Source organism: Coturnix japonica, chromosome 1 (genome assembly GCF_054131305.1).
Source record: "Coturnix japonica strain WE chromosome 1, WE-NBRP24, whole genome shotgun sequence".
Classification (NCBI taxonomy): domain Eukaryota; kingdom Metazoa; phylum Chordata; class Aves; order Galliformes; family Phasianidae; genus Coturnix; species Coturnix japonica.
In genome coordinates this window covers 118,656,550-118,728,638 of record NC_140663.1, presented here as the reverse complement: position 1 = coordinate 118,728,638, position 72,089 = coordinate 118,656,550, and positions in this window count along the sequence as shown.

Sequence of the window (72,089 nt, the reverse complement as noted above, 5' to 3'; positions counted from 1 at the left end):
AGTCAAAAGTAATGGTATACTAGTGTTCCTCATGCCCTGCTACTTGCTGCAGGAGACTTGAGGTTGGGCTGTTGCTGTGGCTCATGGTTTTATTGCTTATTTTGTGCTGCTGAGGGCAAGCAGGTTAAATATTGTTTTCTGTGACCATGGATTTCTTTGACTCCCCATCCGTTTCTCTGTCCCTCTTTAGGCAGACAGACCTGAAGAAATGGTTATCTCCTACATGGGAGGCAGGTGCACAGTGGTCCTACAGATGTAGTGAAAACAAAAACAAAGCACTTGATAAAACAGATACCAGGAAAAAAAAAATACAAATCAGAAACTCTGCCACTAGGTGCCTGCTGGCATTGTCAGCAAAATTTAGTAAGAGAGGTATCATGAGCTACAGGGTTTACAAATTCTTTTCTTTGAAACCTGCTACAGCTCTCTCTGCATGTTTATTTATTACTGTCTTCACAGCACTCCATTCAAGTTTTCTAAATGATTCTGAAAGGCATAAGGTTTAACATCCATGGATTTGCTGTCACACTGTAACCTCCATCAATGAGACCAGCAAGGGCAGCAGCAGGTGACATTTCCTACACTGCCCCCAGCAACACATCTCTGACCCCCCTGTAAAACAGGCTGCTTGAGGTGAGAGGAAGATATCAACCACACAGCCACACCATCAGCTCTTGGCCTTTCTGTTGACAATATCCTCAAGGCGTCCTTTCTAACAGCAACAGAGCAACTCTGCAATAGAGATGCATGGCACGGGAGATCAAGGTTGAATTCACCAAGTTAGATCATTTCAGCCACTGAGGAGCACTATGAAAGTTAGCGCCTTTTGGCTGCTTGAACAACTATTTGTTTTGAACTAGTGGCCTTTTGGCAACAAGCTCTGGTATCCTGTTACCAATTCACAAGCCATTCTGCTCATCTGAACACATGCACACTCACAAAACAACTAGACACAAATGTAAATGACTGTGAATCGCCAAATGACAGAGACATGACCTTCACCTGTGCCATGCATACCGTGGGATACAGCAGGAGCTGAAGGTAAGATCATACCCACACCCTCATCATCCTGCTAGGTTTAGAAACAGAGTGTAGCCCCAGACCCTTTCTTCCCATTGCTTCCTTTCACCTGCACCCTTCTCCTGGAGAATAAAGGCGAGGTGTAATATGTCAGTTCTGTGATAGCCCTATTTTCAGTTGAAATGGGAGATCAGCATCTTGCAATGACTTGTGAGATTTACATTCATCTGCCATACAGGGTTGTTAGGAGGCTGTAGTTTGGGTCACTTCAAAGTACTTTTATTTTGAAAAATTGTCCGGGACTTCAGCTGGTGTACATCAACACAGATCTGTTGCTTCAGCAGAGCTGATTTACTCCAGCTGAAGATATGGCCTGGTATCATATGGCTAGTTTTTAACATAAAAGTATATAATGTTGCCAAGTACAAGACAGGCAGACTGAGAGTTCAGCATGAGAGTGAAAGAGAACTCCTTGTGAGAAGGTCCTCTATAAAGACATTTATTAAGAATTCCTTAATTAACAATTAAGAAATTATGTGTGCCTACATTTTCTAAGCGTGCCATGTTTGGTTATAATTGTGTTGCTCTGAATATTATTACTTGCATTTACAAAGTGAAATTCCAGCTCTGCTCTTTGAAAATTTGTCCCTTCGTACTTAGTAAATCATAATTATACTGTCACAGCGGTTTCCAGTGGACCCCGAGGGTCAGTGGACTACTTCTAAGGGAATCAGAAAAGGTAACTAAGAAAATCAAACCTACTGTTAATAGTCTTGAATTCATTATGCAAGGATGTGCAGCACCACTGAAAAAAATGTTTTGGGGATTGTAATTTGTAAAAGGCTGGAAAGCACTTTCAAAGAGGTTATTTTTCTTTCCATTTTTCTCATTATTTTTCCCCATGTTCTGTTCTCATTTCATTTTCAGTCTCTTCTTGATGATGTGTATATGTTTCTTTTCCTGTCACAAGCCAAGACCTTGTCAGTGATGAGAGTATGGACTTCAAAACAAATCTAACTTGCACCAAGGCATCAGTGAATATTAAAATGCGGCCCCCATCCTCAGTGCTTTAGAAGTGGCCTTCAGTGGTGGTGGCTGAAGAAGGGCTTTAGGACAAAGCCATCTCCTGCCTGACCCACAGCATTTATGATATTCCCGATGATTCAACCGCTTTGTGAGTAAAACGTGTTGTGCTTCAGCTTCCTAGAGCTTTGGCTTTCTTTGGTTCCTGACGTAAAAAAGTGTATTTCTGAGTCTTTCAGTGGAATATGTGCCATATGGAAGAGTTGAGATCCTGGTGAAATCCCTGTTAGGAAACCCCAGCAAAGTGCAGAACAGTTATTTATAGCAAAAAGAGAATTTCTTCCTCAACAAACGTACAATCCAGACAAAGTGCCTTTAACAGCTCCCTGAAACACTGTGGACCTGTGTAAATGGAAACTTACTGTCCCCGTGCCTCTTCTTTGTGTTGTGTCCAAATCCTAATGTCAGGAGTGTACACAGCTCTTTGGAGGAGCCTTCTTGCTTGTTTTTTTGGCCTTTACTTCTCTCTGGATGCTGATAGCTTAGCTGGGACAGAGGGAATGCATTTCCTTCAATCACCTCATCAAACACAAACTTCAAAAAAAGTTCACTTCTCACCAGCTATTTTGAAATTGGAGTCCATTTAGAATTTCCAGGATAGATTCTCACATCGGCTGACATATACACTGCTGAATCCAAAATCCATGTAATGAACACCAGGATGGGTAGGAATGAGGACTGAATGCTCATTTCATTAGCAGAATTGTAGCCTCTCCTTATGCTGATTATAAGGGAGAGACTTAGCTGTGAGGAACTTGAGACTGGAACAAGAATTTGTGTGAGGCTCCAGTAGTAGTCGAAGACAAGAAAATACATCTAAGATTTTGTCTGCAGCTTTTGTGAGTGAAATGCATTTATTATTGGTGGAATCACTCTCGGGGGTAGAAGAGTATCCCACAAACAAGGTGTTAGGAACAGCTGATCAAATGGCATGTTTTTTAAATCGCTGTTCACTGAGACATAATAGCATAGTGAAAAATGCCCACTTTCTAAAGAAAAATGGCAACATGTTCATGATAAGAAACATCCCACACAGACTCCTTCTTTTTTCTTTTTTTCCCCACAGAAAATAATGCCTTGTCTTTTCCATTCTGCCTCCCTCACTGACAAAACAAAATAAAGGACCTAAAGGAAGAAAAGGTAAAGAATTAAAAAATGAAAGAAGATGTGGGAAAGCAAAAACATTGATATCTAAAAATAATTGTTCCTGTTTTCACTGCAGGACTAAAAAAGTTTGAAAGAAATAAAGTTTGAAAATTTGAAATAAATAAAAATATATAATAAAAAAAAAAACAAACTGGAAGAAATGTACTCCAACCTTCAAATTCCCTTACTTCTGAATATTTGCTTGTAGGTATCTAAACACATCACAAGGACTTCTATATTAACAGCACAACACCTTACTTTTGGGCACTTATCTTTACTTACCTCTGTGTAGGCAGGAAACTGAAGCGCAGAAAAATTAAACCTCAAACCACTCAGTAGATTTGTGTCACAGCTTGGACTAGATCTCAGTCCTCCTTCAGGATTATGTAACAAAATAAGCTACGCAAATATATGAAATATATGCATCTTACAACTGGTGCAGCAGCATCCACATGAAGACTGGTATATCCCTTTTAAACTGCCAATGGGAAAGCAAGACAGGCGATGCAATGTATGTGACCCTAGGTCTGATTACCCACAGTAATGTACTCCTCTCTCACTGCTCCATGCTGTTTGCCCAGGCTGAGCTGAACTCCTAGCCTGAACCTCTTGCACCCAGTGCATACAGAAGAGTTTTCTGAGTGCCCGAATTTGCTTTCAGATAATTTTCACCATGTCCTCCTGGACCTTTTCATTTTAATGTTTTCTTTCAGCAACATTAGTGAAGCAGTGCAATGCCATTTTTCTAAGGTCCTGAATGTTTACTTCTCCAGGTAGGGTGATTATCAGCATGATGGAATGATGTCTTCAGTCAAGTGTAGATCTTATCTTCCCATGTAACAAGATAGCCTAATGAAATGAGTTTTATTCAAAGACCTTGTCTCATAACGCTTCAGGAAAACATGATAAATTGAATGATTTTTTTAGCAAATGCATCACACAAAGCACAGGCATATTGCTTATGAAGTTTAATTTTGTAATAGTTCATGGGGTATAATATACCTGTAGCTATTTCTGTGGAATGAATCTCACAGGCTCATTACAAAAGCAGAACTGTTGTCCCAAAATATTGCTTTTCCTGTTGAACTGTAGCTTGGATTCAGTGCAATTTGCATGTATAATCTCCAAGGAATCTCTGTATCTCACACTAAAATTATTTCTTTTATTGTGCTATTATTATGAACTATGGTGAAACACTTTTATTTAAGTAGTGAGAACTAACTGTTATCAGCAGTGTTTCTCTTGACCAAATGTGGCAGAAAAAAGTCTAAATCCTGAAATAAATTAGATTTTGTTTTTAAACTAAGAAAAATTTGGTTGTTTACCTGTAGCAAGAATGTAAAACTATTTCAAAAGTAGAGGTATTATAATTTGGACATTCTTTTGTTTGCTTGGAACTCAGATGTGTAGTTTTATATCATTACTGTAGCGTGGAGCACAGTGCGGTAACATCTGAGGTAAACCAGTGCTTCTGTTGTCTGTCTGGGCTCTCCTCCTGGTCTTGATTCCATCTATGGTGAGCTAAGGGAAGAGCAATTGTCACCTCTTGCAAGCTTTTCAATCCAACCAGGATTTGCAAGTGCATTCCCAGAAGCAGTGGTGTGAGCAAGGACTTGTACACCATGTCCTCCTTGCTCAGCAGAACTGCCACATTGGAGATCTTTGGCTGCTGTGGAAAACGTAAAGCTTGACAGTAACGTTTGTTTTATTCAGAATGGATGCGGGGGTGACTGCATAGGTATAATTAAATGATTTACTTTTTGGTGTAGAGTGTGCTCAGTGTCTCCTGGTCCTAAAGACTGGTACCACAACCATTTCACCTCATATCTTTTCTTAAATAGGGTAACATGGTTTTAAGTAGATTGAGTTGCCATGTACACAACGGCAATTGCTAAACTGACCTTCCAGTGTGTGCTGTGCTTATTTCCATCCAGAGACCAGTGTGAGAGCAAGAGTTGATACAGATCCAGGTCTTGCATCTGTATTGGGTTTAGATGCAAGAGATACAGGCATCTAGACCAAAGATCTGGTCCGGAATAATTATATATATATATATATTTAAAGTAGAATTCCACGGGCTTTTTCATTCTCTGTGTTGTTTGTGTTACAGTAATCTGTAGAGGAACCCAATGAAACTGGAACCTCATTTTATTAGCCATTACTTATGCAGCATTGTCTGGATCTATGGATTCTTTGGATTTATTGGAGTCTCACAAATGGATAGTGGAGAGATTCTGCACCTATCTCTTCTGCAAACATCTAGCATAGCAGAAATACTCATTACAGCTAACATTCAGCAGGGGAGCTGAATGATTTGCCCTAAGTCATGCAGCAGGCTTTGACAAGATTGGATCACCTGAGACACAGACTCAGACCCTTAGTTCTTTACTTTTCTGTCTGTCTGAGGAAATACTCAGTCTGAACAGCATGCCACTCAGATATCCTGCTCAAAGCAGCAGTTCCCATTTTTCAAGAGTGTGTAGTCCACTTTGAGAAGACGTCCATTGCCGTGTAACCTAGAAGGAACAGGTTTAAAATTTTGTTATCCTGAACCCATTCTTAACAGGCTCCTGGTTCTGACAGATAGAATGCTGGGATGCATTGTGCTGTAATATTACTTAAGATTCTACTTTATGGTCAAGCTACACCCACTGTTTATTGATTACTATAAATTTCTTTTTGACTGTTGAGTGAATAAAGAAACTTGATACAAATAGCAAAACTTCAATAACCTGAATTTGAACAATGCAAATTGTTGAACATTATGTATTTAAGTTATTCATTTATTTAAATCTACAAACTAAAGCCGGTTTGAAACCTTAGATACTCAAGATTGCTGAATCTCTTTGTCCATTTTTAAACTCATTTCAAAGCACTGAAAAATTCTTCAGGAGCTGCCTTCTGTACAGTTTGAAGTCTATTTTTCCCAAACTTTCCAAAGATTATTGGTTAGGATATCCTTGTCTTTTAGCTTGAAACTCTGTTAATGAAACTTTCAGTAGCACTGTGCATGGTGGAATTCATCATGGGATAAAGGAGCTGAAAATCTCTATGGAATTGAGTCTGAAATTTATATAATGCATGTGCTGTATTGCACATACATAGCGCAGTCAGTATCTTTAATCACATTTGGTGTTTCTGTCTGTCTGCATATACTTCGCAATTTTTTCTTCTGTAGCTTCAATTAGTGTTTAATGAACTTAGAGAGAGTTAATTATTAAAAAGTGACTTCAGGGGTCAAGCCTGTTTTACTTAGATCCACAAAGACACAGCATGAATGTGGTTTTGCCACTATGAAAGTTGTAGTGAAAAGCTCATTATTATTTTTTTAATCAAGGAATAAAAAACTGACCAGTATAAGTATGCTTTTCATTACACATTCTCCAGAATTATTACTATACATATTTATAAAGCAGTAATATTTCCTGTATTCAGGTATACCGCTCTTACAAATCGAACAGTAAACATCCATTTAAGCCTGACAGCATCATTCAGTTCTTTTTATGTTCCTCCTCCTTGCTGATTTAAAAATGTTCTGAAATTGAAGTAGACTGCAATAAGTACAGTGACAATATGTTATTTTCCCATTAAGCACTATGGGATGCGATCTTATATGCCCTGCTTCAACTTTTGTGATAATTAAACATTAGAGAGGGGTGCTGAATTTTTTTTTAATGACATCAGAGTCACAATGTTAGTGCAGAGTCAACATGCCTACAATATTTTGAATACAAATCCATTATATTTTACAGTCAACATTTTTGCTTTGATGAATATTTTGTATTGTCCTTTTAATGCTGAGCTAAAGCTCAGGCTGGTATGGGATGCACCTATGTGACAGAAATAGAAAACTGGTGGGGGGACAAGGCTGAAGACCTCCAAGCCCAATTGCACCCCAGGAAGTTGCCCTGTCCGTTCATCTCCAAGGAAAATCTTTCTGGAATTATGCATAGGTGCAATTTTGTCAGACAACTAGTAGCCCCCTGTCTACTTGCTATGAGATTTAAACCTTTTAGGGCTTAGGGATTGACCCAGCCATCCATTTGAGGAGGTTCAGGGGAAACATTTCCTCTCTTTACAACAGACTGAAAGAAGGTTGTGTTGAGGTGAGGGTTGGCCTCATTGATAGGTCTTTAAACTAGGAACGAAGGGGGAAGGGGACAAAATAAGGGCTACTGGGGTTGAACGGTGCATTCGAGGGATTGTACCAAACTCTGTGGGCAAAGATTGCAGAGTGCAAAAGGAGGGAGTAGGGCAGGGGGATGCTGGGGATGCCGCTGTTCTAGCGGATCCTGGATCGCTTATGAAGGTGGTGAGACGGACAGCCCGGCTGAAGTGCCTTTATACTAATGCACGGAGCCTGAGTAACAAGCAGGAGGAACTGGAAACTGTGATGCACTCTGAAAATTATGACATTGTTGCTATCACAGAAACATGGTGGGATGACTCCCACAATTGGGATACTACCATCAATGGCTATAGGCTCTTTAGGAGAGATAGGCGAGGTAGGAAGGGTGGGGGAGTTGCCCTTTATGTCAGAGATTGGATAAACTGTGAGGAGCTCCCCATGAGAAACAGTCAAGAACAGGTTGAGAGCCTGTGGGTTAGGATTAGAGATGGGACTAATAAAGGTCAGCTGGTATTGGGGGTATACTACAGGCCACCTGATCAAGGGGAGGCTGCTGATGAGGCTTTCTTGCTCCAGATGCGTGAGGCGTCTGGCTCACGGGCTCTTGTCCTGGTGGGGGACTTCAACCATCCGGACATCTGTTGGGAAAACCACACGGCGAGCTGCAAGAGCTCCAGAAGGCTCTTGGAATCCATTGATGATAGCTTTCTGGTTCAGGTATTGGACAGACCGACCAGAGGTCAAGCGTTGCTGGACCTGCTGCTCACCAACGCTGAGGAGATCATCAAAGGCGTCAAGGTTAGAGGCTGCCTGGGCTCCAGCGATCATGCCCTGGTTGAGTTTGTGATCTCAAGCGATGTGGGCCTGGCAAAGAGCAGGACCAGGATGCTCAACTTTAGAAGAGCAGACTTCAAGCTACTCAATGGAATGCTGGCCAAGATCCCCTGGCGCGCTGCCCTCAAAGATAAGGACGTTGAGGAGAGCTGGCTACTGTTCAAGGATGCCCTCCTGGCAGCACAAGAGGTCTCCATTCCCCTGATTAAGAAAGTGGGCAGGAGAGGTAGAAAACCGGCATGGCTCAGCAAGGACCTGCTAAGAGAACTGAGGGTGAAGAAAGGGGTGTACAAGCTCTGGAAACAAGGCTGTGTCACCCGGGAAGAATACAGGGATGCCGTCCGAACTTGCAGATGTGGGATCAGGAAAGCCAAGGCACAGGCAGAACTGAACTTGGCGAGGGATGTGAAAAACAATAAGAAAACCTTCTACAGGTACATTGGCCAGAAGAGACAGGCCAAAATGGGCGTACCTACTCTGGTAAATTCAAAAGGAGAAATGGCTTCAACAGATGAAGAGAAAGCTGAGGTGCTGAATGAGTTCTTCACCTCGGTCTTCACTGGTGGCCAGGATTCTAGTCTTTTTCACGTCCCTAAGTCTTGCACCCCCATACCTCCATGTGGGGACCAAGGAGGTAAATCCCTCCCCACTGTAAGGGTAGAGCAAGTCCGAGAGTGCCTCCTTAGACTGAATGAGTATAAGTCTATGGGGCCAGATGGCGTGCATCCCAGGGTCCTGAAGGAGCTGGCTGAGGTGGTTGCTGAGCCGCTCTCCATTATATTTGAGAAGTCGTGGCTGTCAGGTGAGGTCCCGGATGATTGGAGGAAGGGTCACGTCACTCCCATTTACAAGAAGGGGAGCAGGGACGACCCGGGTAACTACAGGCCGGTGAGTCTCACCTCTGTGCCTGGGAAGATTATGGAACAGATCCTCCTGGACAACATGCTTGATCACATAAAGAACAAGCATGTGATCCGAGACAGCCAGCACGGCTTCACCAGGGGAAGGTCATGCTTAACTAATCTTGTGGCCTTCTATGATGGAGTGACGGCGTTGGTGGATGAAGGGAAGGCGACCGATGTCATTTACCTGGACCTGAGCAAGGCCTTTGACATGGTCCCCCATCACATCCTCATCTCCAAATTGGAGGGAGGTGGATTTGATGGGTGGACAACTAGATGGATAAGCAATTGGTTGAAAGGCCGCAGACAGAGGGTGGTGGTCAATGGCTCTATGTCCAGGTGGAGGCCGGTAACGAGCGGCGTCCCTCAAGGGTCTGTCTTGGGACCGGTGCTCTTTAACATCTTTATTAATGACATCGATGAGGGAATGGAGTGCACCCTCAGCAAGTTTGCTGATGACACCAAGCTGAGTGGTGCAGTTGATACGGTGGAGGGAACAGATGCCATTCAGAGGGACCTTGACAGGCTGGAAAGCTGGGCTCGGGTGAACCTAATGAGGTTCAACACGGCAAAGTGCAAGGTTTTGCACTTGGGGCGGAAGAACCCCAGGCACCTGTACAGGCTGGGAGGAGTTGTCCTTGAGAGCAGCTCGGCAGAGAAAGACCTAGGGGTCCTGATAGATGAGAAACTTAACATGAGCCAGCAGTGCGCTCTGGCAGCCCAGAAAGCAAATGGGATCCTGGGCTCCATCAGGAGAGGGGTGGTCAGCAGGGATAGGGAGGTGATCGTCCCTCTCTACTCTGCTCTTGTGAGGCCCCATCTGGAGTACTGTGTCCAGGTGTGGAGCCCTCAGTACAAAAAGGATATGGAGATTTTGGAGGGGGTCCAGAGGAGGGCCACAAAGATGATCAGGGGGCTGGAGCACCTCCCCTATGAGGACAGGCTGAGGGAGTTGGGTTTGTTCAGCCTGGAGAAGAGAAGGTTGCGGGGTGACCTCATTGCAGCCTTTCAGTACCTGAAGGGAACTTACTCCCAGGAGGGGAGTAAACTCTTCGAAAGGGCTGATAATAGCAGGACTAGGGGAAATGGTTTTAAGTTGAAGGAGGGAAGATTTAGGTTGGATGTTAGGGGTAAGTTCTTTACTAGAAGGGTGGTTAGGTCCTGGAACAGGCTGCCCAGTGAGGTTGTGGATGCCCCGTCCTTGGAGGTGTTCAAGACCAGGTTGGACGGGGCCCTGGGCAACCTGATCTAGTAAATGTGTATGTTTGGTGGCCCTGCTAGGCAGGGGGGTTGGAACTACATGATCCTTGAGGTCCCTTCCAACCCGGGTAATTCTGTGATTCTGTGATTCTGTGATTGGCCTCTTCTCCCGGGTAACTGTTATAGGATGAGAGGGAATGGCCTGTAGTGGCCAGGGGAGGTTGAGGGACTATACTAGGGACAAGTTGTACTTAGAAGGAATGGTGAGGGAATGGATGGGTACAGCTAAGGTATGTCAGCAGTGCACCTCGTGTTATTCTCCAGCTTTTGCTAATTGATATTGTTGAGCTGATTAGTATTGCATGGTTAGCAATAATGATGAAGATACTCAGATTTAGATTTCTGATGACTAATATTCCTCTCTCAATAATAACAAATGCGTTCTGTATGTTTATATTGACTATATGACCCATGACAATGAACTCCTTGTGCCTGACATACAGAAAGGCTGAGTTGTCATTAATCTTGCACTGTATTTAAAGATCGCTGTTGATCTCTGTTTGGAAGACTGAGGACTGTCACTGCAGCGGATGATGAGGACAGAAGCAGGCATTTTCTCACAGGCATTTGGTGCTGCTCACAACCTTAAGACAGACTTAAGCATCTGACTTTTCTTTTTCCTACCTACCTTGCCATGATAGCCATGCACGATGTGTTTTACCTGAAGTGCCATGGTAGTTTAGACAAAAATAATGTGCATGGTATGTTTATTTTTGTGTTGTTTGTCTGAGCCTGCACAGCTGATTTGCAGAGGGATGGTGCATATTTTGTAATGATTGAGCCTTGGTAATTTGAGATGAATTATTAAGTGCTGACAATAAATGAGCATCAATATGCAAACAAATAAGCAATGACAAGGAAAGGCAGGAGAAAGGGGAAAGAAAAACGGCAAGGTTTTCCTGAGGATTGGACAAAGATGTTTCTCTGGGATTATTTTGACTGGTGTCAACTCTTCCTTTTATTTAGGAGCAATTTCTTTCAAAGCAATAAATATTTGAAAACTTCATATTTATTAACTGTTAATTTTACCCCTAGGCCTTTTGAGCTAAAAGTTCAAAACACAACACTGGAAGTACACACAGGCTCCATCTGTTCATCTCCCTCTGAATGCTTTGAAAAATGTCACCCAGAGCCTCTGTTTATTAATTAACTTATTTTGAGGTGTTATTTTTCCAAGTTTAGGATCTGTTCTTTAACTTTCATGAGTATCTGTACCTAGATCTCTCTCTGTAAGTGACCTCTTCAGCAACCTGCACAGCTATGCCTGGTCACTCACTGCAACTCAGGGAATCAGGCCTATTTCCATTTTTAACGATGGCCTGTGGGCAAGGATCTATATTCAGGACTTTAGCCTGGTTCAGCTCATGGAGGATTTCCCTCTGGTACCACTGGCAAATTGTACACAGATGATAGTGCACAGATGATAGCAAACAGCTTTTTTACTGAACCAAATAGATATACATTAGCATGATTTAGGTGCTCTGTTTCGTCATTTAGTATGCACTAACAAGTTAAGTTCCTGGAGCACTGCTTCTACTCTGTGTTTCCCCTCTGTCCCCATCCTCTTTGCTTGGTTCATTCCCTTTTGACCCCTTTGGTCCCCATTCCCTTCTGACCCCTTTTGTCTACACCCAACACTTAGCATTTCCCTCTCTTCAGCAGATCCCAAAACTTTCCCTGTTCTATAGGCTGAAATGATCAGAATTTGAATAATTGGTTTTGACACTTTTTGAGTGCCATCATTAAGGGTTAGGCTTAATCCCTTGGGAGGAACAGAGAGCCCTGGGAGCTCTCAACTTGAAGAATATTGTTTTCATTTGTCTGTTTGCTCAGCTCCAAAGGGCTTACAATTTGCTTGGTTTTTGAAGTTTTTTTATGACTATTATTATTATTATAATTTTGTGGCTAATTTAAAAAAAACAACGGTTCAGGTTCTTCAGAACATTTATCATGAAAACACCAAGCCAGTCAAATCCCATGAATAGGATAAGTAGGATCTGCTTTGAAACAGTTTTCATTTTTCTTTTTTTCCCCCCTGGGAATTAGGTTCCTGATTGTAGTAAATGGAAGCATTGTACGTTTGGTATTTTCATGCTTCTGTAAACGAGGCTATTTATTTATGTGAAATATGGGTTTAGATGCAACACTCCAAGACTTTTTTTTTTTCTCCTGCTAGGAGTCAGCAAGAACTACTCCTAATCTGAAGTACTAAAACATATAAGTTGGGTGTTTTTTGTTTTTCTTTGAGTGATAGCTCTTTCCTTACTTTAAAGAAGGCACCACTGACATTTAATTTCTCTGTTATCATAAACATCCTAAACCTTATCAAAATGACTCAAGGAACCCTACTCCACTGAGAGATCCAACCTGTTAGTGCTGTACTCTGTGATAGATAAAGGAGGTGATTGTCTTAGTGAACAAAGAGACATATTAGCACTCAGTGCAAAGTCAGGATATGAATTAAATGATGTATAAAGGTAAAACATCAGGGAAAATATCATTGTCTTTCTTAGGTAGACATAAAAGGAGGCTGCTTTTGAGAAAAGTGTTAAAGAATCAAAGTTTTGTCTTAGGAGATGAAACTGGTTTCATTAGCAAGCAGGGAAAAAAGGTACTTCCCTTTTGGAAGAAAGTTGATAATTTCTCATTTTCAAGCTACACTGCACTGTGTTAGTAAATGCTGCTTTGTGTATTTATTATCATGAAGAGTTTTAATTTGGTAATACTTCAACCTACACAGAAACCCCAGACCATGGACCCAGGAAGAAAAGGAAGTTATCAGGAGTAGTCAGCATGGGTTCACCAAGGGGAGGTCATGCTCGAACAACCTGGTAGCCTTCTATGACGTTGTCACTGGCTGGGTGAATGGAGGGAGAGCAGTGTATATAGACTACCTTGATTTCAGCAAGGCATTTGATACTGTCTCCCATGACATCCTTATAACAAATCTGAGGAAGTGTGGGATAGATGAGTGGACAGTGAGGTGGGTTGAGAACTGGCTGACTGACAGAGCACAGAGGGTCGTTGTTGGCAGTGCAGAGTCCAGTTGGAGACCTGTAACTAGTGGTGTTCCCCAGGGGTCATTGCTGGGTCCGGTCTTGTTCAACATCTTCATCAGTGACCTTGACGAAGGGATAGTGGCCACCCTCAGCAAGATTGCTCAAGATATGAAGTTGTGAGGGTTGTCTGACACACCTGAAGGCTGTGCTGCCATTCAGTGAGACCAGGACAGACTGGAGAGCTGGGCAGTAAGAAACTGGATGAGGTTTAACAAAAGCAAGTGTAGAGTCTTGCACCTAGGGAGGAATAATTGCATGCAACAGTACAGGGTGGGGGATGACCTGCTGGAGAGGAGCTCTGCTGAGAGGGACCTGGGCATCCTAGTGGACAACAGGTTGGCCATGAGCCAGCAGTGTGCTTTCGTGGTGAAAAAGGCCAATGGCATACTGGGGTATATTAAAAAGAGCGTGTCCAGCAGGTCAAGGGAGGTTATCCTCCCCCTTTACTCTGCCCTGGTAAGGCCTCATCTGGAGTACTGTGTCCAGTTCTGGGCTCCCCGCTACAAAAATGACAGGGATCTCTTGGAAAGAGTTCAATGGAGGGCCACAAAGATGGTGAAGGGCCTGGGGCATCTCCCCAGCTAAGTGGACTGGGTCTGTTTAGTCTTGAGAAAAGAAGACTGACAGGGGACTTGATCCAGGTCTATAAATATCTGAGGTGTGAAGGGCAAAGTGGCGAGGCCAGACTCTTTTCAGCAGTGTGTGGAGACAGGACAAGGGGAAACAGACAGAAACTGGAGCATAGGAAGTTCCGCACAAATGTACGCAAGAAATTCTTTATGGTGAGGATGACAGAGCACTGGAACAGGTTGCCCAGGGGGTCTGTGGAGTCTCCTTCTCTGGAGATATTCAAGACCCGCCTGGGCACCTACCTGTGCGACATGGTGTAGGGAACCTGCTTTGGCAGGGAGGTTGGACTTGATGATCTCTGGAGGTCCATTCCAACCCCTACAATTCTGTGATTCTGTGACCTCCACACCTATGGATCCAGGACTGGCCAGCAGGAAAACTCCCTGTTATTTTACTTAATTTATTAGCCTCAGTTTCAATTAGATTGTATTATATTGTGCTATCTTGCATTCCAATATCTTAGCTAGTAAAATAAGTTCTCCTCCTTAGATCATTGCTGCTGATCTGTTTGTTTCCCTGAGCCAACTCTCATCTCCTTACCCCTTTCCCTTTTCCATTCCCATTTTTGGGGCTGGGGGGGGGGGGGGGGTGGCGTGGGCCCATGAGCCATACTACCCCCTGTCACAGATGTAGATTGATATAGATAACTCCGTGACACCTGGAAAGTTCTTGTGAGCTCTAGTCCTAAGACTCTTGAGTATTGATCTCTGCAGCTAGACCACACTGAACTGGTTACTTCCCCCAGTGCAGATTTATCTGCTTTGCAGTCCCTGGTCACCCAGGTCGCTCCACTGAATCAGGAAGACCACCTCTGTGGCACAGAGGTCTTTAGCCTTTCTTACTGAGAGTGTGTTGTCTTGGAATGCTTACCCTGACTCAGGAGTATTCTTGGTCAACTCTCTGGGACAGTGTTCATTCAGGTCATCTATGGATGCCTGGCCCTAGGTGCTCTGCTCCTGGGCTACAAGAGCCTGAGAAGGTTACCTTTGTAATTGCTGAAGAGTGAGCTGCCTCTCAGAGACACCCTTCTCCTCCTTTTTATAAGGGAATGGATATATTATAACAGTTGTGGCTGACTATTTATAATGGATTTGCACTTGGAAATCTAAGTTTCTTTAACAGCTTTTTAAAATTCCAGACATAGGGGTCTGGGTGGAAAAGGTTGGGAGAAGAACAAGAAGTCTTTTAATTAAGGGTGTACATTCCCCTTTACACCCAGAGTTGGTCATAAACCTGGCAACAGGACCCAAATGTTCAGATTCCAATTATTCAACTGTACAGAGTTTTCTTTTTTACCATTATAAATATTAATAATAATAATTTATCATAATTTCACCTTCAAAGGGAACAGGGAGAAAAGACAGGTGAAAACAGGTTAATACCAGGGAAAAGGACTGACTCTCAATTTCACTTAAACATGAGTGAAAGAAATTTTTTTTTTTGTTCTTTTGTGTAAGAAAATGTATTATTTCAACAACATAATTTTAATGGTGTATACTTTTTATACACTTTAGCCCTTCCTTTTTCTAATCTGCTCTTAATATGTGATCAGCCTGCTCTTAGCACATGGTACCCAATGTTAGGCATCTCACATCCAAGAATAAGTCCTGTTTCCTTACTTTCAACTTACCCTACTGTGTGATGCAGTTACATACTGGGCTATCCGTCAAACTATTAGGCTGGCTGTAACTATTTTTAATAAAATACCACAAAATGATAGGAAAAAATATTTGAAAAATGAGGATTTGACCACTTTACATGTGTTATAGATTCTGGACATGATGTTCAAATGGTAAATTCTGAAAAGTTATCTTCCATATAATGTCATTTTTTGCAGAAATCTCTTGCCTCAGGGTTGTGAATTATTGTGCTGTGAACATTATAGGAGAGATTATTTACAATAAATCGTGTAAAACTTCAAATGTTCTGTAATCAGAATATGTCAAACACTGAGGAATGAGGAACCCACTTTGGTTTATAACTTCCTTCAAGCATGATCCAAAAACTGTACAGTACTGTACCTAATGGAAAATCATCCAGACTAATCTCTATAAATACTTACCACAGTCCCATAAACTAGCCTATTAGAAGCACTTGACATTTTCATTTATATCTGTAAAGCTGGTAAAAAAAGTTACATAGGTTGAACTCCCAAGCTCTTTAATGTTCTCTCAACATTTATCTCATGCAAAATAGCTTGTAATATACACTAAAGAATTGTTCTTTTTTTTTCTTCTTCTTTTTCTCTGACTGTCTGTTATCTAAAATATGCTTGATCCAAATAACATGAGTTATTTTTCCACCAGCTCCCAGTTTATTGTGTTGGAAGCATTATTGCTTATTTCTCCAGTGCAGTAGATGTGCTGTAAAATCTACTGGAATATTCTTAGGTTATAATGTAATGCTAGTCTTCATGATAGTTGTGAAATTAATATGCAACTTTGCCAATCTGCAAGGTCTTATATTCATTTAAGACCACTGTTTATGCTGTGTATCAGAGTATGGATTTTAAAAGAGAAACAGAATACACTCTGCTGGAAAAGATTTGGATGAGTAAGTCAGCCCACAAATTCTCTTGGACTTCTGGGTTCAACTGTTCTTGTTGAAGGTACATAAATCTTAAGAAATTTTTTAGGATAGTTTTGAAGAAGTGTTAAGAGCTTTCCCAAACCTACTGAACAGAAAAACATAATGGCAAGACAGAATATGATCATTGTCCACAGGAATTAGTAGACACATTTTGGAACTGCACAGCTATGAATGCAAATAAAAGATGTATGAGATGTGGGACAGATCACAAGACAGATGACTTCACCTCTAAAACCATCTAGATAAATCCGGGTTCGAATCCCCCCTGTGGCGCAAGTGGTAGAAGTGCCGCTCTGCTACACAGGAGGCTCGAAACCTGGGGGTTGGACTCGATGATCTCTAAGGTCCCTTCCAACCCTCACAAGACTGTGATACTGTGAAATGTTGCACCTGAACCTGTCAGGGGGTGAAAAGCACAGATGATGTACAGAATCTCACACTAAGTCTACACAATAGTTTCACATGTTGCTGGTACCACATCCAACAGTTGTACTGACTGGTGTCTCTTCTAATTGCAAATTATTTACAAACTGTTTCACTGCATGTGAGTTTGTAGATGCCTAAGGCATAACCAACAGGGTAATAAGTGGGATGATTGCTGCACCTAACATCTGTTTTGCCCACCGCTTCAAAGTAGTCTTTTTGGAAGGAAAGAATGCAAGGTACAGAGGAAATCTATTTTATAAGTTGCCTGTCACTGTCAGTCATGGAGTTGTGGCATTTCAGTAGAAAGAACAAAATCTTGCAAAGTAATATTGATTAGAATGCTATATACCCACATTACCACTTCATGCCTGCGCAGTTTACAGTCTGGCAGTCACAGGATGCCTCACTGTAAAGCTTGCAGGAAAGCCCAAGAAGATGCACATTTGATGAACACACTCTCCTTCTGTTCCCACTGCATAATAAAGACACTAATGTACACAGTAAGTAATATAGTGTCCAAATGTCATTTTGTTTTCAAAATGGACAGTGAACTTACAGGTAGGCTTTTAGGATTAAGAAGGTGTGCCTTTCTATGTGGTCTAGAAGCTCAGACTTTCTGCAGGTTTGCTTACATTCTACCAAGGCAACTGAGGAAAGGTCTTGGAAGCACACTGTAAGTTGCACATTGAAGAATGAGTATTTTTAGGTATATGGAAAAGAATTTTCAAGAATTAGAATACCACACGCCCAATCTCACATTTAGTGGTTGAAATTAGCTGTTCAGTATCCCAACTTCTAAGTTATCAGGTGAAATATCAGTATGTAAAGGTAAGGACTGTGATGCCCATGTTGGGAGATGAGTGTTAAGGTTTCATTTATATTAGTTTTGCAGGAGTTTTGATGAAATGTAACAAGTAATATTTGAAGTAATATTGTAGTTTATTTGGACATAGCAAAAACAGCCTGTAAATATGTTGGTGCCTACTATTGACTTGTTTTTGGGCTGTTTGGTAATGTTCATGCTAAACTTTTTGGGCAAACTGTTGGAATGCATTGGTCAGAGAATTAGTAGTTTTTACTTCACCAAAAAATAATAATAAATAGCAAGAAAATCAGCAGTTATGCTTAATTCTCTATGGTGATAAATGTGTATAGAAAAAATATTATCTAAACATGTAAGTATCCAAACGTCTAAGTATTTAAAAGGGGATTATAAAAAGGAGGGGAATAAACTTTTTACTTTGGTAGATAGTGACAAGACAAGAGGGAATGGCTTTAAGGTCAAGGAGGGAAGGTTTAGATTTGATATCAGGAGAAGGTTCTTCACAGAGAGCCATGAGGTGCTGGCACAGGCTGCCCAGAGAGGTTGTGGATGCCCCATCCCTGGAGGTGTTCAAGGCCAGGTTGGATGGGGCCCTGGGCAGCCTGGTCTAGTGCCAGATCTGGAGGTTGGTGGCCCTGCTTGTGGCGGGGTGGGGGGTGGGACTTGATGACCCTTGGGGTCTCTTCTAACCCAAGACATTCTGTAATTCTATGAAGTGCACAGGAAACCAGCATGAAGTATTACAGGATGCCAGGAACACAGCAGTGCTCCATAACGCTCATAGCACTTTATGTTCGAACAGCTGAGTAGAGGACATATCCTCTCTTTTGCAACTGTCATCAGTTACATAGGTAAGTCTAGGTCCTTTTTTTCACTCCCAGTATTACTCTGTGAAATTATTTTGGCCCTTCAAATCATTTTTGCTCAGTTAAGAAAAGGCAGAGTTGTGGTGTCAGGCACCCTCCCCCATATTCTGTTCTCTTATTAAAGGAAACAAAATGGGGTTGGGAAATTTATTCCAGACACAAGATTTTTTTCCTTAATGTATATTTCTGATGCAGCCACATGCTGGGTTCCTTACATTAAACACATTTGGTGATTCAAGTTTACTTTTAGAAACAGCTTGCTTTGTTTACTGTTCTTAGTTGTTTTCTTTTTTAAAACCATGAGTTTACTTTTCGTACATCTTGTCCTTTTAAGGAATGCAGGCCTCTTCTTCCATCTCCCATTGTTTATTTAGTGCTTCATGGAAATGCACTGATCTTTGTAGCCTGCAGCCCATTGTCAGCCTCTTTGGGTTGCCTCTGGCATCGCAACTTTCAAAATTATGCTTTCCATTCGTTCAGAGGTGACTTAACTGTTGTTTGAATTCATCTCATTCAGCTTTAACTGAAGTATCAATGCCAAGTTAGCTGTATGGGCTCCTTCTGAATTTGATGGGGAAAAAGGGATCTCCAGGATGTTACTTTCCTCAGCAATGTCGCTTCTCATGACTCTTCATCAGCAGCATCTGGACAGTGATCTTATGCTCTGAGTGGTCTTTCCCTCTTAATATGTATTTCGAATTTACAGGATAACCTTCACAAAGACTGAGCAGTGTATTTGGTAATAGTGCCCTGTACAGAGGAATACTTTGTCCTGAAGTCTGTTTTAGTTTAAATTATATCTCTTTCCCTAAGCTTAGATTTTAATACACCTTTGCACCTGGCTAATTAACAGAATAATAGAAAATATATTGAGTTAAACTCCTTGAACTCCAAATACAAACAGCTCTGATCACTCCTCTGATTCTTTATGCATCTGATTTTTCTGTAAAAGGCTGTTTGTGGTCATAGGTTTTGTATTGGCCAAAGGCCTAACACTTCTAATGCAGTTTTTCCTTTTCAAGACCACAAATATCATATATTTCTTTTACAGTTTCCCTTTTCCATGTTCCCTTTCTATTATTATATATTCTCTCTCGGGATCAGCAAAATAATATGTGAAGAATGTTAGTGATATGGAAGCTTGCTTCAGGGTTATCTTTAGATACTGAGTTGAACTCTGCAAGTGAGTTACTAAATCTGCCTTGAGATTATCAATACAAGAACAAGTGAAAATGTAGGCTTTAAAAATAGCTTGTACTCCTTTTCTTTTAGGACAGCAGAAGAAACTGAACCAGGCTCTGCAGACATTGTTGCAGCACAGCTGGCTTCATTGAATGTGCACTCTTGTAACTGAGAGGTGCACGTACCTTGTTTAAAACAGTCAGCCATCACAAGGCAAAGTGAAAAAACAGCGTGGGTTAGACAATACAGGAGGTGCAAATCACTGTTTTGCACACAATCATCCTGGGTGATGATGGTAATATTCATACTGTAAGATTCTTTGAGAGGGGTGTATGTAACAAGGATCTTACATCAGCTTAGAGAAATGAAAATACTGTAACACTGTGTCTGCAATACTTAAAAGAATCAAAGCTATGATATTTGTTATGAATTTTATATCTTCTATGTGGCTGAGTTTTCATCAGTGGGCTCATAAAACTTCAGTTTTATAATTACCTGTTACTGCTGAAGTCCACAATGAGCCCAGTTACTTTCAGGGAGTGAAGCGAGCTCTTCCTGTTGCCTGACTGCAAGAAATCAGGTATTCCCCTACTCTTAAGGCTGAGTGAATGAGACTAAAAATTTTACAAGAGCTGGCTGAAATTTATACCAATAAAAATCTGTTTTTCTTTCTCTCATTTTTAACAGTAAAAATCCATAAGTAAAACAAAGTTTAACCTTTAAAGGTGTAAAGCTTATGTTACTGGGCCTTCTGTACTATTTTTTTCCCCCCAAAGTTCAGGCATACATGCTTTTAAAGTAAATTTTATCCTTTATGTTAACAGAATTTGGAGATGTGTAATCTTCCAATAATTCTTTTTGTCTTCTAAACAGTTCTGCCACAAAAGTGTCCAAAATTTCATTCTCTGTTTTCAAAATAAAAATGCAATAACCCTTTGGTATAGTTTGTGTATAAAGGAATGCCCTTTTTTTTTTTTTTTTTTCATATTTGTTCCTTCAATTATCTAGTCTTGCCCAATAAATTGTAGTGTTTTGTTACTAATAACTAATGAAGAACAGGTAACAAAAGCCACAACAGCATCTTGTGCTCATTAAGAATTGGATCAAACCAGCTTGCACATCGCCGTCACATATAGAAATCAAGAAGTGTCTGGGGCAGCATGCATTATTAATTAGAGCTGAAGCTGGACTTCTGTTGTGGCAATCATGGCTTTCATGTTCTATTACTTTCATGTTCTAAAAATACTATTCCTGGTGATGTTTTATGATTTCTGTGTGTGAGCGGGTGGACATTAGGCACATTTCAAGAAGGACTGCAGAAATCTTGGCCACAGAAAAGAAGTTCAGCAGTGATGCAAAGATCTTCTGCTTGAGAGTGAGCACCCATGGAAGGCAGCGTTTGGTTCCTGGCATCATGAACTCAGTAGGATGAAGCTGGAACTTCTTTCATCTTTCACAATGTCTGACAACCTCAGGACATTTTGTACTCCTTTCTTTGTTTCTTGTTCCTAAAACCTCTAAGCCTCTGGCAAGGAGGTGCAATATTCCTATTCCTTATATGTGCACTTGGGCTTGTATGGCAACCTCCACTGCTTTTAAGATTTCCTGCCAATTCCTGGAGTTCACTACAGGAATACTCTTCAGCTATTTCCTGCTTGCGCTGTTTGAATAGTGTGATTGCAGAAATGAAAATTGAACTGTTTTTTGGAACTAATTAACTCTGTATTGTAGATGTAATGAATTTGAGTATGATCAAGCTGATCTTGTTCTTCTGGGTACTGATAGGTAGCTAGTCTGTGAAGCTGTCAGCATGACACTTTCCAATGACTGTATCCTCCTTTCTGAAAGTGATTAATAAAAGGCAAATGTATGAGTTTGCTATTTCCTCTGTTAGCATGAGCAGATGCATAAGCCTGGGAGTGCACAGTAGGAAGACAGGGTTAGAGGGTGGCTTTCTGACAAGAGCTCCATCAGAGATCAATAGATTACTAGGGCACAATCAAATGTCTTCTCTGAGCCATGCTTGAACAGCTAAAATATTGATGTGGATCCTTCATCTGAATACTTGTATTTTGAGCAGAAGCAGAAGGTAGGGTTGGGGATCCCAGCTAAATGTTATGTTATAGGTGGGAGCCAGTTAACTGTGGCTGAAGGGGAATAACTTCCTAAACCATCTGACATGCTCCTCATGGTTCTGATTCTGTCTTGACGCAGCCTCAGGTAGGAGTGGTCACAAGAAAAACTAACTGGTCTGACTGCTTGCTTCACTTCTAGTGTCACAGAATTGACACTGTAGAATTAATCTCTCATTTTGACATTAAGTCATACTACTGGCCTAAAGAAATGGAAGATCTTTATTGACATAATTGTGACAATGGTTCTGAGGAGTTAGATCCTCTTGATCAGATATTTCACCATGTAGCTGGTTCTCTACTTAAGTAGTTGTGAGCTTTTCTGTCCTGATGCAGTGAGGTCATCTACAAGTCATCTGCTCTGCAAATTCATCAAGAGATAAGTTTCAATGATATCATCTCCATTTCATCAAAGGGTGCTTTATTATCTCATAGAAAGGTACTGCTTGACTTTTTTTTTTTTTTTTTAATTTGTATTTGCAAAGTCATGCAATTTAAAGCTCAGATCAATTAACTATGATTTCTAAGATCTACTCCCTCAAATAAAACTCTACGTGTTGTGAATGTGCCTCCTGCCACCACACGACTTTAATGAAAATGCTTTATGTTTGGGAACACAAAAATATGTTTATAGCTTATAATGTCTATATTTCCATAAAGTCTTTTCAAATATTTTTTTCTTGGTTGCTTCAAGGGATCTGTTTTCATTCCTTAAAGATGTTTGTTCAGCCACTTTCTGAAGTTGCCAACATTTTCCTGAGCCTTAACCTACTTTGACTAAAGAAAGACTGAGGATGGCTGATGTTCCAAGGAACATATGTTTTGAATTGAAGAACAATGATACAATTTTGTTTGCACTCATAAATAATGAATCTTCTGACCACAAGTAAAGATTGCCTAAATTAGTCGCCTGATTCAGTGATTGATCTGAAGCATATACTGTGTCAGAGCTATCAATATACTGATGACTGCATGCATCTAAGAGAACGACAACAGTGTTTATGAAGGACGTAAAAAATATAAAGGGGTTAGAAATGAGCTTTGTGGATTATCTTCAGATAATGGCATGGCAAATGTCATTTTAAGGACCTAATTTACTGAACATTAATAATGCTACAGTTAAGGTAAATCATTCTAATGCCGAGATTTATATGAATAACCCCAGCACTAATTTACCAAAGGAATTTACAGAATCCATTTAGCTCTTCTAAAGAGGCGCTAAGTGGATGTTATGGGTTGGTTTTACACTGACAGTGTCATGGGAGAAGGGCAGTCCTGCTCTTTCTTTCCCCCCTGTGCTCGTTTTTACAAGTGAAAGCCAGAAGAGGAGTTCAGCAATAGCATTTTGGTGAGTCAGAGAATAGTGCTGAGTGATCAGCCCACTTTTTCTATGCCTTCAGCCAACAGCAGCTGACTAAAGTCATGCCAAAGCACTATTGGGAAAGGGATCCTGGGAAGAGGTGTGTGGGGACTGCACAACCTGCACAATGTCCTCCTTGCATTAAATACATTTACCTTCAGATAGATAAGCTGACATGAAGGCTTTGGATCCCTTACAGTTGTTGAGTATTATCAGGGGAATGAGATGCTAGAGGTGAAGGAATCTTAATGCCCATGTTGTGTGAGATTATTACTGGCTATATTTGATGCAGAGTAAGCTCTGGTATTGTTATTGGTCGGCTTGCTTAGCAGTAGGGATTAGTACATTTAATATACGATGGTTTGCTTAGCCATAGGGATTAGTACATTGATGATATTAGTACATTAGTGTGTTAGTTTAAGCAAAAAAAATCTATAAGTGATAGTTGTGAAACTTTCAGTTTCAGCTTTAGTGGGTGGACAATCTTGTTTTTTCCTCAATAATTTTGCACCGAGGACATAATGGAATAATTTTTTTTTTTTTTTTCCCCACAGTGATTCTGTCTCATGAAATGTAATGGAGTCATGATAGAATACTTTTATCTTTTGCCTTAAAACGCATGAGGACATTTTCCTCGGGTTCCACAAACATTGTTATTAAAAGGTGGCTCACTACAGCCTAATAAGCAATGGAAACCTTCCAAAAGTGAATGAAAGTGAGTCAGAGGGTTGAGTGAGGAAGCTGATCATGAAAAAAGGGGAAGAAGTTGGTGGGCACTTGACCACCCTGAATACCACTGAGCATGCTCAAAGGGATATTAACACAAATCTATGAGAGCTTGGAAAAAAGTGAATATGTATGCCAAAGTATTGCATATGTATGTCTTGACTGTATAAATGTAGAACGTGAACTAAGAGAATGTTTACTTGTTTGTCAAGTTGCCTGATATGCATTGTGAGGAATAAAGGAATGCCACTTTTTAACACCACATTGCAGTTAGACGGTTTTCTTACTGGATTTTGGATGATGATTTTGGAAACTCAAGTAGGACTCTGTGACTCAATACATTGAAGATGTCTAGGATGACTGGAGGGGAATTTCTTTTTCTAATCACTGAATAAAGAAAGGAAGGAAGAAAATTAAAAAAAGAGAGAAGAAATGGGCAAGAAGGAAAGAAAAAGAGAAAAAACCCAATAAAAGTAAGAATGAAGGAAAGAAAACAAAGTGGAAGGGAAGAAAAGGTGAGGAGAGGTGAGGAGAGTTGGGTAGAGGTGGGGAGAGGAAGGTAGAGGAGAGGGAAAAGGAAAAAGAAAAGGAAGAGGGAAGGAAGATGGAAGAGGGAAGAGGGAAGGGAAGATGAAACAATAAACAACAGTGATTCAGTATTGAAAACCAGCAGGATTGTTTTCTCTCTGCTCTGCAAGGTAAGGTAAGGTAAGGTAAAGGAAGGTAAGGTAAAGGAAGGTAAGGTAAGGTAAGGTAAGGTAAGGTAAGGTAAGGTAAGGTAAGGTAAGGTAAGGTAAGGTAAGGTAAGGTAAGGTAAGGTAAGGTAAGGTAAGGTAAGGTAAGGTAAGGTAAGGGAAGGTAAGGTAAGGTAAGGGAAGGTAAGGTAAGGTAAGGGAAGGGAAGGTAAGGTAAGGTAAGGTAAGGTAAGGTAAGGGAAGGTAAGGTAAGGTAAGGTAAGGTAAGGGAAGAGAAGAGAAGAGAAGAGAAGAGAAGAGAAGAGAAGAGAAGAGAAGAGAAGAGAAGAGAAGAGAAGAGAAGAGAAGAGAAGAGAAGAGAAGAGAAGAGAAGAGAAGAGAAGAGAAGAGAAGAGAAGAGAAGAGAAGAGAAGAGAAGAGAAGAGAAGAGAAGAGAAGAGAAGAAGGAAGGAGGAAAGATAATGCTATTTCTGTTTCCTCAATATATTAAAAAAGTACTCAGACACAGTAGTAATAGGGAATTGTATATGCAGAAGATTATTCAAGAAAAGCTATAGGCTCAGCTGAGTGTGAGATTTTATGCATGTCTGTTGGAGCTGTTTTTTTATGATGTGACATTCTTTAATGATAAAATGAAAAACAGCACAGTTCTGTGTCAGGATACAGAAGGGTCATAGGGGGGATGCATATTTATGAAGCAAAATAAATATGAAGATGGTACGTCCCTCTCCCTTACCACCTCCCCCCTCTTCTGTTCTTTTTACTATACAAAGTCCATGACATGTAATTTACACAGGTTCATATACACTAAGGAACAGCTCATGTCTTTGCGTTTAACTCTGATTATGGTATGGTGTTGCAGGTTCCTACTTTGAAAAGTGGGTGCTGTTGGGGACTTAATATACCCTTTATTGCTTTTAGAAGATTCATGTGCTCTTGAAATGATGCAATAAGCCAGTTTTGCAGAGCTATGGCTCTATATTATCTGCCTACTTAAGGAAACATAGATACATCTTCAATTCAGATTTTTTACTGTAGGATTTCTATGTATTCCATATTATGACCAGTAATGTCCTTATGCTCAGTGAAGGGCTTTAGTTCACACTTTACTGTAGTGAGGACCCAAGAAAGAGAAAACCAAAGGTTTCAGAACCAGGCTGTGAGAAGTGGCTTACATCATTCGTCTGCACATTTAGTACCAACTTGATTGTCATTTGTATGTTCTCTGATATTAATGATTCTCATCCTCTTCCTGATGTAGATATTAATAGCTACGTAAGGTAGCTTGGTGCCCTGAGTTCTACTGCACAGAAAAGAAAGGAAAAGGTGTCTCTGAAAATGATTCATCCCCCCTAAGTTCTGATTTGCCTGTGGAAACTACTCTTTCTTTTGATAGACAGAAGTGCAAGGTCAAAGTGTTGGGGCTTTCATTAGGTGACTAAAGTTGGATGGGATGCATGTAAGCTTATTGTCTTGATAGCGAGACAAAACCTAGATATCCTGCAGTCTGATGGGATCATGATGCATTCTAGCAGAAATTAACAAAGAGAAATGCTTAAGAAATGTGGGTAAATTGAATGCAGGGAGGCTGTTAGCACTTATCTTTACTCATTCCTTGAACAATTTTGCCAAAAACACCTATTTCTCCCCAAAAGTCTGTTTTTCAGTTCTGGGCACAGGCAGTTGCCAACTGTATCAAATAATGAGGTGTTTTTAGTAGTGTGCGCAAATGAAGATGAGAAATGTGCATTCCTTGTAAATGTGTTCTCACAGGGAAAAGGAAACTAGAGTTCTGTATGAGACATGACACATGAAAGCATTCAGTCTGACTTGTATTACCACTAACTCATCATCACCTTTCCCAATAAAACCAAGCTGCTTAAAAATTGTGTTGAATGTTTTTTTCCCAGGAAGGAACAATATTTCAGGTGACAGAGAGAGAAGACAGTAGACAGCAAAGAATTCAATATGGATAAAATATTATGGTTTTGGTCTAGTTTTTTTCTTCACTTCAATTTGGTTTTGTCTGAATTTTTTATGGGCCTTGTTCTAGAGGGGAAAAATGCCGAAAACAAAACAAGCCCTAAGAAGCTAAAGAAGCTAAGTGATTTTCAAAGACAACCTGAAATGAAGAGTGAACATTCAAAAACCAGGAGGAAGCATGTCCCTCCTTTGAACTCAGAGTTCAGAATTAACTGGCAATACTTTCTTTTAGACTGTTCCTCAGAATTAAGTACAGCCCTAGTGAAAACTCAAAGAGGTGATCAATGGTTTGTCCTGGAAAGAGTGTGAACCCATAATGGACCAATCAGGAGCAAATGCTTGAAGATCTGCCAGGGATCAAAAGAATTGCTTCAATGGCTGTTTATTCACCAGTGAAGGTACTTGTATTTATTATGCTACTTAGAGCAAAGAAATAAGGCTGGTACCTGATTGTTTAATTTACATAATTCCACTATCACCAACAGCAGCTGAGGTGAGTTCCTCAGCAGAAACAGAAACAGGCCAGACTGAAATATGCCTACACCTAACTCAACTGAGGCGATAGCATTACAGTGATATTTTTTCTCCTTGTTCTCTCTCCTGGAATGGAGAAACCCACTTGCCTGCTGTGGAACTTTCCTGCACTACACTTTACAGGGGTTGTCAACTGCCAGGCAACAGCTTCTGCTGTACCTTCCTCAGAATAGGTCCCATTAATTCTACTCTGAGATGTCTCTGGACAGGACCTCAGTTCATGTGATCTCAGTGGGGTAAATTATGTCTGAGAGCCATTGAAGGGCAAGGAAGTTCAGTTGGATCACACAGTGTGTTTCACTGACAGGAGATAGGATGCTAATAGACAGTCTTGTAATGTTTCATATATTTGTCATTATTTCACTTCTTGGGATGAGCAGTTTCTTTGTGCAGTTTACAGAATATTGTTAATTTCCTGACCTAAAACTAGAGAGGACCCAAATTCTGTGCTTGAAAGCTTGTGGCTATTGGGCTCAAGAAGCAAGGACACTGGAATATGTGTCCTTCCTTTCCTTCCTTCCTTCCTTCCTTCCTTCCTTCCTTCCTTCCTTCCTTCCTTCCTTCCTTCCTTCCTTCCTTCCTTCCTTCCTTCCTTCCTTCCTTCCTTCCTTCCTTCCTTCCTTCCTTCCTTCCTTCCTTCCTTCCTTCCTTCCTTCCTTCCTTCCTTCCTTCCTTCCTTCCTTCCTTCCTTCCTTCCTTCCTTCCTTCCTTCCTTCCTTCCTTCCTTCCTTCCTTCCTTCCTTCCTTCCTTCCTTCCTTCCTTCCTTCCTTCCTTCCTTCCTTCCTTCCTTCCTTCCTTCCTTCCTTCCTTCCTTCCTTCCTTCCTTCCTTCCTTCCTTCCTTCCTTCCTTCCTTCCTTCCTTCCTTCCTTCCTTCCTTCCTTCCTTCCTTCCTTCCTTCCTTCCTTCCTTCCTTCCTTCCTTCCTTCCTTCCTTTCCCTTCCTTTCCCTTCCTTTCCCTTCCTTTCCCTTCCTTTCCCTTCCTTTCCCTTCCTTTCCCTTCCTTTCCCTTCCTTTCCCTTCCTTTCCCTTCCTTTCCCTTCCTTTCCCTTCCTTTCCCTTCCTTTCCCTTCCTTTCCCTTCCTTTCCCTTCCTTTCCCTTCCTTTCCCTTCCTTTCCCTTCCTTTCCCTTCCTTTCCCTTCCTTTCCCTTCCTTTCCCTTCCTTTCCCTTCCTTTCCCTTCCTTTCCCTTCCTTTCCCTTCCTTCCCTTCCTTCCTTCCTTCCTTCTTCCTTCTTCTGCTTATTAGATATTATTCTGTTCAGGGCAAATGGTCTTCAATGTTATGTGCTACATTGGCTTCACAGAACATGCTGGCCCAAAGGTGGCTTGACCCAGTAAAGCTAGGTTCAGGATTATATTTGTCTTTTTATTTTTCATCTGTGTGTGATGGAAATGCTGTACTTCCATCTCAGGGAGGGGAAAGACTGTCATGCTACTTCTGAATGTTAAACAGCATTTTTTTCACACACAGAATGAGCTGGGCTGTCCTGGTTCCTTTTTAGATCAAGAACAATGGCAAAGCCCATTGTTACAAAGGAGAGAGGAAATCCAGAGCCACAGTGTCTCTCATTTCAAAACATTTATGCCTTTCTTGGGGACTGCTTTTGACCTTTTGTACATGTTTTAAAAAGCATTTGCAATGTATTTATCTCCCCAGATAAAATTTTCCTTCTCCTGAAGTCTTTCAGGTACATCTGACTTCATGGTTCACAGGGTGTGTGTGAGGAGGAGCAGGATTCTGTATCATTGCTTTGGTCTATAAAGGCTCATAACAGTCCTGAAACATTTATTTGTATACGTATGTGAGAATGAAGGACTGAGGGGAGATGTGCCTCTGAAACTGTACAAGAATGGATCCTGTGGCCAATTCTCTTCTTGCAGTAGAGTAAATTTCACTTAATTTTTAGTATGTGCTTAGACACCACATAATCATTCTTTTAGCAAATATGTAAAGTAGTAGTGGATACAAACAGTAACATTTCTTCCTAGAATAAGTGAGAGGGACTTACGAGTCAAATAAGTTGTGTATAGGTGCAGGTGATTGGTAATTCTGTCCATAAAAACATAGTATTTTTTTTACTTAGACCTTTTTTATTTATTCAGATGTTTTCTGTTATCCTGCCCATAATCTTCAGGAGTCCATGTGAGGAGAATCATCTAGCAAGGAAATTGCAGAACAAGTGGGAAAGGATTCTTTCCTAAGTGCTTCTAATATCCAAGAACATCTCTAATAAATAATGTGGAAGTTATTATTTTGGATATTTGCAGAGAGAGAACATTTGTGGTGTATCATACACACCTTGGCTCTCCAAGGAAACTAATAATGTGAAGGATAAGAACGCATGACACAATCACAGCTCCAGCCTTGTTCTGTTTCCATATTTTTTTGTGTCTCTCTGGGATACTTACGTTGCAGTCTTGAATACATTAAGTGTTACACATGAAGCCAGATGATTTGAACTCTGGGAGAGGTGAAGATTAATTGATTTCTAACGGAAAAATGCATGCTTGATACTATTCTCATTGCAACATTTCCTTTCCTGGGTACTGCGTAGCAATCTATCTGAAAGTTAAATCTAGTGCATTTCTTATCCTCACTGATACAAGCAGTGCAAATACAAAACTGTCTTTTCACCTCAATCATAGAGTAATATTTCCATTTCCCTTCACTCCACTTGTGCAGGATCCCTTCTGAGCACAACTTCTTTGGATGAATCAGTGTGATGAATTAGAATAGTGTGTGCCTTTGATCAGGGGTTGGCAGTGAGTGCGCAATGTAGTCAGCCCTCAGCTTACCCCACTGAGTCTGTGCATCTACTTCCTCCCTTGCTGCCATTCAGGGGCTGAGTCCACTTCTGGGCTTTTCTCAGTTCTTCCATAGTATGCTTAAGATGTGTATTCCTGATCTATTTCTGTTTCTACTGCTAATGTAGAACTGGTCAGACTGAACTGACTGCAGTGAGATAATTTTATGCAACTTGTCAGTGTTTCACTGAAAAAACTTTGTCATTTAGGTTTAGCAAATGAATATCCTGAGTTTGACCTACTAGATCTCTTCTCACAACTGCAACAAGTCTTTTACTTCTTGTCTATTTGACAGTCAGCTCTTGAGGGTAGGAGCCTGGTGTTCTTACACATCAGTAGAGTACAGTTCCTGACAATGCTACATATAAGGACTACTCCCAGAGTGATGCCTACTATTTTATTATGTTTGCTCACAATTTCAGAGGTAGATAGTGGTGGCACTGCAGCAGGGGTTGGACCTTCCCACAAACATTCCTTTTCATGCAGTTGCTGTTCAATGCATGGAAGCAGAGGGGCAGTCTGACAAAATGGCATCAGACATGAAAGCGTGGATAAGGCAATGAGATGTCATTGAATTCCTCCATGTGGAAAAAATGGCACCCATTGACATCCATCAATGCTTGCTTAACATTGATGGAGACCAAACAGTGGATGTGAGAGCAATGATGTGGTGGGTGATGCTTTTCATCAGTGGTGATAGAGACAGTGAGTCACCTCCATTGGTGCAGATTTTTTACAAGCATGGCATGCAGGCTTGTTCATTGCTGGTGAAAAAGCTCAGATAATGATGGTGACTGCACTGAAAAATATTGTTCCGTAGCTGAGAATTTGCTCTATCAAATAGAGTGCTATTGTGATCTTAGTATCTGTTGCATTTTCCATGGAAATAAATAGGAAGCATTATTTTTGGAGAAATCAAAGTACATCACAGTATATCAAAGCAGTGCTTTTCTGTGCGTTACTTTTGACTGTACTCATATATCCTGCCTTATTCTAGGGATAGATAGAGTGTATCTGAGCCACCTGCAGTGACACTCCATGAAGGTTAGGTCAAATCACTCTGATGTGCACTTGGACAAAATATTGCTACCCTTTTGGTCAATACAGTAAGCAGCGATGGAAAGAATTAGTGGTTTTGTCCTTTCTATTTCTGTTTTCATGAATCAGACCTCACTCCTGTTGGCAAGCAATCATCACCATCTTTGTGAGTAAAAAAAACTCCCCATTCAAAGCTCTCTTGTGATTCTAGATAAACTGAGACTACAACTTATATCTATGAAAATAGTGATTATTTCCTCAAAAGATGCGGCCATGATATATAGCTGTAGAGTGAGAAAATTATTTTGAGGAAGAAATTTGTTTTCAAAAAAATGCCTGCCACACAAATTGGAAGGAAAGTATCATTCCTGAAAGTACATTCCTTCCAACCTTGATCAGTTTTGTCTTTTCCTATGTATAAGAATGCAAACCCTAAATCACTGTATACTTCCTCTCCAGCTTTCTTTTATACTGGTACCATCCCAATCATGAACCTCTCCTTTGTCTTCTGAAAGATGATCCAACTTTTTTTAATAGCTAGACTTCAAAAGATGCCTCTGCCCCTCTGACTTACCAGTAATTGCCCTACCCCATTTGCAGAGATGTCAAGCGCAGTCCTGAGGCGGATTCTAAAGAAGTGTTCTGCCATCATCATTCCCTGTAAATTCATACATGTGATTTAAGCTATCTTTAGAGCACACATTTTGTTTCCCAATAAAGTATTCTTTTTGTGACCTCCTAATTAATAAGATTAAGGGAATTTAGCCTGGGAATCTGACAAAAGGCAGCATTCTAGGACCCTCACTGAATATTAATATCCATCTTGTAGCAAAAGCAGAACACTTGTTTGTGTATATTGGAGCCCCACTGGTTTAGGTCTTTACTAGGAAAACAACAAAGAAGAGAAAAAAAAATAACAAATTACAGCTGAAACAAATCATCAGCATCGCTGTTTTCAAATTACTATATTTCTGGGGAATTTCAGTCAGTTACATGAAAAAGAAGACACCAGTTTCAATGGAGCTTTGATAGTCAGGTTATGTTAATAATGGGGACTCATGTAAAATGCATAAGGTATACCTTACAGATGAAGAAGATTGCTAATAATTATTCTGTATGCTAAGAGTGTAGCTCTTTCTGAACTGATACATAAAGACTCCTTTACATCCCAGTCTAATTACTTATAGACAGTTGAGCACAAAATTACTTTCATCTGTTTGAACATGTGGAAGGAAAGAGATTAGAGATGTACCTTTCAAAACAGCTGGTTGGCATGTTAAAGAAGAAAACCTACTGGTTCTTCGGTTCTGATTGAAAAGTGCATTTCTTTATAATTAGACCTATTAAAGTAAATGTCGTGCAGGGGGATTCTCAGAGGGGGTGACAGGGGTGCACAGCATGAAAGTCAGTTGCTCTCTTATGGCTGATCTGAAAACTGGAAGAGTTTTTGGAGCTGAGGAAAGGTAGAACTAGGTGTTTTGACACCTTGTCTTTTTCCCTATCCAATCTGGGTTTTCTTTTGGTGTGCTGGCTTCCAGTGAATAGGAGTGGAAGCTCCTGGGGTTAGCAAATGGTTGTGAGTACCCTCCTTGACATCTTTGTCTTGCTGACCTTCAGGAAGAAGTCAATGCGAGTTGTGTGGGAGGCACTTAACATGGGAAGAACAAAAAAAACTTCCAAAGAGGTGGCTGGAAGACAAGTGATCAACATCTTAAAATTCTATTTGTCTGCTTCAGTTGATTTCAGGGGGAATTTTGTAGAAAAGGAATGTTTATACAAGGGTTCTAATCCCATACTCACTTCACAGTATTAAAATGAATAAAATGTGCATTTGTAGTAACACCTGCAAGGAAAATCTTTCTCCTCCTCCTGTTTTCTAAATCTATCCAAAGTCTTTTATGGTGTCCTGAGATAATAGCATTAGTAGCATATTCTTAGGAGTGTTCTTAGACTTCTCTCAGTATTTCATGAAGCAGAATGGATTACTGTTCCCATCATGGCATGAGAGGAGTATAAGTTGATATATATATATATAAGTTGAAGATGTTGCCTCAGAATTACACACAACTGCAGGCAAGCAGTTGAACAAGCTAGGCACCTCTCCAAGTTTTTTAAGAATACAGAAAAATAGCTTCTGAGGCTCCACGGGGGGACGTGATGAGAGACAACTACATAGTGTTCTCTAGATTGCCAGAAAGAGAACTGTGTGTCTGGGGCAACTTTTTTTGTGTCTGAGTCATGAGATATCTTGCTGTGTCTCTGTTTGGCATCCATTCTTGCAGACTAGCTGGAATTGTGTCAGGATGCATAGGTTGATTTGAAAACTAAGAATCCCAGCTTCGAAACACACTGGATATTGTTCTTCTCCACTCAGCACTCATTAGACCACATCCACATAGTGGGACAGAGCAAAGCCAAACACAGGCACAGACTAGGAGACGAGTTGCTGGAGAACAGCTGAGCAGGAAGGGACCTGGGGGTGCTGATGACAGCATCTGAGCATGTGCCAGCAGCATGCTCTGGCACATGAGGGCAAACCACTTTGTGGGGTGCATTAAACACAGCATGGCCGACTGGTCAAAAGAGGTGGTTCTCCCACCATATTTAGCACTGATGCAATCTCTTCTTGAAGGTTGTGCGCAGTTCTGGACACAAAAATACTTGAAAGTACCCAGAACAGATCATCAAGCCTGGAAGCAGGGATGAAGGCATGTCCTGTGAGAAGAGGCTGAGGGAACTGAGCTATCCAGTATGTAGAGCAGAAAGAGGTGAACTCACTGCTCCCTGCAGTGTCCTGAGGAGGGGAAGCAGAGGAAGGTGCCAATCTCTTCTGCCCGTGAACCAAGAACTTCGGAAAGGCACAAAGCTTCCAGGGGAGAATTAGGCTGGGCATTAGGAAATATTTCTTTACCATGAGGGTGGTCAAACATTGTAGAGAGGTGGTTGATGCCTCATGGCTGTCAGTGGCTCCCCTCCCCTCCCCTCCCCTCCCCTCCCCTCCCCTCCCCTCCCCTCCCCTCCCCTCCCCTCCCCTCCCCTCCCCTCCCCTCCCCTCCCCTCCCCTCCCCTCCCCTCCCCTCCCCTCCCCTCCCCTCCCCTCCCCTCCCCTCCCTCCTTCCCTTCCCTTCCCTTCCCTTCCCTTCCCTTCCCTTCCCTTCCCTTCCCTTCCCTTCCCTTCCCTTCCCTTCCCTTCCCTTCCCTTCCCTTCCCTTCCCTTCCCTTCCCTTCCCTTCCCTTCCCTTCCCTTCCCTTCCCTTCCCTTCCCTTCCCTTCCCTTCCCTTCCCTTCCCTTCCCTTCCCTTCCCTTCCCTTCCCTTCCCTTCCATCAGTTTTTACATGCATAAAGACAGGAAGCTGAGAAAGAAGAGTATGAAAGATAACAATGAATAAACAGGATGTCCATAAACTTAATATGTACTATTACATTCTATCTATCTATCTATCTATCTATCTATCTATCTATCTATCTATCTATCTATCTATCTATCTATTGTCATTTGACCAGATCCTGTGCATGTCAGGTAAAAAGCCTGACTCTTGTGTCCACAGTACACGTGTTAGCCTTGTACATTGCGCTGCTCCATACAACAGCAGAAAGATCTTGTTGAATTCACTCTGTTCCCCTCATAATGGGTTTGGGAGCTGTTTTGCTGCAGTGTGAGGAAGGGTCTCTTGCCTTCTCTTTAGCTCATACTAAGGGGCTTAACCTCTTCTTTGAGAGAGGAAAAAGCAGTATGGTACATCACTTTGCCTCATTCCTGTGTTGAGTCCATAGTAAAATTAATGAAAAGAACTCTACTGTACACCAAGCTTGCTGGATGCTTCCTGCTTTCTTCTGGGGAATAATAAGAATATGATTGCCCCACTGGGCAATGAATCCATTCGGGCTCCTGCCCCACACCCCATCTGCTAATTGCTGTTCCATAATGGACGGAAATAAAATGGTAACAATGCCACTCATACCAACTTGTGAAAGCACTGGCCTTTGTCGTTATTTATTTTCAGCCCAGCTTGGACTTGCACCAACTTTGAATTCTTTATGGATAGAAGATACTTCTGATTAAAAGATACATCTTGATTTAAAGAACAGCTAGTATGTAGTAGACATAATACATAGCTACCAGGAGCACTACTGATTGCTGATAATTTAATTCCTATAACAGACTAGAGAAAGCTTATTACCTGTCAGCCAGTATTCAATCACTATTTTCTGAAATAAATAGCCTATCAGGCAGCTAACAATAAAAAAGCTAACATGATGTCCTTAATTTTGTGTATTTTAAATGTAATATACTGTGCTAACACAGACATCCTAAAAGCTGTCTTCTTGCTAATTCTTCTCACTGGCATTTTCCTGTATCTGAGGCATTGCTTATTTAAGTAAATGGTATTGTTAGATTAATTTTAAAATTTGCTCAATAAAATAGCATAATAAAGGGTGAAATGTTGTAAATTACTGTCTTCTGTGTTGTACTCATGAAGTGCATTGTTCTTTTTAGTGTACTACAGAAAAAGATGCATTTTTAAATAAACAACTATGACTGACTGTGTATTTCCTTTCATTTCATTGTTCTTGGAACCATAGAAACAACCAGAGGAATCATGATTGTAGAATTACTGAGGCATCCGGGCTACAGAGAACTAAGTACAATTTCCCCCTCCTCCCAGCCAACTCCAAACTTTGCTTACAAAGAAAATTTGGTGTTGTTGCAAAATGTAATAAATGAGTGAGGAATGAGATAGACAATGGAAGTAAGGAGAGAGAATCTCATTCATTTTAATTAATTAATAAACCAAATGTTAGTGAGTTTACACAAAAGACAACAGCCTATTCAGTTATCTGTTTTTTACTGATGTAGAACAAAGTCTGATATGACATCGGTTATAGATCAAATATAGATCTTGCTGTGAATTTCCAGTATGATTTTTTTTTGAATGAGTACATATATATTTAACAATCAAAATATAATTTACAAAAATCTCTGGGATTGTTCTGTATGCTTTAGTTAAAAAATGTCATGAAGCATTTAATTGAGCCCCAAATCAAAACATTTTGTTTGCTTAAGAGATGCAAGGCATTGTTTTTCACATTAGCTGTACATAAACCTGGGTTTATCTATGATACTTGGTGGAACCAAAGAAGCTGCTTTTTGGGGTAGTTCACACTCTTATACTCTTCTAGTTGGTCTTTTTTCCCTGGATGAGTTTTCTGCAACACAACGGTGTTTTCTGTTGCTGAATAAGCAGTATGTTTGGTTAAAACACAGGGTAAGTTAGTCCATAGTTCAGCTTAGAACTTCTTATTTTTGATTTAAAGGAAGCATAGCTTCCAGTGGAATACAGAGTGAACTTCAATTTCAAATGTCCCAAATTCAATCCCGGATGTTTTGTCTTTATTAATGTATAATGTATACATTTATCCTGTTGCAATATATATAATGGAATATAAAAATATGTCTCTGTTATTCTTAAAATTATTGAAGATGAACACCTAGAAGAAAATCTGCTTCTAGCATATTTATGTCCTGTTTAAAATGGCAATGAGAGAGAAGAAATGGTGAAAATTGTCTGAGAGATGGGTGCATAGCATTGGACAAAACTCAAGTGTGGATTAAATGTGGGCAACATAGTGGGATATTTTCATACAGATAAATTAGGGTTGTGGAGATTAAGGAATCTGCCTCCTTTTATCTCCACTTCCCTTTGCAAATCCTATTTTGGCTACATCTTAAATATTCCAACGAACACTAAAGGCGATTGAGAAGAAATCAGGTCATTGCTTCTGCATCATTTCGAGTATCCATCTGAAATGTTCAGTTGCAGAAAAGTATGTACATAAATATATATATAACACTTTTGTGAAGAAATGGCACAGATGCTGCCAGCTATGCCCTCTGGCACTCTGAGAGGCAGAAGCTTCTCTTGGGTTTTGCAGTATGCTCTGAAGTGAAGTTGTGTTTTAATTGCTCCATCCATCCCTATTAATGGACAGGCAGAAAGGGAGAAAATTCTAATGAGAAAACAGATATTGTGTATACTTTACACTAAATACCTGGGGTTAAAAGAATATTAAGGTTGCTAAGTGGAGCACAGAAAATCCAGGAAATATTGTATTTGTGGCTACTGATATAACCTTAATTCAGCTTCTGCAGCCAACAGCATTATGATACAGTTCCAGAGAGTCCTACTTCACCTAATGAACAATTGACAGATCCTTCATGACCACTCTACTCTTCACACTCGTTATGGAGATCCAAGCCTTATTTATCATACAAAACAGAAGAATGTTCTAGGTACAGAGCTATTAATTTTCTCACAATTTTTCATTTGCTCCTTCCCACCTCCCCCACTGCATTCTGTTAATGGCACTCATGGTAATCTTCATTTTAATATTCAGTGTCTTCATGAACATTCTAAAATGCATTTCTGCAGAATCCTGGGAGGCGGCAGGTGTTGGCATGGGCATTATTTGTTAAACAAATCTGATTAATCTGGGAAAAAAAAAAATACTTGTCCGAAAGCCTCATTAAAGAAATAGCATGATAAAAATTTTATACGTACACTTTCACAGAATCACAGAATGACCCGGGTAGGAAGGGACCTCAATGATCATGTAGTTCCAACCCCCCTGCCTGGCAGGGCCACCAAACATACACCTTTACTAGATCAGGTTGCCCAGGGCCCCGTCCAACCTGGCCTTGAACACCTCCAAGGACGGGGCATCCACAACCTCCCTGGGCAGCCTGTTCCAGGGCCTAACCACTCTCTTAGTGAAGAACTTCCCCCTAACATCCAACCTAAATCTTCGCTCTTTTAACTTAAAACCATTTCTCCTAGTCCTGCTATTGTCAGCCCTTTCGAAGAGTTTACTCCCCTCCTGGGTGTATGTTCCCTTCAGGTACTGAAAGGCTGCAATGAGGTCACCCCGCAACCTTCTCTTCTCTAGGCTGAACAAGCCCAATTCCCTCAGCCTGTCCTCATAGGGGAGGTGCTCCAGCCCCCTGTTCATCTTTGTGGCCCTCCTCTGGACCCTTTCCAAAATCTCCATGTCTTTTTTGTACTGAGGGCTCCACACCTGGACACAGTACTCCAGATGGGGCCTCACAAGAGCAGAGAGGGACAATCACCTCCCTATCCCTGCTGACTACCCCTCTCCTGATGGAGCCCAGAGTCCCATTTGCTTTCCGGGCTGCCAGAGCTCACTGCTGGCTCATGTTGAGTCTTCCGTCCATCAGGACCCCCAGGTCCTCTGCCGAGCTGCTCTCAAGGACCACTCTTCCCAGCCTGTACAGGTGCCTGGGGTTCTTCCGGCCCAAGTGCAAAACCTTGCACTTTGCCGTGTTGAACCTCATTAGGTTCACCCGAGCCCAGCTTTCCAGCCTGTCAAGGTCCCTCTGAATGGCATCCATTCCCTCCACTGTATCGACCGCACCACTCAGCTTGGTGTTGTCAGCAAACTTGCTGAGGGTGCACTCAATTCCCTCATCAATGTCATTATGAAGATGTTAAAGAGCACCGGTCCCAAGACAGACCCTTGAGGGACGTCGCTTATTACCGGCCTCCACCTGGACATGGAGCCATTGACCACCACCCTCTGTCTGCAGCCTTTCAACCAAGGGACACCGCTCGTTACTGGCCTCCACCTGGACATAGAGCCATTGACCACCACCCTCTGTCTGCGGCCTTTCAACCAACTTTCTATCCTTTTTCTTGGTGTTTGAAGTTTCTCTGCTCACCCAAGTTCTAAGCTGAGAGGTTTCATCCTGGTGCTCTCATTCACAGAGAGAAATACAATGTTTTTGTTCATGATTTCTTCTTAATCACTCTTGCACTTACTTAAGTGAGGTGTTTTTTTTTTTTTTTTTTTTTTTTTTTTTTTTTATTTATGCCTGCTAACATGTATCTACATTTTCACTCTCTCTTTATGGCTTCATATCTCCATATTACATTTGGATCATTACCTATGATGCATTTTTTTCTTTGGTAAATTCTTTGTCTTTATTCTGTTACAGCTAAAATGAGTTTTGTCCTGCCTCAAGTCTGCATTTCTTTAACTGGTCAATAACAATTTGCTTCTAGTTTTAGGTATCCATTGTCATACCTATGCCTCATCTCTCATCACCCTGTGCAAGTCTTCCTCTATACCATGTCCTGTCTCTCCATTTCTGGTCTAGGCCTGAATTTCTCTACATTGCATCATTATGCGTTAAACTCATAACATAAGGATGTTACTTCAAAAAGATAAGTAAAAGTAAAACAATTTAGTCATAAGATATCTGGTAAGTTAGAAAAATTGGTTTTGCAACTGAACCAAGGAAAACAAAGTTGTAGGTTTGTCAAGAAAAGATTAGAGAAAGCAAGCTGGGCAAGCTTTTAACCTGAGGCTTTGGAAAACTCACTAAAAACATATAGCCTGTTACTAGCACTGGCAGTACCAAATTACATGTGACACAATACAGTGTGCATCCTGAAAAATAGATTAATTAGAAAGAAAATGCTGCATGTCTTCATACAGTGCTTACCTGAATCTACTGAAGGATTGAAGGCTAGTTTTTTCTTTTTAAACCTTAGGATTCAAAGAGAGTTAATTCATTGAAAAATCAGAACAGCACTGTACACACAGGTGACAATGAACAGATATATGCTGAGTGATGATCTTGTGTCTGATAGGAATGATTGTATTAAAATATTTTGGAGTTAGGCTGTCATTCAGCTCAAATCCTACAAATTTGAGGTGATTCCCACTGATACATATTGTCTGGCTTAACTAGCCAGTAAAGTGGGTTTTACTGCTGCTTTGTGTCTCTTGGTTGCTCCAAGGCAGCTAGAATATACCATGAAGCTGGCCCCACATGTTTATGTGGAGTTTATTCAAACCGTTATAAGTTCTTGACTATGTAATCTGCTAGATACCTCCTGAGAATAAACTCTCTTCTTCTCCTGCTCTCAACCAGAAATACCATAAGAACAGTCAGCGTTTAACTTTCATCACACTTTTGATTCAGTAAAGACTACAAAAGAAAAATAAAACCACCAGGAACTTAGTCAAACGTTTCAGAATCCCACCTCACATGTGATTTAACATTAATTCTAAAAAGATCTACTTTGTTTTAGAAGTAGTGACATCTCCCTATTTATATCCAAATTAATTACTGCTTTATTTTTCCTGAGTACATTGCAGGACTCACCTTTTAGCACATAGTCTTACACCAAATTATTTGAGTTCCAGTGCTCCCTGCTAATTTCCACAAAGTCTTACTAACAGAGAAGAGAGTTTGGACTTAGAGACTTTATTGCTGTATCATGTCTTTGTCTACTAAACATCTCCACAGCCACGAGGCTGCTCTGCTCTCTGCTTCTGCTCACCCATTTCACTGTCATTACCCATTTCAACTGCCCACCATAAACAACATGTAGCTTCAGATTCCTGTAGCAGCCCACTTATCCCTCTCTTACATTTGCATTAGGCAAAGCAGAAATACTTTTAAAAACTCTTTTGACTATCAAATTAGGGCTTGAATCTCATGAGAACTCCAATTCCAAGATTACACATGTTAAATATAAGGTCCCTCTTGTAGGATTAAGCTCTCTGGAAAGCAGAAGTCAAAAAGCACCATGTGAGAGACTTCCCTTACACAAGACATATGGGCCAAATGTCAGCACCATGATCTATCTGTGTAGGGAATACTTTTATTTATAATGTTTTCTCCTGTACAAGCAGTCAAGTACAGCTAGTCACAACTATGTATATGTACACTAACTGCTGCCTAAATAGCAACAGGAACATTCCAGTATTCATACACAGTATATGTAGCATCTTTCAATCTCTTCTGTATTTTTGTTTGGAATTATCACTGGGTGCATATGAGGGCTGCTCTGAAAGTAATGCCTGCTATTTTATTATGTTGGCCCATGCTATCAGAGGTGGATATTGGTGGTATGACAATAGAGGCTGAACCTTCCCACCTGTCGACCAAAATCCCATTAAATTTTGTTGCCTTGGCAGCAGAGGGGCAGTCTAACAAAATGGTGTCTGACATGAAATTGTGTATGAAGCAAAGCTGTGTGATTAAGTTCTTCCTTGTGGAAAACATTGCACCCACTGACATTCACCCACACTTGCTGAAAACTTACAGAGACTGAACAGTGGATATGAGTGCAGTGAGGCAGTGGGTGAATTTCAGCAGTGGCAACAACAAGGTGAAATATGAATGACATTACGGACAGCCATGTGGAATTTGGCAGGTGCAGCACACAGAGTCTGATAATCATGGGTGAAAATGCACAACTAATGGTGGTGACTATGCTGAAAAGTACTGATCTGTAGCTGAGAATTTTCTCTATCAAATAGAGTTATTTTGCAGTTTGTTTCTCTACTAGTTTCTATGAAAATAAATAGGAGGTATTACTTTCAGGGACCTACATACATATAAGAAATTGACAACTTTCTTTGTGATCACTGAGATTTTACAAACTGCAATAAATGCAAGCTACAGATCTGCAGATTTTTGAAACTTATTGAGATACTCATAAACATATAGACTTTATCCTATTTCCTGAGACTTTTCACCAAAATGTTTATGTCTGACAACAGAGTGAGCTGAGTTTTTTATCTGATATCAATTGCGCACTTTGCACTTTAATTTCTAATTAATTACAGTATTAGTACAGTAGGTACTTTATGTTAAGTTATATTAGCCAGTTAATTATTAAGCATTCAGTTAGAGAAGGCAGAATTAGAAAAATAATCTGATCCATCTAGACTCCTAGAAATAAGATGCCACCTGTTTTGGACAAATCTATACTGCTTGCCATTAACCTTAACAAATTAATCAATCAGCTTCTTGCTGATTCATGCCCTGAGATCCTTCACTGCTTTTGCATAACTACACTAGGCATAAAATGTTTTTTCTAGTATGTTGCTTTATTTTTGAGAGACATCTCTTCCCTTGATGTTGGCAGTGTGAACTGACAGTGGTAGCATTTATAAACATTATCCTTTAGAGTTTGCACATCTGGCTGAAACCAATAGTTTCTCAAGTTCTTACAGAAGTGCTTCCAAGGCTGAAACACTTTCATGGAATTTCCAGTTTCCTGTTTCTTAGAAAAAAACATGATGGAAATCTTGCATCTGACTGAAGTAGCCTGTATTTTACTTCTCATTCACCAGTATTTATTGTTTATTGTTGTTTTCAGAAAAGTAGGTCAGTATGTTGTCATATTTGGACACAGTTTTCAAGTAGCACTAAGTGTTAAAAAAGGGGATCTTACAAAACAAACTACGTCTGAAACTATATCCTTGTGGCTTCTGGGTTTAAAAAAAGAAAAAGAAAAAAGAAAGTAAAGAATAAAGGTAGCCTGAATAGCTTTGGAAATCATTTGAAGATTCTGGATTATTAGTTACTCAAGGTAAAACTGATGTTTCTATAATCAGCTTATGCTTTTTCTCAAAATAATCAAGCTGTATCTTAAGTTTACCTTTGCCATAATTTGTATTTTTGAAAAAGAAATAAATGAAATTACATGTAAGTAAAGAGACATATGCATAAGAAGACGTATTCAGATAACTTTTCTCATGTTGATAAGTAGACTTATTTTGTGTGGGATTGTGACATGGGCACATACGCAAAAGTGTCCAGGGGTATGTCTTAACAAACTGGAAGTCCCTGTATGCATTGTTCTGACTCCACACCAAAATCAAACCAGGTACTCACCAATTCTTTCCCATATACCTCTAGCAGTCCAGTTTTGAAAAAAAAATGAGCCATTCAACAATAGAATGCTCATTTAGAAAGCTGAAATATAGATAATGATCGAATCATAGAATCATCAGTGTTTGAAAAGACCTTCAAGATAATCCAGTCCAACTGTCCACCTATCACCAATATTTCCCACTAAACTATGTCCCTCAGCACAATATCCAAAAGTTTCTTGAACACCTCCAGTGTGACTCCACCACCTTTCTAAGCAGCCTGTTCTAGCACCTGATCTTCAGGAATCTTCAGAGAAGTTTTTCCTAATGTCCAACCTGAATCTCCTCTGGTGCAGCCGGACACCCTTCCCTTGTCCTACTGCTAGTTCCATGGAAGAAGAGACCAATCTCCAGACCAATCCCCACCTAACCACATCCTCCCTTCAGGCTGTTGTAGAGAGTGATAAATTGTACCCTGAGCCTCCACCTCTCCAGACTGAACAACCCCAGTTACCGCAGTCGCTGTCCCTAAAACTTGTGCTCTAGACCCATCACCAGATTCCTTGCCCTTCTCTGAACACTCTCCAGGGCCTCAATGTCTTTCTTGTACTGAGGAGCCCAAAACTGAACACAGCACTCAAGGGATAGCCTCAGCAATGCTAAGTACAGGAGGATGATCACTTCCCTGCTCCTGCTGGCAACACTATTTCTGATACAAGCCAGGATGTCAACTGGCCTTCTTGGCCTCCTGGGCACACTCCTGGCTCACGTTCAGTCAAGTGTTGACCAACATCCCCAGGTCTGTTTCTTCTACACAGTCTTTCATCCACTCTACACCAAGACTGTAGCACTGCCTGGGGGTGCTGTGGCTAAAGTGCAGGATGTGGCAGTTGGTCTTGTTGAACTTCACCCCATTGGCCTCAGCCCAGCTATTCAGCCTGCTCAGATCCCTCTGTAGGGCCCTTTGACTCCAAGGCAGACCAACACTTCCTGCAAACTTGATGTCATCTGCAGACTTGTTGCGGGTGCACTCAATCCCCTCATCCAGGTCATCAATAAAGATACAGAAGAGGACAGACCCCAATACCGATACTTGGGAAACACCATTCATAACCAGTTCCCAGATGTATTTAACTTCATTCACCACTATCCTATGGGCCTGTTCATGTAACCAGTTCTTTGCCCAGCAGAGTGTACCAGTCCAAGTCAAGGGATGCAAGCTTCTCCAGGAGAACACAATAAGAGACAGTGTCAAAAGCTTTGCTGAAGTTTACATAAACTATGTCAACAGCATTTTCCTCATCCACTAGACGAGTCACTTAATCATAGAAGGAGGTCAGATTTGACAAGCAGGATCTACCTTTCATGAACCCATCGTGGCTGGGCCTGATCCCCAGTTGTTCAGTTCAGTTCGGTACAGGTTGTGTGATTTCCCTCAAGATGATCTGCTTCACCTTTCCTGGCACTGAGGTCTGGTTGATGGGCCTATAGCTCCCTGAATTCTTCTAATGACCATTCCTATAGACGTGAGTCACATTAGTAAGCCTCCAATTCTCTGGAACCTTTCCAGTTGATCAGGAACACTGATAGATGGTGGAAAGTGGATTAGCAATCACCTCTGCCAGCTTCCTCAACACCCTCGGGCGAATCCCATCTGGTCCCATGGGCTTGTGGTAGTCCAGGTAAAGCAGTAGGTCTCTTAACAGTTTCTACCTCAATCATGTGGGGGTTATTCTTCTCTCCATCTGAGACTTCTGGGTCAGGGGGCAGAGTACCCTGAGAATAACAGGTTTGACTATTAATGACAGATGTAAAGAAGGCATTGAGAACTGCAGCTTTTTCCTTATCCTCAGTGGTCACACTCCCTGTCACATCCAGTAAAGGATGGAGATTTTCCTTAGCCCTCCACTATCTGTTAATATAATGGGAGTTATAATGTCAGTGTGGTGTAACGTCTGCATAGCAAGACTCAGAATTTACTAACATTTAATCATTTAGTATCAGCCAGTTTATTCCCAGCAGAGTGAAATAAATGTAGTATCATAGAGTCTATGGGACATAAATATGTTTTAGCCCTGAGCAAAAAACAGAACTCAAGGGCTCTCAAGTTTTCCTTGGTTGTTATCACTGCTTTTTGTTCAGAGGGTATGGAAATCTGAGCTGAGCTATCATTCAGCATCCACATACAGCACAGTTGTACACTGTACATTTGTTTAAAGGATTCTGTTTGAATCACAGTGAACCTCAAAAGTTGTCACAGATAATGGACTGATCATCCCCTAGGCACTCTGGAAATATCATTATGGAACTGTCCAGCAAAAATTTATCCCTTGAAGAGTGTGTTTCAGTATTGTGCTCTTTTCAGTTGTGTTACCTGCTGCAGAGAGCAAAATGCGAACATGTAATAGGTGTGCTATGGGGGACAATATAATTCCCTGTTCTGGCTTTTGCACTCTCCACTCTTCCCAATTCTTCCATAAACATTATTGTTCTTTAGGTCAAGAAATAGGAGTAGACTGGTTTCTTAAAGATAACAAAGAAGGTAGCAGATACATGGGGAGAAAGAAACCTCTCTTCCATTTTTCTGACTAATGCTACTCACTGTCTATCTACAAAGTGCAGAGGGTATTGATGTATGAGAGACTGGAAGTAGAGAAGACAGGAAGGCCATAAGCTTGGCACCCAGCTCAAATTTTCTAACCCCTTTTCTCTAAGCTTTCTTCATGGTCAGAGATTTCTCTCTTCTAATTTAAAATTCTTTCATAAGTTGCTGGTGAGTGTTTTTATAGTATAAAAGACTTATCCTTCTGCCTACTTAAACAGAGAATCATAGAATCATAGAATGGTTAGGGTTGGAATCATCTAGGATAATCTAATTGCAACCTCGTTGCTATAGGTAGGGACAACTCCCACTGGGCCAGGTTGCTCCCATCCCCATCCAACCTGGCAGTAAATGCCTCCAGGGTGGGACCTCTCTGGGCAATCTGTTCCAGTGACTCACCAGCCTCAGAGTAAAGAATCTGTTCTTCATTTCTTCCTAAACATGAGAAGTTTGAAGAGAGAGTTTCAGTATTAGTCTTATGTGCGGAGATCTGTGCAAGCAGTTGGACATTCTGCTGCAAAATACATTTATTTTGCTTTCTTAGGGATCAGGGATATGTATGTAGTGGAAATTATATTTTTATTCAAGTCTTCCTCTTGTACCACTTTTATTCTTCCATTCTTTTGCCATTTTATTTCTGCTATAGTGGCCTTGCTGAGTAAGGTGCTAACTTATTCTGTCTACTTCATCACCTGAAATGAGACTTTGTAGTAACATCCTCTTAGACACCTGTCTTGGTTTCAGCTGGAGCAGAGATTTTTTTCTTCATAGTGTCAAGTATGATGCTATGTTTTTGATTTAAGGGAGAAACAAGATTGATAGCATATCTGTGTTTTAGTTACTGCTGAGCAGTGCTGCACAGAACCAAGGATGTTTCAGCTGCTCATACTGCAAGGCGGACTGAGGGGGAACAAAGAGCTGGGAAGGGACAGAACCAGGAAAACTGACCTAAACTGGTTGAAGGGATATTCTATACCATATGACAGCATGCAAGAAAACTTTTAATATTGTGAGGATGAGGCTGGTGGGAAGTCATTGGGAACTGACTGGGCATTTGTCGCTGGATGGTGAGCAGTTATGTTGTACATTACTTGCTTTGTGTATTTATGTACATATTATGATCATTACTATTATTATTTTCCTTTTCTCTTCCTTCTCTCTATCTTAGTAAGTAGTTTTTATCCCACCCCACTGGGAGGGAGGAGTGGGTGAACAATTGTGCAGTGGCTGAGCTGCTGCCAGGTTAAATCACGATAGCGCCTTACATGGGTGCCTTGAGATGAGCAACAGAGATGGCTGAAGGAGTACACACGTCATTTTCTGCTCTGCTTATGTAACTGTCTGGATCTTGATTTAAGATTTGCCTACTGCCAGAAATGAATCATACCAGAGCATTAGTGTTCTTCCCAATTGAACTCTGGAATGCCATTAGTGATGATTTGTGCAAGACATCATTAAAATTATGCATGAAAAATATAAACTATCTATCTGCAAAGCGATTACAGATTTACTTACAGTCCCAGGCCTTCATTTGGACCATATCAAGATTTTCCTCTTTGAATGAGAGCTCAAAATAAAAATTTAAAAAAAAAAAAAGAAAAAAAGAGAGAGAGAGAGAGAAAGAAAAGGAAAAAAAGGAAAAAATAAAGTAAAAAAAGAAAGCTGTTGTATGACCTTGAAGCTGCTTTTGGGATTTCGTTGATCTTATTTATTTATTTATTTATTTATTTTAAATGGTTAAGAGATTTTGGCACTCCTGTTTTATATAGAAACAAAGTATCTTTAGTGTCCAGGCACCTTAGCAAAACTGGGCCTGAAAGAACCTTAAAATTCCCCCCAGAATCTCAGGACACTTGGAATATGGTGATTACTGGAAGAGGGAATAGCACATCAGAGCACTGTGAGCCTGAATGGCTCACTGGCATTCTTTATTTCTGTGATGTATCTAAATCACTAGAAATATGACTGCTAGCCGTGATTTGAACCAGGTACAGCGTGGGCAGATATTCTATAAATTTCCCTACACAAGATCTGCTAATGCATCTCAGTTTGAATTTGTAGTTCTGCCAAGTTTCACTCATTTGGTGAGAGGCTTCCTCATTTGGGATTAATTTTAAGACTCTTTTAAAAAGTGCCTCTGCTTGTGATGAAACATTTTGCTGCGTGTGAATGAGATGTATATAATCTCATTCTAAAGGCCAAATGTGTCTCTGGTGTAACTTCTGGGGAATTCCCGCGATGCTTTGAAATCTTCCTCATTCAGATGATCACAGCTCAAGGAGCCTGAACACTCCTTCAGTTTGATCCCTGTGCATTTTGTACTGAGTGCCAGTCAGACACTGGCTTTCTGATGTGTTCATATGCAGTGAGAGAGGAGGTAGTCACAGATCGTTTTCATTTTAACCTTATCCAGAAAGAAAACTCTTGTGATGAAGTGAATGTGACATGTAGCTTAACTATACATATGTAAGAATAATATACACTTTACAACATATATAAATATATATAGGATAGTAGCACTTCCTTTTTTTTTTTTTTTGTTCCTCCAAAATAAACATATTAAGAAATTATCTAGTGAAAAAATCTGTCCCCAGTGTAAGGCTGTTATATTTATGATAACTAGATAAGTTGCTTTTTTAAACACAATAAACAACCAGCAATAGAGCAAAACAGAAAACAAAAATCCAAAACCAAGCCCTGAACTGCTCTTGTGAGCTGATAATATCATTCAGGACTAAAGGTTCCTTTTGTCTTCTGTGTGATACTAAAAAACTCTCAGACTGATAAAATCAGCAAGGACAGGGCAATTGTCATTGCTCATTTTATGACCTCGGGCATTGCTGCAGTGCCTCAGTCTGCCTTGGCACCATTAGTCCCCAGACTGCTTCTGCTGATCTTAAAGAGGCTTTTGTTGGTAATCAGTACAGACTCTGGAATCCCAGGACACCACTGCTAGTTATGCTGAGCTAAAATCATAAGGAGTGCAAGCAATAACAAGCACCAAGGCCTACGCTGACCCTTAGCAGCTGTTTATATGCAATCATAAGTGAGAAAATGACTTTCCAAATGAAAAGGTATGTTTTTGGAACTGATAATAAATCAATCTTTAAAGAACGAAAATTACTTATTAGTTTTATTCTCTGCTAGGTTGTAAAAATACAACACAAATAAGAACCCCTGCCTTAAAGCCAGACGGCTTTCATATATATAGGTAGATTTAAAGGGTTTGTACATCAAAAGGGGACATTTTTAATAGTGCTTGCATGACGGAAGAATACTACTTCATTTCTGAAAGTGATATGCACCAGCTTAATGAAAGGTAACTTTCAGAAAATCAGCTAAATTCCCATCAAATCTCTGGCAATTAGTAAGAATATAATCTGCATGTACTTAGCAGGGTAAAGGAATAATAAACAACACAATTCTGGTAGTGTGAATTTCAGTACCAGGGATAATGTGGTGAGGTAGGTCTTACTTCAGAAAGTTTAAGGAAATTAATAACAAAGTGAGCTTTTACAGAGGCAGGCGAGAGAAGGCAGCAGCACCCTGCATAAGAGGGGAGATGTGATGCCCCAGTGCTGGGAACCACTTGCAGCTCCACACCATGCCCTTAGGGAAGACTTGGAGGGAATTCAGTGCCCATGCCTTGTCCTTGTAGAGTGGGCAGGGCCATGGCCTCCTTCCCCAGACTGTGTGCCCTTAGTGGGTGAGGAGTGGGGGTCATTCACCTGCACCATCCTGATGGTGGTCATCTATTCTTGGTGAGACCCTAAGTCTCCCTTTACAAATGTGGAGAAGTAACTTTCTTCTTTCTCTCTCCTTCTACTGGTTTTGTAGTTGAAGAAACATAGAATCACAGATATGTTAAGTTTGGAAAAGACCTTTCTGATCATCTAGTCAACCCATCTGCCCATCTGCATCATGCCCACCGACCACATTTCTCAGTGCCACATCCACAGAGTACTTGAATACCTTCAGGGACAGTGACTCCATGACTTCTCTGAGCAGCCTGTGCCACTGCCTCACCTCTCTTTTGGAGAATAAATTTTCTAAAAACAGTTTGTCTCACTTTTGAGAAGATCTGTAAAATAGTTCAAATGAACTACACCACACCAGTACCTTGAAAGAAGTTGACAAATACTGTTCCAGTATAAATGTCTCTAGGGAAGACATTCCCGTTCTCATGTTTTCCTTATGTTGACCACGAATCCTGGGTCAAGAAAAGGCTGGGAAATGAGAGCAGGGTGAGCAACAGGCAATATCGTGTTTGTATCTATGATGTTGTCTTCAGCTTTTACAGAGAACTACCACACCCTTCTGATGATTTCTTCATAATGTACTGACTGCTGCAAGATTGGCACAATGTAATATTAATAGATGAAATCTGGGTTGAATTCTTTAAAGTCAACATCCTTGTAAATCTAATAAATACTTGGATGTTGACTTGCTGGAAACCATCTGCAGTATTTTAAAGTCTGAATCTTATTTTACTCTTATATTAATAAACAGAAGTACTCAGACTTAAAAACGTCAAAGACATCATTAGCCTTCACTATATTTTTATGATGCTATCTCTAAAAGTATCTTAAAGTGCTTTGAGATGGTCCTTATCCCTCACTACAATGCTGTAAGTAAGAGGAAAGTTTCTTTATTACCATTCTACACAGAAATGGAAGAAATTACTGAGATGGATAGGCCAAACTCCAAAGCTTGGTTGTGTGCTAAGAAACATTCCATTGTTGATGGCTATTGAATCTACAGACTGATATCTGTAGAATGTCTTGGGTTGGATGGGATCTCAAAGACCACTCAGTTCCAAACTCCTGCCATGGGAAGAGTTGCCGTCCTCTGGATCAGGCTCCCCTAGGGCCCATCCAACCTAACTTTGAACACTTCTAGGGATGGAACATTCACAGCTTCGCTTGTTTGTCAGTCTAATATTTGGTTTTGTCAGTCTCTAGCTTGTCAGCCCTATCTTAAGGAAAAGCACATGCAACCTGTGCTGCAGCTGAAGTCACACTGAGTATGCACAAGCTGCTCTAGGGATGGGTCAGTGAATATTTTCAGAGGGTCATCTAGAAAAGCAGCCATGAAATGAATGCTTGCCTGAAGTGACTGACAAGAGGAAGAGATAAGGATGAGGCAGGGAGCATCACTGCACAGACCAGTGGAGTAATCCAGGCCATTGGACATATTTGTTCTACTCCTGGCACAGTTTGCTGGGGGGTCTGGTGCCCAGTACTATTAGTATATGCTAATTGCTGAATGGAGTATGCTAATGACCACATGAAGCAGATGCTAATAAGATTGGCAGGGGTAAAGCTACCTTGGCAGCTGAATAGCAAAATAATTTTTTGAGCAAAAAACATTAAGAAGGTGAAGGTATGGGGAGGTGCCAAGCTGACTCTTCTGAAGGATTCTACTCACAAAAGATTGCAATTTAGGGGTGCATGTGTCAGATATGCTTGTGCTGCTCTCTTTGGTAACCCAAATCTGATGTGGAGTCTGCCTGCAGAATACACACTTTGTCTCTAATGGAGATGTAGTGCTGTCATCTAAACAGTGTGACTGGCTAGGAAAAGCCAGACATGTGGTAGCAGTAGGAGTATTTGGTATTACCACAAAACCATTCAGGAAACAAAATGCCATGCACCATATTCCAGCCTTTCATGTTAGCATATATGTGTGATGGAGGCATGCAGGCATCTACAAGGACTAAGCTCTCCCAGCATAGAAAAAATAGACGTTCTATGCTATGTTTATACATTTTGTAAATTAAAGACTTGCTGTAGCACCTATGAAATAAGAACATTTCTTAGTATTACTGAGGATGTAGGAAGCTGACACTGAGGTTCATCTTCCAAATCTCTCCTTCCCCTTATGAAGGCATCTGCATGTTGTACTTTACTGAACTTCCATTCATAGTTTTTGATTTCACCTCCAGAAATTCATAAGGTTTTAGCAAAACATACACAGCTTGATTAGACCATTCAGGCAGAGCACAAGGATTTTTCAGAACACATGCACATAATTCTGCCTAGTTTCGGAACCATCTGCAAACTTGCCTGTTTGACTGGAGAGGTCCCCAGAGCCCAGAACTGTGTGTCTCTGTGTGTTCAGACCTTTCATGCCTTTTTCAGACTTAACATTTAATATCATGTTTCCATTTCACCCTGATCAGCAGGCAGAAACTGGCATTCCCCATTCTCCCCAGTTCTGCGTAGCACTGACCTATATGTTAACTGTCTTTTAGCTATCTCAGAGATAGCTAACACAAGTCAGTGGGAGCTCAAGGTTTATTTCCAAAATCACCAGGAAGAGGAAATGGTAGTGAGCTGATTTTGAAATGGTGTTTAAGTGAGAACCAACAACACTGGATTAACCTTGTCCTCTGCCTCTGGGAGCATCCACTTTCCAGACAAATATCCCCATCACCAAACTATGTAGCTGAGGAAAGCAACCACCGTCCATGGCCTGAGCAAACTTGAGAGAGGGAATATGTTTGTACTGAAGAGATCTTCTCTGGTGATTAAACAACACCAGCGTGTGCTACAATATCCATGTGTGACCTTTACACCAGACTGCCTATAGGACCTGTAGGTGCACCCATGTTCTACATCCCATTCCTGGATGGGAAATTAGACTGTGATGACAAAAAAAGAAAAAAAGAAAAAAAAAGAAAAAAAAGCCCCAATTATTTTTTATCTCATATACTTTAATAGCAAAGTATCCATTGCAAGTGGATGGATTTTTACTCTGAAATATCCTCAGCTGTTTTTAAATGCCACCTTATGGGGTGGAGTAGCATTTATATTCCTTGCATGTTTCCCTCCAGGTTTTAAGGTATTCCTGGTGAAGACTATGAATTGATAAATGTTTGTGAAGTGCTTAGGGTGTTGATTACCCAAGGATCAGCACTATTGGGTACTGAATCTTGAAGGACTGACTGATGAATTGCAGCCTCTTCCTAGATGAGGAGTTAGAGATTTTTGCAAGATATGTAGGATTGCTTATGGTCCAAGGGGTTGTGACAATTTTAGTGGCATAAACAGTGAGTTTTCAGGGTTTGCATCTACTTATTTGTATTTTTCAAGGTGATCCTTTCCAAGTACTATCCTTTTTCCGTTTTCTCTCTATTTTGCTTGTAGAAATCAAGAAGCTTGGAAACTGCTCTCTGGGTGCTGCCAAAGTATAACAGAAAGTGAGGATCTACCTGACGTAAATATAAGGGTTCAGTAGCTTAGTGTTAATGCAAATATAAGCAATTAAAATATGCAGCCCTACCATTAGGACCCTGCTTTTGGATGGTGTTTTTTTTTTTGGGAAACTGCATAAGGCTGGTCAGTTTAAGTGGTGATGGATAATGGATTGCCTGTGAGTTCTAATATCGTGTTTAACTGGCACATATTCAGCACAGTCTCACCATCCACTTCTGAGAGTTACAGTGGGGTGAATTTGGAGGGAAAGAGAAGGAGTCGAGCACTCCACTATTGCACTCTTATCCTGAGACCTAGGCCAGGCTGCCCACACAGGCAATATTTGAAATGTGACAGTTTTCTAGGTCCCTTCCAACCCAAGCCATTCTATGATAATACTATTTTTGACAAATTTGGCACCAGGAATGCTGCATCTTTTCTTCAGATATTTAACTCCCTTGCCACCTTGGCCAGTTGTACATAAGCATGGGCACTGAATTAAACTAAGGAGAGGGTAAAAAACTTTCTGGACGTCAAGAGCAAAGTGGAAAAGAACATAATCTATATAGGTCATTTAAAAATTGTGTTAGGCTTCTTTGTTCCCGTTCTTCATTTTATGTAGGTGGTGATCACTGCTCTCTATTGCATTCAGCTATGATCTTTTCCTCATAAAGAAATGAACTAAGTGAATGAGCTGGAAGACAAATTTTAAAATATTAAAAGCTGTCCTTCACCTCAAATCTAACTCTTGTGTTAGTTGATTACATACATAATTTAATAACTTGTGGGTTTTTTTTTATGTAATATTCTGACAGTTGTAAATGAAACTGGATTCAGGAAAAATATGCTGGTACATGGAATCTGAAAACACACATTTACATTGGTAAGGCACTAGTGTATATTTTAGAGGGTTTATATTACCCCTCATTGTGGTTAGTGGTTAGTATGACTATCATGATTTTGCAGTATTACGTATCTGAGAAAATGTAATTTTTTCTATTCCTTTTAAAATCAAATTACAATGTGACATTCAATAAAATATCTTTTGTGCAGCTAATAAAAATGAGATCCCATCTCACTGCTTTGACAAATAAACCACACAAGTCAAAATACTGCCTCTGATACAGTTTATAGCTTAAGCTTTCATGTCAGCCTTTCCTATAAAAAAGCCCCATTATTTATTAATAGCCTTCTATGTCTTAAAAGTTTCTTTTTCTTGTGTGGAGAAAAAATCATTTGCCTTTTAATGGGGTGTCAGATTTGTTTTCCAAACCTTCTAAAAGGTTATCGTTGTTACATATGGACAAGCGCTTTTTTCAGAATCAATGTAAACTCTGTTACCAGGGTAATTTACTGCAGTCCCATGGTAGCTGTACGGAAAACTTAATTTCACCATTTCGCAAAGTGGAGGGGTGGGACTCTTTCCTTGTGGTTAACTATTTTCACATGGAGTGAAAAGAAAATGCATGCTTCTAACACATACTAAATAACTGATGGGCTCTTACCCTCTGTTTGAGTTCAGGGCACACTGGCAGTCTGGTAGGGTTCACGGCATAGAAGGATGACTGAGCCAATTAGATAAACCATAAAACCTTTTGGCAATTAACTCCCAACTAACAAAAGATTCAGGCTAATGCTAACAGTGGTTAATAAAAGCTTGTTATATTTCCATCCATTACATTGCCTACCCACATGCGCCGCAGCCCCTCTGTGTATGAGCCATGTTTTTGATGACAGAGAAGCCTGTACTGTGGGAAGAATACTATATGAAAGATCCGGAGGTGTCAGGTTGGAGTCTGTCTTGCAGTTTGAGTTAAGAAATGACATGATACACCAGCAAATATCAAATTCAGACTTGTGCACTTAATTAGAGTTTGCATTAGCGGCTGCAGCACTTTATTTTGAAAAAGACAGTAACTGCTTTTCTGCTAACAAACATTGCTTAGAAACAAAACTAAACAAAACAGGAACCATTAGGAAATAATAATAAGCTGAACAACATCTTAATATTTATTTATTTACTTTAGTACAAAGAATTTCTAATGCCTTGTTTAATTAAAACCAAATATATTTGGAGGTACTGGCTGCATCTGTATTGTTCAGTGAAGATGCTTTGCAGTAGGAGTTGTATCTTCAGTCACAGTGATTTGCAGTCTTCATGTCGACATGGACACTGCTTACCTGACTGAAGACTGTTTGCCATGTCTATGCTGTACTTAAAGTAAGCTGGTGGTGGTGCATGGAGGACTGCAGGCTTTTGGAATTCTGTATGTTGTACTTACTTTGCACTGGACAGAGATATGAAGCACAGGGCTATTTCTGCATCTCAGGAAGAAAAGTCTGAAAACGAATGATGTAATAAAGGCTGTTTTCTTAAGATAGATAGAATCATTTATAAAAAGGGACTATAGATAGTGAATTCATCTTATGTCTCTCCAGATGCTGGAAATCCTATGTTCATGCAGCATCAGTGGATCCTGGATGGATCATCCCATGGCAAGCTGTGTAGGTCCTATTCATGGAGAGACTCCTTCTTCCTCCCATACTTTGGTGTCTGTGTAACAAATTAAACCCTATGTCTTCTTCTGAGAGTTAGAAATACTATATGTCATAATACCTACTGGCATACAACACAGGGCAGCACAGAGGGCTGCAGCAGATTCCTTTATAGTGGGTGCTGCTGCTCCTAGATGGGCTCCACAAGCCCTAGGTACATGGATCACTAAAGCAGACAGAGCTTGCACAAGATCACCAGCTCCTCAAATACAATGTCTTCAACAAGGCTCCCAATACAGCACTAAATTACTCAACCTGTTCATTGTATCTGTCTCCAGAAATCACTGCAATGTAGAATGAAACACTTTCTTAGCATTAGCTTGTATAAAACTCAAGCTGTAAATTCACTGACTAAAGCAAAAAGATAATTTGTCATTTAATAAACCAGAATTTTAGTCCTCAAAGTAAAAGTCAAATCTGTGAGACAAGAATCTCAATTCTATTATTTTGAAAGATCAGCATTTTTAAACCATTCATCATATCAAAAACCCAGCTCATTGTTTTTGAAAACTCAAGACTGACAATATTCTTTCAGGGCTACTATTCATAACTGTGAGTAAAGATCTACAAAACAGTCTTCTGAAAATTTTGGAATAACATATTTTCAGAATCTTCACATGAGAAAGAACAAACACGTCTCTTGAAAGCCAAGCCCCTTTCTGATAAAAGATTGCCAGACTCTCCTAGATAAAGGTTTAGTGGTCAGATCATCATCTCTGAAATGAAGGAGTCTCTGGCATAGTGCCTTCCCATGTTTAGAACATGGCTCCTTCATCAAAATTATAGACTAAGAGTCTCAACCTTCCCTATCTGAACTTACTTATCAGTACAATATTTACTATCCTGACAGAGATATGATGAGGAATGGTAATATGGATCTGTGAAGATTTTCCTAATGGAAGTTTCACTGAAACAAGCATGGTAACTCAAATACTCTAATAAGATAAATAGAGGAAAAGAATCCAAATTGAGTCACCTTCATAAATTGCCTGATAGATGCGAATATATAAATCATATTATATAGTTGCTTGTGATAATGAGAGGCCGAATTCAATGACCTACTATGGTATGCTGTATATGAAGAAGTCTCTCCCACAAGAAGTTTTCAGTAACTTGTCATTTTCAAATTAAAGGCTTTGTCAGAGCATCTTGGACTATCCCCAGACAGGAGTTTATATTGGGAGTGGGATCTAACATCCATGCCACCATTCTTGTTGTGCTCTCTGAATTACCACTCATTTACATGCAGAGAGCTTTTTAAAAACTTGGCCATGTTCACTTCTTTGCAAGCCCAGTCTACAACTCTTCTTCCTCAGAAAATCCTGAATGTTAAGTGAAAGTCTGTGTTTAGTGACATTGGAACTTTGATTTCCCAGTTTCAAGGCTTTGCAGGTTCTTATTTCATAAAAGTTTTTTGCCTGCCATCTGCATACCCATATGTTTGGGAGGCCTGACTACAGGTTATTTCTTAGTGCCACTGTCTAGAGAAGGAAATGATGTGCTACATTTCATTCTTTTAGCTCATCTCTAGCATTTTGTATTATGGGGATTGTATTTCTCCTGACATGTAACAATTATATGGCATAATGTAGAGCAGAAGTGTTTGTTGGAGTTAAAACTAATCTAGATAGCCTAACTGAAAAAGTGTATGCACAGTAGAACATGTGCTACCTGCCTTCATAGATAGACTTCTACTTGATCTAGCTCGTATAGAGACCACTTGGATATTTCTAACTATCTATGTGTATTGAAGACCATTCAGATATATTCACCTACCTTTGTATACTGAGCATGCTGTGTGCTGTCATACAAATCTGTGACTGTGTGGACAGAACATGAGGCCTCAGAGAATGAGGATGTATTGCAACCAAGAAGCAGAATTTTGGCATGTGGAGATTGTCTTACTTGGCTTTGATGTATGTTGGAGTAGCAAGGTGGTGATACAGTAGTAGGAACAAAGCAAACAGAGTTGGTACATATATAGTCAGTATCTATCATGAGTCTTCCCCTTGCTAGATAGTCAAGGAATGTAATTCATTTGTATAAAATAAAAATAGATCAAATACAGTTTCCATATTCTGTTGTTGCATCGCTCGAATAAAATTTGGACATGCTTATCATTGCATCTCTAGAATTAATTTATGCTTTAATAACTTCACGAGATCTCTCTGTTTTTGCACACTGCATGTAAGAATTTGTCATTGGGGTCTGGACTTACCTCTTCTCCTCACTGTAATATGAGCTAACATTGGACTAGAAAATGGAAAGTCCTTGAACTTTCACCAGTTTCTCCCTCTCCTCATGGCTCAGGTACCACTGAAATAATACAAATAATAATAATAATAATAAAACAACACCATTGGACAAAGATACCAAAGTATTAAATCTTTCTCTGCTCCAAAGCATGGAGGCACTCCTGTCACACGTGGGAACTGTGAGCAAATATAGCATGCTTAGTCCTACTGTGAGTCCCACATATTGGCTCAGACTGTTCAGACCAATGAGACAATATGATATTCTATGTGCTGAAGAAATATTTTCAGTTACTTAGCCTCTACATCAAAATGAATTTCCAGTGAACATTAGCAATTAACAATTATTTATGTATTTATTTATTTTTTTATTTCACAAAAATGAAAGTTTTGACTAAACAAAAGTAGATTTTAAGGGAGTGGGAAAAGACAGGTTTCCAGACTAGATGGCAAATTGTTCTTTCAGAGCACGGGGTTTGTCTTTAAGACTGTTGTAAGAGTTATTTTAACACCATCATTTTTCTTTAGGGACTATTCATCTTTGGAAACTATTCCTGAAATTTTAAATATTACTACTATTTCTTTTGTCACACTGTGGCAGTCACACAACGTGAAATTATTTTGCTCAGATTATTAGCACTTGGCAGAGTTGCAAGATCTGAAAACAAGATTTTATGATGGGAAGTATTAAATAGCTATAATTCAACCATGTCTATTTAAATAAGCTCAGAAACGTATCTGTAAAGGCAGGAAAACTCTCCTCAAATACAGCACCAGTTTTCTGTGTGATTCTACATTTTATCAGATGTTGTACTGGGGTAATGAAGTCTTAGGAAGGTTGAGTGGTCTACCCAAGGTCAAGGAGTGGCAGACTGTGACCAAGTCACTATCATACTCCATGGAAGTTCCCAGCTTTGAGAGAAGTACAAGGTAAGTGACACTAAGGTACATCTTCTCTCAGTTTCCATTATGTTTGTAATCTCTCTTCACTACAGTAATGAATGATAATGAGTTGCAATCTTTTCTCTGGGTTGCTCTTGCTGCTACATCTGTGACACTCATTGTTACAGTAATAAGTGGAGAAAAAAAATCTGCTAAATGGTATTAAGAATAAGTAAACCTAAACAACAGCAATGGTTTCAGTAACTTGTAAAAATGGACAGCATTACTCAGCATGACTGTATCAGGCAGGTCACTCTCTCCCTCATCTGAAATTGAAAAAAACTTGGTAAAAAAATTTACATGATTTAGGAATGGGTACTTATGTTAGCAAGTGCAAGGGTGGGCAAGGATAGATGCATAATTGATCTGATGATATTTACTGTGCAAAAAGCCAAGAAATCAGTAATTCCTTTATGGACTTGCACTTTGGGACTGACAAACATTAAGCACTTCTGATTCATTAAAAAAAAAAATAAATTCAAAAATGTTTAGTGGCAATTCAGGTCAGAGTTTTCAAAAGAGCTCAGCACTCAACAAAGCATCTTCAGAATAAAACAGATTTTCAGTCATGCTCAGTACTCACTAGCTTTCACCAGGAAACTCTATTGCTTTGTGGAATCCATTGGGTGATGTCTCCATTGCCAGTCTCAGATTACTAGCACATGGCAGAGTTATAAGATCTGGAAATGAGATTTTATGATGGGAATAATAATAAGGAATTTCCTTGGTTAGATCAGTATGTTTCCTACTAAGTGCATGTTGCCTAAGGAGGAAGTAGGAAAGAGCCTACAGCTGACTCCTCTTTATCATCTCCATCATTCCCTCAGTCCCTGTCTCTTCCTCCCCTGATACAACACCTGCATCTCTGGCATAGCTTCATCTTGAAATAAGTATCAGCCCTATACTGGGAGTGGAAAATATCAGAAGACTACGGGATAGAGATAGCTTTGAGCAGAGGTGGATAAGGATTCTTCCAGTAGTCAGCAGTGTCAGCCCCCTTGATTCTGGTCTTGGAGCAAGTCCCGTCCATATGTGATCATAACAGTATTAGCAAAGTTGGCAGCTGGAGAAAATTCAACAGCAGTGGAATCCTTTGTCCTTTGTGTATTTTAGCATGAGAATATTCTATATATTTGATGTAATCCCCTTAATCATCTTATGCAGCATTCAGGATTTTGCTTTTCCTCAATCCACTGAAATACAGAAACACTGTGTTTTTGTTATTCTTGTGGCTATCTGTAAATATGTGCACAAGCACTTGTGTGTGTGGTTTCCCATAATCAATTTATACTATATTCAGTTATTTATTTTTTCTGTCTTCAGTTCATGGTTATTATCATCATCGAAATTCCTCTAATATCTTATTTTGGAAATTCAACTACCAGTCTTTTTTTCTATTTAAAATTTCCTTTTGATTCCTAAAAAGACAGAAAAGAAAGTCCACTTATAATCAGAACAACTCCTGAAGGGAATGAAGGTTCTGAGTCTTTAGAAGAAGTGGTTGTAAAGAAAAGGAGTAGCCAAGAATTGAGCTGCAGAGGAGCCTCCGTTTTCTGTGACCCTTGGATCACCCACTTCTGCATGGTATTGGACAACCTGAGTTTCATGTTCACTCCTCTCATTTATGCTGTGGCTAAATCCCTCTTCATCCTAAAACACAAAGTAACTAATTTATTGGGGTCTTTTTTTCAGCTCTAGCAAACATTTTGCAATGACTCAGATTCAGCAGTTGTGCTGATTTTGTATGTGAATTGCCATTTCTGCTGGAGATGGGAGGGAGAGAAATTATACAAAAATGATATATTTTTTTTATACTTAGAAATTCTGGTTTAACAGGTCTCATCAGACATCGGTCAGAAAGCTTATTATCTGTTCAAAAGAACCATAATTATTTTTCTCTATCCATTTGGATCTGGAGAAAGACTTATAATGATTGTGAGATATTTAACCTCTAGGTTGATAAAGTCTGGGTTATGAAGCAAGATATTTCCCACTGAGGTAAATAAGGTTAGCACATCTAGTTTAAAGCATGTTGAAGGCTTTGAAACACACATGCTCTCTTTTTATCCATTCATGTGTTATAAAGCTTTAGTGATCGAATATTTGTGCTACCAGGCTACTGGCTCTTATGAAATCCATTATAAATGCTTGGATGATGGATTTGGTATCATCATTATATTAAGGATAGCCCACCACCAAAGAAGCAAAGATGAAGAATTGTGGTCACTATAAAGAAAACCACAGTGAGAATGAAATTGCTGCTCTCCCATAGTTGAAATACTTATTTATACTACTGTATGATACCATACTATGTTTCAAATGAATTAGAAAGAGAACATGACAGCCATCTTTCACAAAAGACACTTGCCCCACTTACCATGGTGAGCAGCAATCACATCTTACTAAATAGTCCATTCACTGATCTTACATTGTTTGTATGTATAACCTGTAAGCAGCTTTTGATTTTCTTGAAGATATTTGTTATTCTAAGTAGTCTAATGCTACTCCAAATTCTTCTGGTACTAAAGATTCATTTTGAGTAGTTGATACATGAAACTGGACCTATGCTGGTTAATTTATCAGCTACATCATACAGTATTGCCTCTGTTTCTTCAAATGGTATATCTGCTGGGAATAATGTTTCTGAATTCGCAATTTGTATTCTATGAGTATACTGTAGTATTCACTTAACACTCATTTTCCATGAATGTTTTATGTACCTTGTTCTGGTTAATAACATGAAGAGACTTAGGTTTTCAAAACTCTTCTTGTGGTGTATTATAGGAAGTTACAAAGAAGTTTTGACCACAGCCCACTGGTAGTACGCAAACAAACACAGTTTCATAGTTTCATAGTTTCGTGCGGGTTGGAAGGGACCTTAGAGATCATCGAGTCCAGCCCCCGGAATTCGAGCCTCTGTGTAGCAGAGTGGCACTTCTACCACTTGCGCCACAGGGGGGATTCGAACTCCGGGCCCCAGTGTTGCAAGGCGGCGTCTTTAACCACTGCGCCACCGGGGCAGTTTTTTAGGTCTTGAAATTCTTCTCTCTTGAAAACCTCTTCTGATTCTGTGTCATTGTTTCTCTCAACATTTGTAACTAAGCTGGGTTATTTTCTGTAGATTAATGTGGAAAAAACAAACAAACAAAAAAATCCCAACAAACAAAATCACCTCCAAACACTAGAGCAATGTTTTATCTGAGTCAAGACTCCCTCCTACTTTGGGAGGTACTGGCCCAGCTAAAATCAGCAGCAACTATGAGATTACCAGGTTAATAACCTGAAATGTTATAAGAAAAATAAGCAATCCATTTTTATGAGAATCCTACTTCCAGGCCCCTTCCAGACAGTTGAAGTGCTCCTACTGCTTTTATTCCAGAATATTGCATGTTCCCCTTGTTTCTACTTGCAAATATAGGAGCTTAAAGTGATCAAATCTATCTCTCTGTCCATGTGTTTGAATTTAAGATTCATTCCAACATTTTTTCCTTTCTTCCCTCCTATTTCTATTGGTATCCATTTCTCCAGGAAAGCAGTCCCCTCCCTATTTAAACTGTAGCAGCGACAATTATGGATGTCAGGTTGGAATGCTGGAGGTGGCCCCCCTTACCCTGCCTCTCCATCAGCCCTTTGTAAGCTCACACCCATAGGAAGGGGCAGCTTGGGCAACCAACCTATTAATACCCCAGGACTTCCAACACTGGCTTTCAGTCATACTCTGGGACAGAGCTGGGAAGAAAGGACATTAAGAACTATGGCTTTCCAGAAAGATGGTTTTGATTGTGTTTTCACCAGCCATCTGACCTTCTGGTAATGTCATCAGCTTGGCAGCTGAGCAGTTGCTAAAGCACCTGAGAAAGTGTGAGGAGCTGGGTAATTGTAATGCTCATGATGCATCCACATTTGAATCATGACATACCTGCTTGTAAAGGGAATTTCTATAGTGCTGTACGTTACTCAGTTTTAGAGAAGTCTGACTGATGCAGAAATCTTAAATCACAGTGTTTTTTGTTTTTTTTTCTTGCTTTTTGCTAATTTGGGCTGGTTCCAGCCAACCAAGTTCTTTTTCCATTGTGTCATTTAATTACACATTTACCCACACTTCTCAGCTAGTAAGAGCCTTAATATACGGTCTCTTAATCTAATACTGATCTATTAAAAACTACACTCAGTATTTTAAAGTGTTAGACAACAGATGGAATTGACAGTTTTAATAGGTAGCAACCAACATCATCTCCCAATCTACACCTCTGTATTGGATTTCAGGCAACTGATATCACTGTGGACATGTGCAGATATGGGGCTTGCATTTAAAGTCAGAAATTCAATCAATAGCTTGTCTCTCAACAGAGCTTACTAGATTATATCAGTTAGAAGTGACCATCTGGCCTAATCTTGGGAGTTCTGAGATATCATGTAGATCTTTTTCACTAATGTCATTTTTATTTGGTTAACATTAATAAACTGTAGCAAACATTGCAAATCTTGCACTCTGAAGCTGTAACTCAATTTTTGCCTCTTACATGAGACAAGTCAAACATCTGTTTCTCTAGAGGGAACGTGTGCGGGAGTAAGCAGCAGTAAGCTGTAGTTGCTCTGAAGATTTTACTGTCTTTCTATGTGCTGTGAAATGATGGAAAGTGGCAGTCTTTTTTATTTTCTAAAAAGAAAAACGTGTTACTAAAAGGTATCCAACAACTAATGTGATTATTTCTGTGAATATAAAATACGGGTAGAAATATGCAGATAGTATTCTGAGGGTTAATGTTTCAGAGCACTCTATGACTGCAATAAAAGAAGAATGTATATTACATATTAATCTACCAGATTTATGCTACAAATAAAATCTAACTTTTAGTCTGGTACAGTCAATATATATCACAAATCTGTGATCAGAAACCTAACCTTGTCATAGCCAGAGTGTATAAATGCTGAAAGGCCTTTTTTAATTCCACCAGTGCCTACTTTCTGCTTGTGCTTTTTCACCCTTTAAAATTTCATTTCAGCTTATGTTTTGTGTTTGGCTGAGCACAAGTACTATCAGAAGTTCAGAATTCTCTGCTGACAAAATGGAAAATTAAGGTCATCATCCCAGGTAATTTTATAAAAAGAAGTGATTCAGTTAGGCAAATCATTTTCATTTGATTTTGAACTAGTGAAATAAAAACAGGAGTAAAGTAGGAAATAGCATGAAGTAATTGGAACTCCTGAAATTCTGGAGATAACACTTTACAGATCCTGCCAATTTTCAGTCAATTGAATTTTTAAAAAATTTCGAGCAGCAAAGGTGTCCATCGTAAAAAGCCACAGGTTTGGGAGAGAGAGAAGTGAGAGGAGTGGTATTTCTTAACTGGAAAAAACTGTAAGAAACATGATTATTTGGGAACTTCATTAAAGTGGCACCAGTCATGTAGGCTCTGTTGCAAGAAGTAGGGGATAGGAAAAATTAATGTATGTCATTCACTTGACCTTGGTACCCAGAGCTGTGAGAGACTGGGCAAGACATTTCAGCTTCATTGGCCATCATTTCTCCAATGAAAAACATGGTGAGACTGAAAGTTATCTGCCTTTGTTTTATGGCATTCAATTCTAGCATTAAGTAAAGAGCCAAGCTGCTCTACAGCTTCCAAGTGTTCCACTTACAAAATGAAACTAGATAAATTTGACATCAAAAAACTCCACCATGGCTCCCACTGAACAAAATTTGGAATACAGAAAAGCCCCTCAAAACAATAAGAAAGGATTGATTTCTAGTGGTGCTGGTGTAATAAAATATAAATATAAATAAAACTGTAAGGAAAACAGAACCTGGGAAACCTGCAAAATCAGGAAATAGCACTCCTAATAAGTTAGATATTATTTTGGAGGAAAGAGTTTATTTTTTGCTTTAAAGACTGGCCTTGAAATATCTGGATATTACTTTTTTTTTTTTTTCCCAGATAGTATTTTATTTTCAAAGTTTATTTTTTTCTATTTTATGGTGAAAGCTGAAATATATTTCAGTTCCTAATTTCTTTTTTTTTTTTTTCTCAGTGCTCCCCCGTGGAGTTCTTATTCAAAGTATGTAAAAAAGATCATTTCTTTTAAAATACATCACAGGCAATGCTACCATTTTTTTTCAGCCAGACCTAGCAAGGGAATGGTATTTTGCATAGCAAAGATAGTCCGCAAACTTGTCTTCATTTTAGTTTTACCTGTAAATTCAGCAGAATCCTGAAATTGTCCCTGGCCAGCTCTGCTCTTGCAGAAAGATGAACATATTGCAAAATTTTTTTGCAAGAGAAAACCAATGCCTTTGCCGAAAAAAAGCCCACCCTGCCTTTAGCCATTGCTAGCAGTTTGACTGGTAGCAGAACAAGGCTAATGGTTTCTTCCATGCTAGCCCGTTATGCACATACAGTACATTTTAAAACTTTCTGTTTCTCACTGTAGTTAATAAATCAGAATGCAGATGAGAGATTCATAGTTAATTTTCAGTAGCTAGCACAGCATGTCTCAGCCTATAAAGTCCTGGAAGTCTTGGGCTGTGAATTCCTTGATACTGACAAGCCAAACAGCTTAGAAATTATAATTATAAGTTACAAGTGTCTTAAGGGTTGTTCTTCTGACATAAAACTAATTTCATGTTTTTATTCATAATGTGAAAGAGACGAGAGGATAGGGCCTTATTTAGATTGAGCTCCCAGAGTTATCACAGGCTCTGTGTTCTGATTATAATGGGAAGAGACCACTTACTTCATTCCTCGTAGATAGTTGATTCTTCATGTGAGCTTTTATTTTATTTTATTATTTGACAATCAGGCTAACAAAAAGTCAGATTTCTTCTACTTCACTTCCTTCATAGGCAGACATCCACTGGAGCCTGTTATTTTTACCCCTAATCTGAGTGTGTCAGGGTCCTTATGAACTGGTTCCAATTTGAAGCCTCCTTTAGCACAAGCAGGTCCATATACACACAGTGAATGTGTACTCACTGTTACCATTTTCTTCGAGAGTGCAGTTCTCTGAAGGAGACAAGGAGAATGTAACTTTAGAGGGTGAGGACAGTCCCCATCACCCACAATTTGAAATATAATATATAGAATATTCAAATTATTTCAAGATATTCAGAGGATAGGTTTGTGTAAGGGAAATGCAATTCAAGTGTGGGGTAGATTTGGAAGGTGAGATTTGGTTAGTTCATTACATAGAGAGACCACTTGGAGGGTAGTTCTTCTAAGTTCAGAATAAATATTGCTAAAAGAATCTTGGTTTAATATTCTTAGCTGTTGGTCCTTTCTTGACCTATTTTCATTAATACATCTGGAACTTTTTCTTAACAATAACAGGTTAAAAATCTCTGGGAATATTATGCTGATCCCCATTTCATTGAAGAATATCTTTTCTAAATATGAAATATTTGTCCTTACTATTTGCATTCCAAGAGAGAGAAATGTTAAATTTGTTCCAAAGAAAGTGTGCCAAATCTATGGACAGTATTAATTCCATTTAATTATATTCATGGTTTACATGACTGTAGCAGCAAAAGTTTGAAAAAAAAAAAAATGGAGGGGAAAAAGAAAAAAGAAAGGAGAACACAAGTAACTGCACAGTGTGGAAGAGGGCAGCTGAGAACAAAACTTTTTCTGTAGGAGAAAATGGGAACAGAAAATCAGAGGAAAGGACAGGAGGGAGCTGCAAGAAGATGAGGGAGTGAGGAAAACAGAGAGCAGCAAGGGATGTTCTTGGCGAGAAACTGTGGTTCTGAAGAACTGGGAATGAAGAAATTTACTGACAACTCAAGCACTACATGAAAGACCATTCTTCACCTTTCGGTGGAACACTCTTCTGTGTCTCTAGAATCTCTCCTGCCAGATCCAGAGGTGTGCTTAGTCCTTAGGTTACACCCATTCTCATCTAACCATAGCTAAAGTGGAATTTAATATGTTCTATAATAACATGCATAACAGCCCAACTTGATATATTTGAAGGAACCAATATCACTGTCTCTGATATTAATACATGTTCAATTTATAGGATTTTTGGTGGGGGTTAAGAAGAAATATTCACTGTATAGCATTAATTGCATGTCTCTCAAGTGCAGAATGATGATATATAACAACTTAGAAAAAAAAAAAAGACAATAATATATTGCATATGTTGTGGAGGAAAATTGTGTCTTTACCTTGAAAATCTAGTTTCTCTGGCATGCTGATGTAATTATTTTAGTGAAGGAAGAGGGCTGCAGAGAGGAAACCTGCAAAGACTGGAAGGTTAGAAATGCTGAACAAAAGACTGAGGGTTTTTTTTTGCATGCAAATAAGTAATTCATCACAAATCCATAAACAAATTGGTAATGAACTAATGATATTGCTTAACAACTGTATTTTTGATTAACATATAAATAATTTAGGTGAATATTTCTTTAGTCATGCCAGTTTCTGCTATTATTTACTAGTCTTGTCATGGCTGCTCTTAGATCACATGCTCCTTATAAAACATTTCTCAATCCATTGCAAGGACCAGTTTGTTTTAATGCGCTCAGTTAACACTGCTAGAGCTATTAACAAGCTGATTAGCATAATCCATTGTGATATATCATTGTATAAAAGTTCAGCCGCACAACTGAATGGGACTGGGAAATGGCTTTGAAGATTTTATGATACAATAACTATCCATTTGATAAGCAATTAAAAATATACTCCAAGACACCAAGAGTGAAGACAGTGGCAACACGAGAAAAAAAGAGGAGGGGTTTGGGAGCAGAAGCTGCTTTCTGGTGCAGGATTTGTGCCAGTGAGTTGATTTGCCTCTGCTCCTTCATCACAAATTGCACAATAAATGCAGTACTCTGAGGTGCTGGTAACAAGTTGGATCTGACTTTGTCTTTTGAAGGAAGGAAAAACAAAGCAGGTTAAGGCTCAGTACCTGCTGCTAGCTCACCCACGATCCATTTCTTGACCTCTCAAAAGAACATTTTAATAGACAGCTGAACCTCTGATTTTATGCTGGCTTTTTATTTCTCTTAAATTTCAGATTCATTTTCTTAGCTGTATGTGTTATCCTTAGTGAACTTCTGTAGGGAGAAACAGAATAAAGGCTACTGGACACATTATCATACATTGTTGTTCAAAACTCTCCCTGTATAATGTGGTTGTGCTGTGCTTTTAAAAATGAACCTGCAAAGAAAAGAGTAACATATTTTCTGTGAAAAAAAATAAGTTTTCAAGGTGTTGCTTTTTCTAACATGAAATAGATCTTATATGCTAATAATTCTGTTCAGATCTGATTCTCCAGAGATTGTTTGACCCAAATGTCCATTGTCCATATCATAGAAAATATTCATGGTATCTTGAATTCACTCAGAATATTTCTGCTGGTGTACTATAATGTGTTACAGACATCAATTAATTCTTTCTCCTAATGACGAATGAATGGAAGACTGATTTCCAGAGGCAACATGATCTGAAGGTAAAGAATGTTTCTGCTTTTACTATCATAACCTGAATGTGTAGTTATGAAATTTCACCACTTACCCCAGACTCAGTTGCCCTTTTTAAAATATGGATAAAAATACTGAATTTTTCAGTCATTTGACATTATTGTATAAAAATAATTTATGATTTTAAGAAAGATATTATATCCAATATGCTATCTAAGGCAAATAGTTAAATAATTAAATGACTAATCTTAATAATTTTAACTATTTCAACTTTCATACCTTGCTGAACTGTCACAAGAGTTATAAGGCAAGTGAAAGAATACACATATTGAAAGATTTCCTTTCTGCGAGCAAATTTTCTTGAAATAGACACATTGAAAGAAGTCCAGCATCACTGGGAAACAAGTCCAAGAGATACTCCTGTCCACTGCAGGGGCATTTGTTTGTGTCATTCTCATGACAAATCACAGTTATAAACTCAGAAATAAAAAGGACTGGATTTTTAGATTTTTTAAAAAAATATTATTATTTTATTATTTACTTATTTATGGGGGGTGGCATTTGGTTTGAAGTTGCCTTGGAGATGCTTTTAAAGCTACTGGTGTGGTCAAAAATATTGATTTATGTGAGTGAAAAAGTAGATTAGAAATTAGCATGTTTTTACTAAAAAAATTGTCTACAGGTCAGTTGTCTGAGGAACAAGATTGTAATAAAGTGTTCTTGTTGTCTATCTGCATTCATTGAACATATCTTTTCCTAAGGCCAAAACTAATAACAGAATCACAGAATATCAGAGATTGGAAAGGACCTCTAAAGGTCATCTAGTCCAATCCCCCTGCCTTAGCAGGAACAACTAGATCAGATCGTACAGGAATGTGTCCAAGCAGTTTTTAAATGGTTCCAGAGAAGGAGAGTCCACAACTTCTCTGGTAGCCTGTTCCAGTATTCTGCCACTCAGTGTGGATGAAATGGTATTTTGCATTTATTATACAGGGAGAACACAGAAGAGAAAAAATCCAACACATAATGTAACAGATTTTAGTAACCTAAGAATTCAGCCACTGAAATGTGCTACATTGGAGCTCTAAGCCTTATACAGAATGGTAATGCTGAGATCATGCTTTAATAGTGTGAGGTGTGATGTAGTGCTCTTTGAAAAAATACTAATCTGAGCAGAAGTCATGGCCAGGGCCATCATGATCACTCTGATCTGTGGGAACATCCAACTGGGATTTCCACAGGCATGAGCAGAAATTTGGGGTTGCTTTGACCTGGTGGTTCTGTGGCCCTTCTGTTTCTGATGGGAGTGGTCAGACTTGGTGAAGGAAAAGCAAATTAGCTGAATCTTCTCCAAGCTCTGGTTATTGACAGCTGCTAGGAGAGCTTCTTAGAATTGCTCAGAGGTTGATGAGGAAGAACTGGCCTTACATTGATCCATTTGCCTCACCAGTTCTGCACCACCTGAGAACAAGGAAACCATAACTGTGGAATAAAGCCACTTTTGTCTCCTTGTTTGAAGCCCTGCATCCTCTGAAGTTGGGTGACACCTGAGGACCCAGGCTTACATATCTTTTTCTTTGCCAAGAGATTGGGTGATCGATAGGGTGTCATCATTTTAAAGTGGGTTCAAACTCAAAGATATGGCCTCGATTTCAGTGCAGTGTGAAGCATGATATACTTCCAGCTAAGGAACTGCAGCTCATTTAACAGATAAATTGAGATGACAAAAATGGCACAATTTAAATATTAGCGATCGACAGGAATGGGGGGAGAGAGAGAGAGAGAAGGAACCTGGCTTCTTTTATTACAGCCACCTTAGCACTTCAACAACAGGTAGCACTATTACATATTCCCTTTCCACTTTAAAGCTCTTGTAATTTCCTTCCTCATGTTGGGGCGATTTTATTCATTGTTTCCTTGCAGCAGTGATTGATGTTCTGAGCTGCTAATCTCTCTGAGTGATAACTATTTTCATGTAAGTCCATGAGTCTATGACACAGACTGCTCGGCCAGGGCTACTGCTGACTACTTATTTTGTGCCTCATTTACATTTCAATCTTGGCCTCATGAATGTAAAACCTAGGCTGCAAATTAATAACAGGAAGAATATTAGACTGCTCAAGAGTGGGGGAACAATGCAAATCCACCAGAGCACAAGGCTTTACCATTGTGTTCCGGGAGGGACTCATTTATTGGCCGACGGTGAATGACATTACAGAGAATGGCATATCCAGAGTGACACAAATTTATTTCTGTCCCCAGCGCTCCAGTATATTTTCATAGAATCAGGGGGCTATTTGTCTAGGGACAATTTAGTTTCCATGAAAAATTTAAATGGTTTCTGTGGAGATAGTGGAGTGAAATTTAATTTGTTTCTCATTTACTACAGCAGGTATGAAAAGGAGAAAAATTGGATGTCTGATGGGCTGAAATTGGTGCTGTCCCTCCCCACTATCCCCAAAAGGCCTGTGGGCCTATATCATAGAGATTGAGCAAGACTACCTCATCCCTCCCCTTAGAGAATGGTAACCTTAAACCAACTTACAGAAAACCTTTGGGGAGGCTGCCAATCACCCTGAAAACAACATTTCCATCGATCCCCTGTCTGTGTGATTTATGGCTTCATTTTACGGTAATTGAGAATTAGTGAGAAGATTAGCAAGGCTCAACACTTCACCTTGATATGCACACTAAGCACCGTAATTTGTCACTAAGGGATGTTGGACACTTTTTTAGTTACACGGGGTTCCCATCTAATTGAATTTGGGGATAACATGGAAATTAATTTGACACAGGAAAATTTTGAATACAGCCGTTTCCTTTATTGTAATGCACAATACTGGGCTGCATTCAGGGGCAGCTATATTGATCCTGATCACTTTCAATTGTGGCCAGCTGAAGGATGGAATACACTAAATCTTATTTAAGCTCATATGAAAGCAGTTCATCTGCAGCAATCTGTGGCAGATAAAGAATATTACCTTTCATTTTGTCTGACTGCATCAAGATGAAGTTTTGAAAATTTACTTCTTGCAGCAAATATACCAAATGTCTAAAGTCAACAGTTACAATTCAATTACAGATCAGATCTCGTGGGCTGTTTACAGGGTAATTTGCTACTTAGGCAGCAAATGAAAATACTAACTATACTCTCCATGCATAGAGAAGCTACAGCTCATGGAGAAGCCCCAAGGAAAGATGAAGAAAAAGATTCCAAAGTTCTCAGTGATTTCAAGCACTGCTTATTGGATTAGTCCCATTATAGCTTGAGTGGTTTCATACACAGTCATTTTTTGTTTGTTGTTGAGCCATCTTGTGGGAAGTTTATTTTATCTTGGTTGCTTAGCATCGAAATCACAAATATTGGACACTTTGTACAGGTACAGATCTTCACATGTCCAAGAGACATTCTACCACAGGACTTACCTGCATTTCCATTTTTACCTTATTCCAGTTTTATTCCTTATAAACTCCCTTTATGCTATATTTTAACCATCAAGTAAGAACTCTTGTATCAGCAAACTGTTTAGAGAGATTATTTCTTGGTAAAAGGTCCTCTCTGAAGTTAAGCAGAAGAAACAGATCTTGACGTCGTATGCCAGAGGCTGCGTGGCTGAGATATTTATGGACATCCTTTACTAGACCATCTGGCTTTCTTTGTTCATATCACTTTTTGTGATAATTGCTCTGAGATGAGCTGTAATCAAGATATATTATTCATTACTTATTATTATTACATGATGGATTTTAGTCTGATTGTAATTATATTGCTATTTGGAAAGACTTTCCAAAGGCTTAATGGTAATAAAGTTATTTCTGCATCCTTGTTTAGTAGGCATAGGTACATATGACAGTAATGACATTCCCCAGTACACAGACATCAAGAGGTTGCACTTAATGGTAAGAGAGATACAGGTATGATCAACATGCAATCTAACCTGGAGCTTTCAAGATGTGACCAAACAACTTGGAAGGAATGCTATGCTGAAAGCTGTCTTCATCTGAACACTACATTCCCTGTAATTACTGATGGCAAATGACAATTGTTGTCAGCACTTTTACATCCCAGAGTAACTCAGATTCCTATAGGCATCCTATTTGGTCTCAGGAGTTTACCTGTAAATTTTCTTCTGCAGAGGATATGTGGCAATACTGCAAGAGGTCATACTGTTAGAAATGACATAGTGGCATTTATTCATTAAATA